The sequence below is a fragment of the Erithacus rubecula genome (genome assembly GCF_903797595.1).
Source record: "Erithacus rubecula genome assembly, chromosome: 2".
Lineage (NCBI taxonomy): Eukaryota > Metazoa > Chordata > Aves > Passeriformes > Muscicapidae > Erithacus > Erithacus rubecula.
Window position 1 is genome coordinate 37,097,666 of NC_136685.1, and position 72,089 is coordinate 37,169,754.

Below are 72,089 nucleotides of genomic sequence, written 5' to 3' on the forward strand. Positions count from 1 at the left end.
CATGTTCAGAAATGTTCAGAACAAAATATATTTTTCTAACAGAAAGATTCCTGTTCATCTTACTGCATTGTTCAATATAACAGTATAATTACTTCTGCTGTTAACCAAAGAGCTGCTGATTGTCATAGCAGAACCAATAGGCTATGGCACTTATCCACTGTGACTAACTGTATCTGCCACTTCTGAAATCCCATTCACTTGAAAATGTTTCTTCAGCATAATAGAAATTGTGGCTACACAGGTTTACAACATTTTAATTTTAAAAGTTTGTTTTTTCTTCAGCTTGACTTCTCTTCACAGAAGAGGTGTTCAAGCCCTCTGATCATCTTTGTGGTTCTGCTCTGAACTCAGTCCAGCAAGCTCATGTCTTTCTTATGTTTGTGACTTAGCATATTTTGACTATCTATCTTGTATCTTCATATAGTCCTAGCACAGCATTATAGAAGAAGTGTCAGGAAAAAAATCTGCATGAAATTTTCTCAGAATTTCTGAAATGCTGAAGAAAAAGATCAAGTTATTTTTCCAAAAGGGGCTTATTCACCTGACATTTGCAAGGAACTACTAAGGGAATTTCTCCATCAATTATCTCATATTTTTTATTACCTCTACACCTTTTCTGGCATTTAAAATTGCTTATTAAAAATATTCTTGTATGTTAGGACCCATGAAGAGACCCAGCGCAGGAAGTAGGAAGAAAATAAGTTCCAAATATTTCTGCACACACCCCATTTGGGTTTCACTTGCAGTTTGAACTGTCATCAGAGTTTGAAAGCTCAGCCTTAAACAGCGACATTTATGGGGGAAAAGTATAGGGATGAAGTAATGGGGAAAGTCAGTGTGAAAACAAGAAGGATTTAAAGTATTTCTAATCAAGGACAAAGAATAATTGGGTTTTTTCCTTCATTCCCTCTGATGTGGATCAGAGATTTCAGAACAATATATTCACTATTATTGCTATATTTGAAAAACATGTCATATCAGAAATACAGCTAAAACCTCTTGAAGAAGTGTGTCATAGCAGAAGAGTTACACAGACAATAACAAAAATTCATAAAGTTGAAGCAACTATCTGGTGAGTTGTTGCTCACACAAGATATATTCTCTCTGGCCATAAAGTGTGGATATATGCTTAAGAAGAAAATATAAGAAAAACCAAAAACATTAGCACAGTGGGGCACTAAGGCCCATCTCAGCACTCTGCAGTAACAGAGTTGAACAAAAATTATGCTATTAAGCTAGCCAGAAATATAAATTTTGCTTATAGAGCTAGAATTGTAATGTGAAATCCTGGAGAGGGAAATATGCTTCAGGGTGATTAGTTCTGTCACTGAGACCATGCATACATAGCCTTTAAATAACTGTGCATATAAGTGAAAAAACAGCATCAGTAACTTTACTTCCTTTTGGACAGTAAAAATGCCTTAGCAGAAAAAAAAAAAAAAGCGACAGTTTCTCATTCTTTGGAGGCTCCCATCAAGTAATGAATTAAGCTTTCTGTTAAAGAAAATTAGGGGGAGATGGCAAGAGTGATGACCAACAGGGATGGGCACAGCCAACCTCCCAGTTCCCAGACTGTGCCTCACTTTACCCTGACCATCTAAAGTGAAGTGATTGATGAAAGTTTTGTCAGCCACACTCACTTTTCCCAGGAAAGATATTTCATAGCTGTCTACAGTAGCTGGTAGTATCCTGCTGCTAGAGGTGACCAGCTCTTTCTTATGGCAGTAGAGGAATCCTAGACAGATCGCTTAGTCTTCCACAAGCTAAACATGGGTCAGATTTGATTCATTTTGGTAACTACCCATATTAATCAGTTGAATGAGCTCTACTTGTATTTTATGACTTCTTGAATACATACTTGAAATATTTTGCTTTCCAAAATGAAGTAGTAGCATTCAAATTGTTCATATGAACTGTGATCAGGAATTATTCAAGTAGTCCTGCATGATATAAATCAAAGCTATGTCAGGTACCACACTAAAATTTTAAGTGTGGCAAGTGAAGTAACACAGAATAGTAGTCCTGGCACTGTCCAATTTTCCAGTATAAAGCAGCCCATATGTCTCTTTCCTTAATCTGTTTAGGCCACTTTAGAGTCTTGTGCTTTTTAATGGATGAACAAACAACTATAAGTTTTTGCCTACGAGGTACACATCAATCACTTTTATGTTAATTGCTGCTAGACAGTGGAAGTCTGTATACAGCTAAGTGGCAAGAGACAAGCCTTCTGCTGAAACCTTCAAATAGCCCAAGTCTACTTTTAGCTAAATATCTAACAGGCCACAGAATACTTCTAGCTAAACTAGTGCAGTAAAATCATGGGGGGTAAATGGCAAGGTTTCAGATCCAGCTCACCGGTGTCAATTATCTCCATAGTCCTTACATCATCTGGTTACCAATTAATAAAGTAATCTAAATTATATTAAAATACATTTGCAGAGTTAGAATTCCATCTCTGGTGGATGTTTTTCATGCCAGTTTCAGGCTTACAAATGATGTATTTTAAATGAAGTTGAAATGAAAGTACATGAAAAGTCTTGCCAACAGAACACTACTATTCCATTTGAAATGTTTCTATTGCTAAATCTTCCATTACATTTTTAGTCTACATCACCATGCAGTGACAACTGGCATAAACCCCAATGTATTTTCTAGAAATTTATGTAATCTGTAGAGTCATATCCATGAGCACTGTATTACAGTAAGAATAACACATGCATTCAGTCTTGAAAATAAATTTTCTCAAAGAATACAGATATTGATGTTAATTTTTGGTAAAAATCAAATAAGAATTCTCTAAATGGCACTTGTCATTAATGGCAAGCACAAGGAGTGATAAGAGTAACCCCACAGGAAGTCTGGGAATTCTTTTCTTTCTGTTTTTCTCACAAATCTGCAAGAAACTAACAGGACTTACATTTCTACCAAAAACCAAGAGGACATTTCTGGTTGCTTTCTTAAACCTGCTGTCATTAACAAAGTTATCACGCTTGGGTCATACAGGCAGACATCAAGAAAAGGAACATGTGGTGGCTCCAGTACTTTTCAATGCCATTGATGTATTACTATACAAACAGAGATGTGTCTTGGAATGTGTTGCACCCACTTTCTGTGCCTGCCTCACCTTCTAATTTTGTTGAATTGTCAATACAGAAACAAAGCAGGGATAGAACCTGAAAATGCCTGTTGTCAATTGTATGCAGTACAGATGCATATACCTTGCATTTCTTTCTGGTAGGTTTATTTGGATGGGATAAGAATACATTTATTTGGTGTATTTTCCCTGTAATTGCTAGAAAGAAATTTATTCATATTAGCAAATACTCTTTTTTTTTTTTTGTGCCCTTTTTTTGCAGTCTTATCATATATGCTCTCAAAGTATTTATTTCTTTATAAAACACAAAAGGTACTTAGATAATTTTCAGATACTTTACTGCTGTAGTTTTCATTCTACCACATGGTTTTAGCAAATCTAAAAAAGAAACAAAACAAAACAAAAACATAAAAAACCCCAACCAAAAAAAAATAAAAAAACCAAACCAGATAAAAGCCACAAAATCAAAATTAATTGCCTACGGCAGCCCAAATAACATATTGCATTACTGTTTATGAGCACAACAGTATAGCAAAATCAATAAATCTTGCTCTCACGGAACTATTTTATATCAGTGCATGAGTTTTTTTAAATATTATTTAATTATTTTTCAAGAACCTTTCCATGTTAGGAAGAAATGTATGAAACTATTTAATCAATAATATGTTTCCCTTTGATGCTATCATAATTCCTTTGCTTTTATCAGGTTGTGAATTCTTTATGGTCAAACAAAGCTTGCTGAAAGTTTATGTGATTTATCAGCTTTAGGCAGGAGGTTTTTTTAGAAAGTAAATTGAAGACTTGGGCTCTGATCCAGGCCATCTCAAACACGTAGTTAATTATAAGCACAGAAACAATGTTCTTAAAACCATGCACAAAAAAAAACCAAAACAAACAAAAGCCATTTTATTTCCTCTGTCTGCATCAAAACTTAAATTAGTAGGAGATGCCAGTCCTGTTCTTTTTGTTTTTTTTCCTTCCCATGTTACTCGGAAAACCAAAATATTCTTAATTGTGATATACTGCTAAATTCTATGGAGGAATAAAAAAGTTTTGCCAGTTCATACTGAGAACTGGGTAGACACCTGGAAACTTTATTTTTAGTTCTTTACACATCAGCTTGTCACCATTTTTTAATGCATAGTTTACACTATAATGACACAGTGAGTGGGAGCCTCAGTCACTGTCTCCCTGCTGATGAAGCAATCAAAACGCACCTGTTTTCTACTGGGAAAAATGCAGCAGTAGTTGTGGTGGCTTTTTAACCTGCAGTATGGTGATAAACAGGTATGTTGTAAACATTTGAATTGGACAAACTTTCTCTTACTGTTTGCAAATTGAACATGAGCAGCAGGACACTGGCTCATGCATTCCTCTGTGTGACAGATCATACACTCACAGGTAAAAAGTTAGAGCCATGCCCAGTAAAGAAATTCCAATAATTTGACCTATGGGAAAGACCTTCTTGATTACAACCTCAGCACTGATGACATAAGGATCATGCCCTGGCTGAAAAGAGGTTTTGCTGTCTATAAAAAATATGTAACATCTTATCTCTAGCTGTGGCCAATCTCTGATACTTTGAACTATTTTATCATCCCATGGTACAAAGGGAGTAAAAGCAGGATAAAATATTATTGAACCTAGTAGCTGTGTAATGAAAGCCAAAAGCTTTAGATTAATACTTTGTCACACATATCACATCAAACACAACCAGGAGAGAGAGATGATTCTGTTAACCTCTCTTGGGTGGGGGACACCCACAGACTCATATGCTTTAGTCTCTGACAATATCATGATCCCTTACACATCCTACAGTTGTTTATATAAGCTTATGTTCTCTGTTACGAGAAAAAAAAAAAAAAAAAAAAAGTAAAACAAACAGAAAAACAAAACATTGGTTCTTTTTGCTTGCAAACCCATGGGCTGAACATGAAGTATTTTTTTCTGTATGCTAGACACCCCCTTATTACTAAAAATATATGAGTTGAGAAGTGATCAGCTAGTCTTTGAGATCTTAAAAGGCTGTTTTTCTGAAGGGAAAAAAAACACAAACAAGCTGTTGCTAGTTTTAAAATATTTTATTTTTTATTTTATACACATTTCTTAAAGGAGTCAGAGAGGAGTAGCTCATTTCCCTGAACTTTCTTGAAAATCCCCTCACTTAAAATTCAACTTGCTAAGAATTTCATGACCCATTGTGATCTTATAGGAATCCTGACTATTTTTGCTTTTTACTTTGGTTTTTTCTTTTTTTTTTTTTTTTTTTTTTTTTTTTTTCCTGAGGAAAGGGTTTGCTTTTGTTTTCCCTTGTTTTCTTTATGACATTAATGGATCCAAAGACTGTTCCAGTTTTCATTGCTTTAAACACTGTGTCCTAGACATTCCCTTAGCAGGTCAAATGCTGAGGCCCTGCCAATCTGATTTGGGATCTGGACATGTCCCAGTGACACTAAACTAACATTCAATTGTTCCCTCCTTTAAACTAAATATGGACTACATCCAGTCACACTAGATAGCAATAATATTATGCACAATAATGTTATGCACAAAAGAATTCTTAGCATATTCTTAAAGTTATAAGGTCAAATACCAGAAAAATTAGGAGATACCAGATAAAAATTCACAAGTGTTTTTCTTTGTCCTGCTATTTAAAACCATTTTTTCATGTTCCACTGACTCTTCCAGCAAACTGTGAAATAAACAAATCTAAGTATTATTGTACACCCCCCCCCCCCCCCCCCCCCCCCCCCCCCCAACTCACAATGTGGTTGTCTGTCTAATTCAGGCCATAAAATTTTTAAAAAAAATATTTTTTTTGGCTTTTCTACAGCAGTGATAACTACAGTATCTGCATGTTCCATAAATATTAATGGGATTCTTCATGGCATTTTAGTAAGAGGAAGGGGTGGTGATCTTGTTAAATAAAACTGAGGGGAATTACAAAGAAGCACAATTTGAAATCAAACTTATTAACACAGTTAACATTAATGCATTTTCTATTTCCAGAGCAGTTCTTACAGACAGCAACTGCAGCTGTGAGCTCTCAGCAGTTCTGAAGATAACCTTCCCCAAGTTAAGCCTGCAGAAAATGATAGAGATGCAATTAATATGCAGTCTTTTAAAACTTCAGCTTTCTATGGCTTAAAATATTGCCACAGATGTTTTGTAGTAGAGGTAGGAACAGTGTTCATTCATTAGGACACTATTTATTACTCTTAGACATCCTCTGACTACTTATTCAGTAAACCATTTCTGGTTTTGCAGGAAAAAAACAGGATGATACAAATGACAGTCTTTCATTCCCTAGCACTGATTCACACTGAAAGTTTGCCATCATCTTGTTGCAATGAGTTTGACATAGTTATCATTGCACATGTATTTAAATAAAGACTCCATTCTGAACTTCCATTCTGTCTTGAACTTTTGGCTGCTCAACTCAGTCTCATTTTCCTCACACAGAAAATTCTGATTTTGTTCTTCTCCTCAGACTCCTAATTTCTGAGTAAAGCCAGTCCACACTAATGTCATGGTATGGCAGTCTCCAATTTCATGTTTTTTTCAGAGTGTCTCCCTTTTGTAATTCAGTCCCACTGTTTTAGGCTAAAACATCTCTCTCTTCCTTGCTGTGTGGATGGGATCTGAACAAGGGATAAAAGTTGTCATCCACAAGTGTGGAGTGACAAAGGAAATCCTTTGCCTCAGGCTGACACCAGCATAACACCGTCGTGATATCTCAGTCACTGAAATCTTAGAAGTCTTACGCCTCATATGAAACCTGTGGCTTTTCCTAAAGCTTCCTTACATCACAAAACTGAGATTAATTTTATCAGAGACAGAAAGCACAGTTCTGGTACAAATTCCACCTTCCTTACTGAATCAAGGTACTGTATTGAAAGATTTTCAGAATTTACATTGTGAAATTTAATTTTCTCCATATTTATGGAGGAACATTTTGTCTGATTTTCTTATTAGAAACCAAAAAAAAAAAAAAAAAAAAAAAGAAAATAAAAAATCCTGAAATGCCAAAGAGGGTTATCACAAATTCTGTTACATAAGGTTTAGAATAATAATCTTTAAAATTACCAAAAGCAAAGTCAGACAGCTTTAATGGGAGCATCCCTACTGACTTCAATAATAATACTTTTAAAGAGATTCTTCCACCAGTACAGATGTTACTAGCCCCATGTTAAAGATTTTTATGTTCTAGAAGAAGGAACTGAAGCAAAGACCTTCATTGAAGATTCCTAGGCACAAAGCACAACTATTTTGTTGTACTTGACTGCCAATTAAAATTAAAAGTCGAATTCTAAAGTGACTCTGTCATCCAATACTTCTGTTACTTAACTGTGTTGTGACAACAAGCTTACTGCCTGGCCAAGTTGGCTAAAGCTCACTCTCATCCATACAATGTGCTGCCTATTTCCCAGACCTTTTTCAGGGTGTTCCTGCAAAGCCAAGGCTTGCACAGATTCATCTAGGAACTGCAATTTGGTTAAAAAGCTTGCTTCTCATTTATCCTTTAGTGATGCTCAGGAAATAGATCTGCACCTCCAGGAAAACTAGCAACCACTCACCTATCACAATGGAAAAGGAGATATCATAGGTAAGAAAGGAGCAGGCAATTTTAAAGACCTAGTGCTATGTTTTCTACAGAGTAACACTATTGCATCAATGAACAGCATTGTGGATTTTGTTGTTTTGCAGAAAGGCATAATTGTTTCTGTGCTTTATGCTACTGTCAGTTTTTCAGCACTTAGGTCTTGTAAATGTAGTTTTAGTCCTTGCTGTGCATATTGCCTATAGCCTTTTTGGTTTTTTGTCACCTAGACAGGCATCACCTGATTCTTTAAATGACGTTGAAGCAGATATCATCCACCAATGCAAGTGATTTAAGGATATTCCTAAAAATGTGTATAACATTTGACTAGTTTTAATGCATTCCAATAATTTCCATTATGTTGATAACCTCCCTGACACTAATATAGTAGTATTTTAATAATATCAAAGTCCCGTCTTTTCAGAAAATGTTAATACATCAATTATTAGTTTAAAAGTAACATCTGAACACTCATTTATTTAGGTGAATAGACCTTTAATTATTTTTAATTTAGTATTAAAAAAAATCAAAACTGAAAAACATTTCTGGAGGTATTATCACCATTACCATATTACACTAGCTCTGCTTTTTGGTTTCTACAATTTAAAAAAAACCCTTGGATTTAATAAAAGTCCCTTGCAAAGTGTGGGAGAAGACAACAAATCAAAGACACAGCATATTATACATTTTCCTATCATTTTCTTAAATTTAATGAAAAATTAACATTCTTATTAGTTATTTGCCTCAAAGGCTATTGGAGTTAAGGATAATTTTCCAAAGTGTGTATTTATAGGAAACTGGCATTTCATGCTGTAGCTATCAAATGCTGCCATATGTGCTGCCTTTTGTAGAGAAATCTTCATCTATCTTAGGAAACATTTGTTAAAATGTAAAATAAATACAATTTAATAGACTTCAACAAAATAAAATTTTAATATTATCTTTTCATTCTTTAGCATTCAAGCTTTTATGTCAACTTCATCACTATTAGACTGTGTAAATGCCCTACTCATTTTGGATATTCATCTATGTATTTATGTTTTGAATTCATCCCAATCAACTTAAACCAACTAAAACTTAGGTATTTGGCTTAAAAGGGTCATCTGACCATGCAGTCACACCTAGTCACCATTTAGTCATTTAAGCTCCCCCAGAGGATGATTCATCCCACCCTCAGATTGCTGTCTAAATTAGAAAGCATGAATTGTTCTATGAAGGTTCCTACTGGTGGTAAGTTAAAAAACTTGCAAACAATAATTTGTTTGTTTTATTAAGTTTCCCTCATGATTCAGCATTGTGGGTGCCAGAAATGACTGGGGAAAGCACACACAAGTGGTATTCTCCTCTCCCTCACAGTAGAGAAGAACATAGGTCTGATTGCCCATGACAGTCGCTGAGAGTTTCTCTATACCATGGTACCTCACTGGCTAGTGCCATGTTTTTTCAAGCTCTATTTTTTTTCCTTCCTAATATTTTGTTATTTTAAAACATTTCATATCTGTTTTAATGTAGACATAGATAAGGGATGAAGGTGAGGGGCTGATAATAGAATATAATAGATAATAAGCCATCTCAATGTGGGACCATAATTGGAGTCAGAGGACAGATTTATGGTATTTAATTCCACAGTAATTAGAATTAAAGCTCATATGTTTAAAACTTTGCCAATACTGACATAACAAGAGTCATGTGTCTACATAGCCTGTATCTACTTGGGAAATTTTGATATGGAATTTAAATATAATGCATCTAGGAATTTTATTTTTCTTTCACCTTTTTTGTGGCTGCAAGTAAACCCAGGTTGCAGGGGTGCAAGTACGTCAGAGATAGGCACAGAGTTATTTAGATAACAGAAAACTCCCCACCTCGAATTATGTCTGATTCTCAGAGTTTGAAAATGAGAGTATTTTTAATATACTTGTTAAAATAATTAGTATATGCATATTTTAACTGTCTGATGAAAGACTGATTATCTGCAAGAACTTTGATGATGCTCATGGAAGAATAATGGTGCCAAGACTTCTTTGTTATCATGGCTGAAATCTTTCATTAGGAGCAGCTGATACTACAAGTACAAAAACTGAAAGCTGAATAGACATAGTAATTAAATAAATGAAACTCTTTTTTTTTTTTCATTATGTATTAAAGATGTCTGATGAAAGCATTGATGCAGATAATTTATCTGAGATGTTTATCTAGTTCAGTCTGTTCAGATTGTGGCCACAATGCACAAAAAGGTGCATTTTGGTGTTTTTGTTAGGTTAAGGTATTGAAATTACAAAGGACTTATAAATGTGTGTCTTTTTCTGACCTAGACTTTCAAATAAGTTTCTAACCTCACTTCTTTTCTTAAGTTTATTTGCACTTTTTCCTGTGTATTTATAACCCAAAACATCTTCAATTTTTTCATGGTCTTCCACTGTCCTGTCTATTTCTTTGAAAAAATTTCTACTAATCTTCAGTAAAAAGAATTGTTTTGAAAAAGATAATTCTCTATCCAGCTCTGAATTGAATTTTCTCAGCTTACAAACCTCTTTCTCATTTAATGTTCTTTTGTAGTAGCTATTGAGTTAAAATTTTATTCTCTGGATCTTTGCTTTGATTTCATTAAAGAGCCTAACCCGAGTGGAGGAACAGCTGAGGCTCATCATGATGTGTCAGGGCTATTGTTCTTAGCTAAAAAAGAAGAAGAAAACAGAATAGAAAACAAGCCATGGAAGTCACTGTAAGGAAGGGGATTGGAGACCAAGTAAAATGTTACACAGAAGCATTCTCTGAGGGATTAATAGACAGCACAAGAAAATCAGCTATGATAATATTAAACTTGAAAAGGTAAAGGGAGTACTAAAGAGGATGTCGAAGGAATTGCAAAGATTTGTTCTTTCCCACCTCTAAAGCTTTGTCTTAGCTTGATGGGGACATGGGGGAAAAGCAGATGTGCTTCATCTTAGGTATTGGAGTAATATCTCATGACTTATGCTCTGTCTTTAAAATTCTAGCTTATTTCAGCAATAAACCTGATATAGGACTTAATGTCAAAAAGTGATATTGAAGAAAACAAACAAAAATAAAGAAATATCTACATTATGTCTTTCTGGATTTTTTTTTTTTGTTTGGTGTTTGGTTTTTTGGAGGGTTTTTTTTTAATATTTTTTCGGGGGGTTTTTTGTTTGTTTGTTTGTTTGGGTTTTTTTGTGCAGCAAAAATGAGCAAAAACATCCCCTTTTTCACTTGAGCTCTATAAATATATTTGTTTACTTTAGAAAAAAAAGCATTCACATCTGTTTTGGTTAATAACATTATCTATGACTTATGCATTGGACTCAGAAATTGCTGGTGACTTGTTAAAAAAAGGTTTTAGTGAGTCATTGCTAAACTGAATAAATTATGTAACATATCAGGCGAAATTCATCTCTATCTAAAGTAATAAACTTTTAACAAAGTGGAAAAAAAAAAATCCCAAGTGTTTGTTTAATGAGAATCTGTACGATTTTATACTTCGTGCCATTAAAAACATTATAATTTAAATGTAGCCACTAGATCTCATCTGTTCTCTGCTCGAAGGAGATTAGTTCATTTTACCACCAATTTTATGGCAGTACCCATTTGTTTATTATTATCTGAGTTTTTCTTGTAATCTTGTTTTTCTTGCTCAGGTATCTTAAAGAAAAAGGCATCCAAACCTAGGAGGGAATAATTTCTGAATTTCTCCATTTCATAACTACCTGGCTAGAGATACCTGCAGTGGTTTAAATCAAAAACTGAACTAAGTAAATAAGAATTTACAAGAATTTTTGTCTTGTTTTTTAGAAATTCTACTGTAAGTTTTCTGGAAATCATGTCATTAAAATTGACTAAAATTTGGGGTTTTTTTGGTAGATCTGAGCTCAGTCTGCAGAAAGAAATCCAGAAGGGTGGGTGAGATAGTATTGCAATTTCTGGTAAGAGGTAAATATCCTCAGAGCAGGATCAAGAACAAGAACAACTAAAGCAGATATGCCTGAAATAGTATCTTGAAGACACTAGCTGATGATTTTGTAGATTGAAATAAACACATAGAAAGAGAGTAGTCCCTGCTTCCAGGATATTGACATGTTTCAGGTAATAATTGTGGTGCATCATTAAAGGAATGAGTTCTCTCTCCACTCATCTGCTGCAGAAAAGGTCAAGAACAGGCGTTATTCTAATTAAAAGAAATTTTAAAATTGTGCTTTGAGAAAAATCTCAATTTTGACATTATGTGGTATTTTATTCCAGGACAAAGTGTTGGATAAAGCCCTTTTCCAGGTACATGTTCCAGGAGCAGTCCTGCTCAGTATTCTGAATACTGAACTATATTTGGTTAGGAACGAAAACAGCATTTCAATGGTTTTGTTATAAAGCTTCAACTATAAATGTCCATGTGTTTTCTGGGAGCTCACATCACTACTCTGTTGTCTGACTAAATGCTAGAGAACAGCACTCTGACAAACTAAATCCATTCATTAACACATTAAGTCTCAATATCTTTGTACATACACTAAGTTCTCCTCTATTAAGAGCTCATTTTTAACTCAATAGCTGCACATCAGTGTTTGTATTATTCTGTAGCAGCCCTGTACAAATAACAAGGACTAGTCTCATGCTTGTATTGCAGATTGTCTTCTAATATTTAGTGAGACTAGATGATAAATTTCTATATCAAAAATTAGATTAACCTCTCTGTTTTTTTTGTTTACTTCTGATAGGTCCACCTATCAAGCCAGTCTACAAATCCCTAAAATTCTCTATGTTTCATGTGACAAATAAAGCACTTCTGTTATAAAGAAAGGACCAGAATGTCTCATTCATGACCATCAAATAAACTACCTGGGTACTGTGTATCTGGACAATCAAATGTTGCTGATTAGGTTTATAATTGCTAGTGACTCTCTCATTATAAAAAAAGCTGTTTTCATTGATGTACCACTTGAACTTATCCCTGTGTCAAGAGTAAGTGGGAGTAAACATTAGCAGTACAAACTGCAAATCAGTCCCACTGTTTGCTTCAAAAGTAATTAAATAAAATATATTGAAGGAAAAAGAAAAAATTTATTATTCTAGGCAATAACATTCTGAATTTTTATTTTAGCAATCTCGTGCTAGATTCCCCAGGAGTTCTGATTTAGTCAAGCCAATACCCAATACAGAACTGGAGTTCTTACAAGAAGGACCAATTGGGAAATAACACCCAAACCAGTGGCAACATGGGGACATACCTGACAAAGCAGCACAATTCAGTTATCTGCTCAGTCAGACACAGAAACTGAACATGAATAACTAAAGTGAGAATGAGCTACTCACCTTACATCCATTTAAAAGTCATATGAGAGATACTGGTGTCCTCTAAATGGATTCACCTCATCCAAGAAGCGCCTGAAACACGAGCAGCAAAATGCGTTCGACGGTGCCCACTCCTCTCTTTCTCACAGTCTGGAGTGATTAGTTCAGATTCTGATGTCTTTCTTTGATGTGCCTAAAGGTGCATGAGACTAATCCCATTCTAAGTGTTTCTTTGCCTAAATTCCCAAAGGGGTCTGATTGGGCATTCCTTCTCAGAGCATGCCTAAACAGTACTGACAGTTTTAAGCCGAGTGTAACTGGGGATGTCTCATGCTTTACCTAATGTCTTAATGACTGAAACAATGTAAGGTGCCTGTATCAACCTACCCATAAGCCTAAAATTTTCTACTTTGCAGGAAATTATCCTGACTAAAATGCTGTGGGCTATAAAGGAATGAGGAACTCATGGCAAAGGCAAATATTGTGACCCTTGTGCGATTGGTTAAGTTGCTTCATTAAGCCTCTCATGTTAAAGCAATTGCTTCCATAGTTTAATACAATAGTCATTTGACTAGAGATGAAAATTAATCTAAATTTTGGTATAACATACAAAAATATGGAGGAAAAAGAGGAGTCAAATGTAGAGGTAGATGAATACATGGGACATGATGTAAACAGAGGTGGTTGGGTGGAAGCAAACTTATCCTTTATTTATTGTGAGATGACTGAACCTTATTTTGATTTTGACCAGATCAAAGTCATAACTCTGGAAAGAGAACATTTATAAACAAATTTGAAAACTGATTGTAACAACTGCTACTCTCATCCTTGAGCTTTAGGTTATAATTTGATCTTTGATTTTTATTTCATATTTGTCTGTATTTTCTTAGGAGTCCACCAAGTGAGTGCTAAATAACTACTTAAAGCAGATGTTACTCAGTGTATTTATCACAGTAAGTGGTCAATAATCTGACTTTCAACAAATGATGTACTCTCTGTAAGCACTTTACAATTATGTTCATGGGTAAAAAGCTACCTGGAATTGTATAGACTTCTTTAGGGCAGCCTGCTGTTCTTTAAGATAATCTTACTTGTAAGGTGCTAATTAAAAAAGCTAACAAAATTTGATAGAAAATGTAGTCTGATGCATATCTTTTGGTAAAAACTTTTCCAAACTAGGAAAAACAAGGATTTGTAAACCAGACATTTTATAAGATGGATCATTTTGAAGCTCAGATTATGTCAGATTTGTATGTCCAAGGACCTGATGACATGCTTATAAGATGTGCACATGATAGTAAAACCATACAGGTTTTAGAATTTTAGATGTCAAATATCCACCAAGTTTTTGTTTGTTTTGTTTTTTTGTATTCACTAAGAGAGAAAATAACTCATGTATATTGACTGAAAACAGCCATTGTCATGTGGATTATCATATTGGTGATTCATAAAAGGAAATCCTAGCAGAATTGGATATATTTCTTGAAGACATGAAGGATAACCTGACTGAATTCAGGAATTTCAGTTCAGTGATGGATAATGAATGAACAGAAATGATCTGTAGAAAACAGGATATAAAATTAGACGATATATTCATCTTTTGTGGTATTAAACCTTTCCTCCACAGGGATGATGTGACACCAGCTTTGTAATCTCTTCCATTTTGAATTATTGGTATTTCCAAGGCTCTTGTCAAAACTGGTACATATGAAACAAGAATGTCCTGATGATCAAAGTAATGGATTTAACAAATGACAGTGACATTGATTTACTTCAGTATCAGTCTGAGACTGTAAGTGAGTGGAAGTGTTTGGTTTTTATTTTCTGGTTTTTAAAACTCTTGAGGCTGTTTTCGAACTGGCCATTTACCCAAGGAAGAAGGTAGAAATGAAATAACACTGGATTATTAACCTTTCTAATAAGAACAGAAATTTGAAGACACTGTAAAACTTCTTTTCAAAACAAGAATCAACTATTCAGAGTATCTGGTTTTCTTTGAATGGTAACATCATTCTGCAAAATATTTCAAACCAAAAAGGATTTGAAAGTAATAAATAGCACCTTACAATACCAAAAGGAAAACAAGACTTTTATTTTAAAAATCCATCATCCTGAATCTGTTTTTTTCCTGTATGAAAAGCTTTTGTAATCTGTCACAAAAGGGGGAAAAAAAAAGAAAAGGAAAAAATCCTCCCACTGTCTTCTGGATGTCCTGACATACTGCCATACCTTAAGGGAAAATTATAGTGTTTTTGTATTTTAAAATATTTTAACTTCTCTTATTCCTAGGACAGTGACAGCAGAAATTTATTAGGAATTAAATGTATTTTTAAGTATTTCCTAATTCTTTCTCAGCACATTCTATTGAATACTCCTGCTGCCAGCTATGCAGCTTGTGGGGTTTTTTTCTGTGTGCATGAAGAGGCAAAAGCCTCAGGTAGCCTAGATGTAACCAAGGGAGTCCAAAATCCTTTAGCTTTCGCTACAAAGCATTATTCATATAAATGCATACATCTTTATGCTTAATTAAGCAAATACATTTGGAAAAAAAATATTTAGAATCTCCTTGACTGAGTGTTCACTTGGAAAAGAGGAAAGAAAATAAACAAAGATGTGGAAAAAAAGAAAGAAATAAATTATTAAGATGATTCAGTTTAAAAGCTTTCCTTCTTTTCAGGACTGAGAAGATTTATGAAGAAAGCAAAATTAAGAAATCTGAAGGCTCATTGGAGATCTGCTTCACAAAACAAGGAAAACTTGCAAAATTGTGAGGTCACTGGGAATCTAAAGAACTACTATTTTGGTTTTTAGGAGGCATTTATTTCACTATTTCACAAAAACAATAAGATGGTATTTCTGACTTTCCTCATGGAAACTGTTTATAGCTTTTGGTTTAGCCAGTTCCTTGGATTTTTCAAATTATCTCTAGCTTCCCAGGGAGCAGTTGCACAGTTTCCAACCATGGCCATGCTGTTCATGGCCAGCAGGACATCAAAGATGAAACACTGTCTTCATTGAATCTCTTGCCTTGCAATTTAATAAAATATCTCTGCAATTAGGTCATCAGCCTTTGGAATGGGCAAAGTAGAGGCACCTGGCATTTGAGGAACATTTGAGCATATGCCTGAAGTTTTCTGGAACCTTAAAAGTATATTTCAGGTTCACCTTGTTGAAGGAACTGACTTATCACAGGTTTCTGTTTGCCCCATTCTGCAAAGAGGGTACCTACCATGTCAAGTAAAAAAAAGTGAATGGTGGAAGGGTTAGCAAACAATTCCCATCTGACATGCATCAAAAATGAAAACTGTGGATTTTAGTATTTCTCAATTGATGTAGACATAAATATAGAATTTAAAATGTTCTTATGTACCCATCATTTCCCAAGGACTGCTCTGATATTTTATTCACATATTCTAAGTGTTAGGGGAGAGCAGTATATTTCTCAGCATAAGGAAGCCTTATTGAATTTGACTATAGCCTTAAAGAAACACCCCCAGAGATGCCCTTTATAATGTCACTTTTAAAATAAAAGAATATGTTGCTTAGCACTGGAACCAGCTGGCTTCACCAAATTGTGTATAATTTTAAATGATAAAGCCATTTTACTAGCTCTTGCTTTTAGAGATGTAATTTGAGTACCCAGGAAATCAATATCTGCTTTGTTACATGATTACAACCAAATAATTGAAATATCAGAAGGGCAGTGAGCCGCAGAGCCTTTGTACTGAATAAATAAGACATTATAATGATGATGCTTTGAGTATGAATGCAGTTCTCAATTTAACTGTGTGCAACTTCTGAAAGTACTTTTTTGGCACTCTATAATAGGTGTGTAAAAATGAACACCTGAATACAGCAGTGGCACTTTTCAGCACTCAGCAGTGTCGTCAGTATTCAAATAGAACTTCCCATTGCTCCCCATAGCACTGCTGCAGACAAGCCACAGAAAGTCCACACAGGGAAGAATATTATGCAAAATCAAGCCAAATTGACAAGACATATTTTGGACAAGTCTGAAGACTGGAAACAAGCTGCTGCTTTTTGCAAGATAGGAGCAATGCTTTATAAACCCTGGTTCCTCTGAAAAACAGAATAAAAAGAAAGGATCTATATAAGGGAAATAATTCATGTTTTCACTTGTGAAGAAAAAAGGATTCTCCCTTATGATATAAAATCAGGAGATTCTGTAGGTGAAGCACAAGTCAAGGTTAATATAAATTATGTATCTGCTACTTAGTTGCACTGCAGAGCAAAGGAAAAAAACAGGCTTTCTTATCAAAGAAGAGCTGCAATATTATTTCAAAGATATTCACTGTGATTGTAGGATAATAGTTTTAAAACTGGAGTAAGCATGAAGGTTGAGCAGCTTGCTTAATGAAGCGCTAGCCTTTCATCCCTAGCAGTATAATTTAAATCCATCTTTCTGTCCTAAGTAAAATGAGTGGCCTCATCTTTGTCCCTCACGGACAGTAATACACATTATATAACCACTGCATGTAATTTGACACAATTTAGTACAAACAACAGCCATTTTGTCAGTAGAACACCAAGCTTCAGCTGTCACAAAAGCTGAAATTAGTATTTTTAATTTTTTACCAATACAGCAACTTTCAACTCCTCAACTTTGCTGAGGAGTCTGTAATAATCCCCATTTTTTTTCCCACTGAAACCCTCGTTCAAGCTGTGATTGATTATCTCTAATTTCTGTATCAATTCTTCTAAGATCCAGATTTTAACAATGAAGTTTGTGTTACATTTATTCTTTATTTTTTAAGTATCCACAGGATTTCACTTTTAGATCTAAAATGCCTGGCATGTTATGTATAACATCAGTATCTGCTTTTGAGAAATTAAAAAAGGTGAAAGTAACATTAAGTGAAATTTTGCAAGTAGTCTTGTAGCTAAGTTTCAGTTATCTAATCTGTAAAATTGTTTACTTCTGTTACTAATGTAAATAAGATATTTTTTTGTATTCATAACTTACAGGGTTGAATATGAGACTACATGTAGATGCCAACCTAAAATTATTTTTTCTATACACAATAAATAGCTTTGTGACATTCTGTGTGTGTTTTCAAATAATGTGATCCAACAAACACTGATGTTTAGAGAGCCCATAGGCACCATCTAAATTCTGAATGGGTCATATATTATTTGATTTAAAGGTACAAGATAAAGACACTTTAAAAGACTCATGATAAATAATTAATTTAGTATTTTAAAAATTATAGTGCCTTTATTAAATGCTTATACACTCTAAAGTACATTTTTGTGATCTTTAATTAAACAACCCCACTAGTGCAAGTCATTATATCACAAAAGGAAAAAAAATCCCCTCCTATCTTAAGATTACAAATTATCCATGTCTGTTTACTTGTAAACCATACATCTTGTGTTAGCCAGTAAGGTTTTAGGCCTTCTTTTGTCTAACTTCAATCCAGCTTACTTGCAGCTATTTTCATGCAGACAATTAATTCAGAAAGGAGTGTGGGGATGTCCTGGGGTGACTTTATGATTCTGAATTATATCCCCATTTGTCTGTTTAGCCCAGAAAGCTGAAATGTAATTGATTCTTAACAACATGATACTCCATTGTTGTAGTGCACTAATATAAATTTTGTTTAAGTAAGAATAACATAAAGGTGTGCTTTGTGTGAAAGTAATGACTTCCCATACTCTGCCTGGTTCTGATAATACAGAAGTAATGTTTAAAATTACCTGGAATTTAATCACTTCTCTGAAAGCAGGTGTGTGCATCCATACTAATATTTTCATTCATTTCTGTCCACGAGCAGCTTTATTCTGCAAAATTAATAGAAAATCCCAATGTTCAATAGTACTTTAATAGCAGCAAGCTGTGTTTTCTAGGGGCAAGGAGGAGCCTGAGGATAAAACAGAGAACTCATGAACTGGATTATGACTTGACATAGCACTTAAATCCTCTCTTCTAATAAGCCTAAAATACCACATCAAGGAGAATTTCAAAGACTACCTTTTTGCAAAGTCTGTACAGAAGTCTCTTTTTCTCAGTCTCAAAAGCTTTTAAGGGCAAGAAGGCCAAGACATGAACACTGTCTTGTCTGCAAAATTCATATCAAACATAGCATTTAGGTACAGTTTTCTATTGCATGTTTTATGAGAGACATTTAAAGAGTTACTGGTTTAGATTTCACTTAATTATTAAAACAGGCATTCAATCTTGAGTATTTTTTATAAATCCTTTTGACAGAAGGAAAGCTCACTGAAATTCACTGATTATCAGTTGAATATTTGTGTACTGTGAAAAATTACTTTGCTTTGTTGATTATTAAAATGCAATCGTGATTTTTCAAAAAGTCTCTTTGCTTAGTTAACCTTAAGGAGGAGTCTGCAAGGTTAACACCAGTTGTTACCTACAGGTCCAGAGTGCACTGATCTGTAAAGACATTACCAAGGAAAAAATCTATATGATTCTATTAAATGAAAACTGACATCTACCTCATCATCATCATGGAAAGAAAACAGAAAAGGCCACAGAAGCAAATATCTCATTATCAAGTGTGACAAAGATTTAATTAGGGTAATTTTTCAAGAATATTTGCTTACTGGGCTGTGGCTTTTATATGTCTCTGATTCTTCAAATATTTAAAGTCTGTGTTGCCTCTACAATAAATGAGTAATAAATTCAGCAATGTCCTTATACAACTTTTTTCCCGTTTTTCCCTCACATAAAGGGAGAATGCCCAGATTCACTGGAGCAGAAGTCATTCTTTGTACTGCACTAAGTAAAAACTGTTGCAGGAATGGAGCTCAGAGCTGTAATCCAACCACATTTTAATGTTAAATTTCATTGAAAACAGGAAGTAGGTCTTGGAATTCTGAAACTTTATTTCTTTTTAAATCCAGTTCTTATGGGATTTACACACACACACACACACACACACACACATTTATATATATATATATATATATATATATATATATTTATATATACTTATATTTAGGGTACCTAAGGATTTGTAATACTGACTTTGTATGATAATAATTTTGTTGGTTAAGTTCTCCTACACTAAGATGTGAGGAAATGTGGAGATGCATTCCATCAAATGCGAATGTCCATATATTGTCAAGAAGGCCTGAGTTCTTTAGTTACATTTATTAAAATAATCATTAAATTAGTGAGGTTAAGGGTTAATTAATGCCACTGCTTATTGATATAGGAATGCCAATTTTATAGAATAGTTTGCATTATAAATACTGCAGGGTTTTATAAACACAGAGATTTATAATGATAAATTTCATGCAAAATAGCTGCAAGCTTATAGTTATGATTTTTGTTTTTATTACTTTGCCCAAGTTTCTTCCCTTCCCTTCCCTTCCCTTCCCTTCCCTTCCCTTCCCTTCCCTTCCCTTCCCTTCCCTTCCCTTCCCTTCCCTTCCCTTCCCTTCCCTTCCCTTCCCTTCCCTTCCCTTCCCTTCCCTTCCCTTCCCTTCCCTTCCCTTCCCTTCCCTTCCCTTCCCTTCCCTTCCCTTCCCTTCCCTTCCCTTCCCTTCCCTTCCCTTCCCTTCCCTTCCCTTCCCTTCCCTTCCCTTCCCTTCCCTTCCCTTCCCTTCCCTTCCCTTCCCTTCCCTTCCCTTCCTTCTCCTTTTTAATAAAATGTCAACATTAGTATTTCGTTTACTGGTATTTGATCTACAACCTTTTCTCCACAAGAAAAGGAGAAACATTTTTCATTGGTTCCCTAAATTTCCTGTGTGTTGCTTTTACATTTATTTTAATTCTGACGTATGATTATTTTCTTGGTAATTTTCACCAGATAATGTCCCCAGCCATACTACAAGCTGAGTCTTTATGGCAAATCTCAGAATTACATGCTTTGCTTTGTTTTGTTTTGTTCAGTCACTTAATGACAGAGCACACTTTCAATTGTCTGTGAAGTGCAGGGTGAGTATTTCCATAAGGCACAGCTGATTTTGCTTTCCCTATGCATAGCAGTTACAATAGATTGCCAGGTAAGCTGGTGTGTCTTCAGGTGCTACTTCCATGACCATAAAGAGAGTTAAAAATGCCACAAGGAAAAGTGCTAAGCAAGTGCACTATTTAATGGGAATCCTCAATGTGAGACCCTGGAGTGAAAAGGTTACACAGCCATTCTACAGCCCCCAGGTGGACTGGCAGAGGAATCCTTCTTGAATAGTCCCTTGAATGGGAGCTCTGGGGATTAAGGCCTCTCTTTCACTTGGATAAGGTCTGGCAAAGGATCCGACTCCAGTGGAGAATGTCAAACCTGTTGGAGGTTGCTTTGTGTTGCAAAGCAGCTGCATAAAAGGAGAGTTAATTCTCAGCTCCCCAGAAGTCATCTACACTTAGTTTCAGGAACATAAGTTTCACGTGGCCAAAGGCTAGTGATAAAGTTATGACATTTCCCAGACAAAAAGTTAAGGGTGCAAACTGTCTGCCAATATAACTGAAAAAGTAAAAAAAGCTGAGAAACTTAAGACTGGTTTTAGTTATTTCTATGAATTCTGCATGGTTTTCTTTTAGGAACTTGCATCCAGAGAATTAAGTATTGCTTTGTATCCATAGCTAGGTGTAAGAGTGCTTTTCTTTCACATGCTTTTCTTTTTTTTAAGCCAGTGAAAGTGTCTTTTTTTTTTTTTTTCAGTGTAATAATGTGCAAGATCTGTTACAAATGAGAAAATGATCAATAGTAACAGCAATGTCGAGTCTCATAGTTGTATCGTAAAATGAAAATCAGTCTCCATGTAGAAGAAAGAGCTGTCAAGACAATTCTCTTCTCTGGCTGTGGAATAAGTACATAAATAAGATAAAAGCATTGTGAAAAAATAAATTCAGTCCAACAACCATGCAATTTATTCTTAAAGTACTATAGTGAATGTAGAATTTTACTACCATAAACTGCCATATAAATGACTTTAAATCATATGGCTATCTTCAAGATTAGTAGAAAATACTTATTCATGACCAGTTAAAATATATATTTGTGCGTGTGTGTGTGTATATAAGCACTCATATTATTCTAAAGTGATAAACAGCTCAAACTCATAGTATGAGTTAATTGTGTTGATTCTCAATGGCCCAAGGAAGGCAAGTGAATAAACCGTGAAATGTGAGGAATAGAGAAGGTAACAGGCGTGATGGAATAGAAGGAGGCAAGAGATGTGTTACTTGTTTAATTTAGGAGATACTTTTATATGTAACACTCTCAGAAGCTGATGCAGATGCTAAATTAAATTACTGTAAATAGGTTATGATATTGTATACTATTTCTTTATATCACTATATGTCACTGAAGTGGTGTAAGAAGAAAAAGACACTCTTGTAATCTGCAAGTCTGGTCAATGTACTATCTGTGGTAATATAAGAAAGGGTTGTGGACCATATCATGTATATGATTTTTGTCAGGTTCCTAAGATGCAAGTCTGAACTGCATGTGAACAAACAGTGGTAATCTTCCTCTATATATTTATATATAAATAGGTGTTTTTGAAGGAAGGTAATTATTTAAATTGTTCTGATCAGTTTAGCACTGCTAAGGGCTCAGAAGGATGATTATGGTAAGATCTATACACCAAAGCTGAAGCTGCATGAACGCTGGAACAAAACTGAAGAGGAAAAATAGTGAGTGGTTTAGGAAGCACAAACTATGAAGAGAGGCTGAGAGCACCATTTCTCATCTAGTCTAGAAGAGACCAAGAGACTAAAATAATCCTCCAATATGTGGATAATTATTAGAAAGACAATTCATGATCTCCACTTTACCCGAGGACAGAGCAAATCACAAGTGACCAAATTGCAGAAAAGAAGATTTAAATTAGTTTAAGAAAAAATATTTCATAAACTGTAGAGATAGTTAAGCACTGCAACAAGAAGCCCAGGGATATAGTGGAACATCTGTTAGTAGATCTTTTTAATGAACATATCTTTAAAATATATATGTTTTCTACTTAAGAATGATTTCTGCATTCCTAAAAATGAGATTATTTTCTTTCTTGAAAAACGATATCAACATGAATGCCTTACATTATTTTTTCTGTGAAAATTTTACCCAGAGTAAATTAAATACTGTAAAAATACATACTAAAATCAGATAGCAGATCATAAGACCACTGAGATAAAGCTTCTAACAAGGGTTTTGAGAGCACATTCTGGAGTTTGGAGAATTCAATTTCTCTTTGAAAGGTTCTTGGTCACTACTATAAGATTGTTTTTAAAGAATAAAATGACAGCTCTCTATTTGGATTTGAAGGATTTTTTATGATGACCTCCAATGTCATTTTTGTAGCTTTTCTAGTGCACTTTTCAGATTTTTCTTTCTCAAAAATATGACATGTAAGTTTTTCTTGTTGTGTTTTGTTTGTTTAATTGAGAATCCTGAGCTTTGGTTAATTAAATTTATTAATTTTTTAACAATACTGAGTCAGAAATGATAGTCAGTCTCCAAAAATTCCAGGGAGATCTACTAGTATAAGTGAATTTGAAAAGCACAGCTCACATGCATGATAATTTATTGTAGAGAAAAAAAAAACAAACCTGTGTTTTGTATCAATTAAGCTTATCAGTCCAGATGCGGTATGCAAGATAAACATACCTTTGTGCTATCTAGGCACAAAGCAATAATTCATTGATTGTGTTAATTATTGGTATGCTGCACAACTTCTCCCTTGGCCAGATAACGAGCTATATTATGCAAAATCTCCCCAAGTATTCCAGGTCAGGTAATTTTTTTAAACTACTCTGGTGATAATATTTCATGGCTATGTAAATGGTGAAAGCTTTGTGGGCTGAGTTTGAAAGCTCCTATCAGCCTTCTAGGTCAGGCAATTCAGCTGCAGGGCATCACAGAGCTTGAGCTCAGGCTTGACTTCCTGATGATGCAAACAGAGCAAAGGGGAGCAGAGAGATTCCTTAGGAAAGAGAGAGCACCTGGAGGAATAGGGAAACTCTATATAAGACCTGTGAGAGAATAAGGGTAAAAGAAAAAAGTTTCCCAGCCCCACCTTGTCTTTCCTGCATTCTGTGAAACAGAATGGGCAGAATGGATTGTCTCATTCTCTGCCTTGTACTCTGGACAGTATGGCACTGTAGACAAATTTGGGTGAACTCAGCTAAAAACAACAGTAGTTTTCATAGAGAAATTCACCATTTTTTACCTTTTTAGTTGCTGATAAAAATATTAAACTGTTTAAAAAAGGGTTTTTTTAAACAATGTCTTCACTATTTTGAGTTTTTCTTTCCTTTTGTTCCTTATTTCCTTATTTTCTGAGTGTCTTGTTTTGTTTTTTTATATCCCACTACCTGTTCTGAAATTAACTTTGTCAGTGATCAGGTATGGGAACTCAATACAGATTCAGCTTGCTCATACTGAAACTGCTAATTTCAGCACAACAGCATAAATGGAAAATGTGTAAATCTGCTATGTATACAGCAAATATTCATGTATAATCATTCTGCACAAGAATCTCAGGGCAGAAACCTACAAAAACAATGACTTTTACACAGCCAAGAGAAAAAGCTGCTGAAAAAGGAACAAAGAAGCAAGAAAAAAAAGAAATTGAAAACCAAAATGTTTTTAGGGCCAGATTTAACAAATCTGGTTAGATCTGGAGTTCTCTTTTTTCTTTGTTTTCTCTTCTCTTTATGAATGCTGTCCATTGAGCAGTGTGTATCTAGGTTGAATAAAATCTTAGCTATTTTTCTACAAAGAGATCTGCTTCAAGGAGCTGGAAGTTCTGGTTTTCTCTAAAGACCAGCTGACTTAATACAAATCTTGCCTTATACCCTCACATATTACCTACAAAAATGTTTCTACTGTGTAAATGATGATTACACATCCAGATTCCTATTCTGATACGTTTTTGTTGTTTTTTTTTTTTTTTTATAACCTATTTTGCTAAATTACATCCTAGCAAGTTGTACAGAAGTTGTACAAGTCTCCTAAAAATTTTTTTAAAAAATTGTTGTCTTGAAATTGTTTAGCAAATTTAAAGATAGCTAAGGTTATATGAATAAAGGGAATTTAGATTTTTTACAAGTACCACAAAAGAAAGTAAAAATGTATTTTCCCATGAACCTGATATACTATAAACAGGGAAAAAATTTGCAAAGTACTTAATGAAATAAATGTCAAACTTTTTCCAAGCTGAAGGTAGGCATTACTGTTGCTATTTTTTAAAGAAGACTTGGATAATTGTCTATGCAATCTCAAAACCTAAGCAAGATACCAGGTAAAACCTATTCTTAGTAAATTTTCAAAATTATTATTGTTGTAGTATTTATTTGTCCCAACAGCATCTCTGTGAATGGCAGAAGCACTAACAGCCCCACTGAAGTGACTTAAAGAAAGCTGAGGCTTAGTACAGTTGACAATAAACCATTATTTTTATGTTTTCAACTTCAAAGGATTCAAAATTAATACCAAAAAATACATTCCTCTTAATTTTTAAATAATTCAAAATTGAGTATTTGAATGAAATATGAATTATTGAATTAAAAAATAACAACAGTTTTTAAAGTTAAATAAACAGGTCTTATTACTTTGTAACTGTTATTTTATTTCCCCCCCCCCCCCCCCCCCCCCAGTAAGATCCTGCTTTTGATCTAATAAAAATTTATGAGAGTAAGCTTAGATTTCAAGATGTCTCCATGTCTGCTACAGAGTATAAAAAAACAATATTGGGCTATATCATCATCATCTCAGAAATTCATATATCAAAGAGTCTCTTCATACAGCAACTTCTCACTTGAGAACCATCTGAGAAAGAAATGTAGTTCACATATCTCACTGGAGCAAAATGAGAATTCACATCACACCTGAAAACTAAGTCAAGCCCATGTACACTTCTTCAACAGAACAGATTGAATAGAAAGCAAAAGCTAAGTAGAAGGAGTTGGTGGAGTGTTTTTACTCCAGTTTTCTACAGATGACAATTTATTATTCAAAACAAAAATATAAGAAAAGAAAAAGGAAATTATTTGTGTTAGAGTGTATCTACATTTAGCTTGGTGTCTTATATTCAGTAGTGCCATTTACAAAATTAATGTCTAGCAGGGATACTTTCTAACTGTTCAGATTAAATCTGAAGTTTTAATGAAGGCTTATGTTTAAAAGTGCTTTGCTTGTGTGGTCTTGTAATGGTAATTACATTTCTCTTCCCAGTCAGAAAATGAAAAAGAAAGAGAAAACAAAATAATTTCCAGCATAAAAGACTTCATATCTCCACATAAAGGAATCATCATTTACATTAGAACTATCATTTACAAAATACTGATGGTGTTAATCTGCCCTAAATTTTCAGTCTGAATTTTTAAGCTTTTCTCAGAGATCTAAGAAATATCTTAGTGGAAGCAAATCCTGTTAGGCAGCACTGAGGAAAAGATGTGCTGTAAAAGCTGCTTATCTCACCAAATTTTTCACTCAAGGGGAAAAATATTCACCTCAGCTTTTGACAAAGAATATATGTATGCCTGTCAGGCCAAGGTACAGACACCATTCCCTCAGCTCCTCTGTGCCCTGGTGCCATTGGAACAAACACCAGCACATGGGAAAATCCAAGCAAGATGAACACAGATGGAAACACAATTGCATCCAGCAGATCCCTTAGCTTCAATTACTGATCCAATAAAAATATTTACAATCTTTTTTTTTTTTTCTCTCAACAAATATTTATTATTCCTTTTAATTTCCTTGATTCTTTTTCCTTTTGTTGGTTCCTAGGATCATATCTAAAAGTTATCATTGTATAAATGGATCGCATTTAAAGCTATTTCCTGGAAGGTTGAAAAATAAATTTTCTGTCAAATGTTAAACTATGCAAAACCACAAGACCATAAGTGTAATGGAGAAAAAAATGGTAGCTGTGTGTCAAAATAATTTTGTTGGAGTTCTACATACATGATAATGACAAGATTGCCTTTAGACAATAGAACAAAAGGTTGGAGATTGTTGGGTAATTTTGGCTGAAGAGTCAAAGATCAGAGGATACATCACTTCCTCTTGTGAGTAGAGAACTTGGGGGATCAAGAGCTTCCATCTATCTGGAATGGAGCAGTGAGAAAAAATGGATGGACAGCAAAGAAAATAAATATAAGGAAAAATAAAGTCAAAAGGCAAAAATTAATGAGAGAAAGATGTCAAAGAAGAACATCCAGAAAAAAAGCTAGCAGTAGTTCATAAGTAAAGAACATGCTCTGGACTAACTCTGACTGCAGCTTTCAGTGCAGAAAATCACTAGACCAGAATTAACTACTGGTACAGGAAAATCTGGTAGAAGGAGAATAAAAGGCAAAAAGGTCAGAAACCTATGTTGATCAGAAAGATGACAGCAAGGAAAGGAAATTTCTGTTCTGCTCTGCTATCAGGAATTACCTTAGGAAAAAAAAACCCAAAAAACAACTGACCAGTAAGCTTGCAGTACACTGCAAATTTTTGTTCCCAAGTAAGCCCAAGAAACAAAATCTGCTCTTGTAATCAGACATGAACAGCAGGAACAACTCACAAAGTTAATGATGGACTCAATTTCATTTAGTCTATAATGAGAAACAATAATTATGATAAGCATCCTTGGACTTCACCTTTTTCTCCCACCTTGTCCATTTATGCAAACACTTATGTGTATGCAAACAGCTGGGTGCCATGGAGACCTGCTTGCTGCCTTAGTTCAATCCACTTCTACCCTGCATTTTATCAAACTCATCAGTTTAGAAAAGAAAGACATTTGTCTGAACCTCAGGGAGGAAAAAATTACTCTGCCATGCACACTTCTCATTTTAAAATATGTAATCTATCATACACTTAAAAAGTACTATTTTTACAAACTTAACTGACTCTTTAAGTATGCAACACATTTGAATGTTTCTTCTATGGAGCAAAACTATTATAATAAAATGTTCTGCTGTAACTCACAATTTTCATAAACTATTTAGGTAGTCCAAAAATGAAAAATGAACAAATTTATGAAAATCAAACTCCCTTCAAAAGCAATTGGGACAACCAAAATAAATAAAATTGAAAGATTCATCAAAGAGGTTGTTTGCAACAGTTGAAGCCAGTTCTATTCAGAGAAGATGATAATCTTTTCATTAAAGTCTTCTTAATCTCTTATTATTTTATCAAATTTCAAAATGTAATAGTGAAAGGCAGTTTGATGTTCCTGATATTTGAATATCAGGTTTTTGCATTTTAACTTATGGAAAGCAAATAAAAAGCAAAAATGTTTCATAAGTAATGGAAAGCAGAGGATTAGATCTCCTTACAAAATCTGTGAATTTAACTGATAGTCATGTTCCCCAAAATTGAAATGAAAGAAAAATATTTCTGTGTTTCATATATTTTCTTCCTAAACCTTGTGTCCTAGTTATGGCCAGGATAGGGGTAATTTTTTGCAGTAGCCAGGAGGAGGATGGATAGGACCCAGAAGTTATTCTGTACTATTTCACATAATTTTCCATGAATGGGGAAGGGCTCATTTCCAAGTTGTAGTAACGTGGCTGCAGTCAGGCTCTGCAGTGAGCATTTTTCATGTTTATCCCTCTTCTTTGGGAAATGCTCCCAACATATCCTACACAGAGGTCCTAGACTTGTTTTTAGATTTTGGCAGGCAAGCCTAGCTCTAAAACACACAAAACATCCTACAATAAATTAACTCTTATGAAAATGGTGTTATTTGGAGATTCAGTGAAAGGCAATTGAAGGTAGAAAGCAAATTGGTGATGTAGTTTGGAAAATATGTATTTCTCAGAATGAGCCTACCATAGTGCACAAGATGCCTGGTAGTCACAGATTCATCTGTGTTTTTTGAATATGAGTTTTGTTGCTGCTTATTGCCCAGTAGATTCACAAATTTTGACTGTGCAGTGGCTGTAATTATTGACCCATTAACATTTTGGAAAAGATTTGAACAAAACTTAGGGGAAACAATAGTTATTTAAGATAAAATTGGGAGCTACATTTGGGATAAAGTGAGAAAATACATGTGTAAAGCAAAATGATGTCCTCATGAAAACTGTTGGGCGCAGAGTGACAAACTGAATCTAATCACTATCCATGTACTTTAAGTACTACTAGTAGCAGCTTTGGAAAACACCTGTTTTGCACTTCATTCACTCAGCATACAGGGGCTGGTTATGCTAGGCTGACTGATGTCAGAAAGCAAAGAGACAATAAAGATCTCTAAAATCCTTATGTAGACTCAGATGTCAGTTTAGCATTTTCATGAAGAAAACTAGCATTCAACAGAAGAAAGAGAAAGTTATGTAGTGGGCAGTGTAATGTTACTCAGCCTAAAGTTAAAGAACTTTACCTATTTATAGTTTACTTTTTGAAAGTTTTCATGGGTACTCCAGGCACAACCATGTCAGTAACACAGAAGAAAGCAGCTTTTGAGACAGAAAAGACAGATGTTCTGGCCTTCAACAGTAGAAATAAAAAGTACAAATTGTTCAAAGTGGAAATTCATGTCCTGCAAGAAGCATTACCATAAATTGAGCTGCCCAAAGATGAGGAGACTGACCAAATTAGCCATTCAACCATCCCTCTCTTTTTCAGACAATAGAGAGAAAGATGGAATTCATCCTTCTTATTTTGATCACTCATTTAGAACAGTGTATTAATTTTCACATAAAATATAGAGGGACTACGAGCTGATCAACTTAGACTCAATGTTGCAATTTTTACATGCAAATGCATGCAATTAATGCCTTCACAGGATTAAAAATCTCATTTATGCAGTAAAGCCAATCGTCCAAATGACTGCTCTGGTTTCAATAGTTCTGGGGGCATATTAAAAATAAAGTATCTACTCAACAAAAAATAAAATCAAGTATAGTTTCAATTAGATTCAATTAAATTTATGTACCCTCCTAATATATCTGTTAATGAGGTGGAGATTAGTGCAAGATTTGTTTGAAAATTTGGGTCAGTAATGCACTTGCACTGAACTTTAAAACTATATTCCTTAGCTGATAATTATTAATTTATACTTTGATATAAATCAATACTATTTGTATCAGTTGGAATGTCTAAAATAATACCACTTCCTTTCCTTTGCTTTTAATTTGGCCATTTTAAATACTTGGGTAACAACTGCTTTAAATTGACCAAATTCCTGAATAAGTTCAAGTCCAGAAAGCAATACTTTTAAAGAAATCCATACAATATTACTATATTTTTCAAACAGTTGTCAGTAGTATGAGTTACATTGCATATCTGTGCTATGGGATTGTTTTGGAGATGATTCTACAGAGAATAAAATTTTACACACTCTTCAGGTTCATTAAGCTCTACTGTATAAAATGCTAAGCCAAATTCTAATAAAATCAAATGTCTGGATGTTCAGAGCTTAGAGTCTGTGGACTCAGGAATATTTTCCCTAATGGGCATCACATAATTTTAATTTTCTGTGCATACATTTTCAGAAACAACCAGTGTAAATTAGTTGCATCAAGTAGTTTGTTCAATTTTCTCTCATAAAAATCCAGAAATACCAAGGGATGAAGCCTGAGAAAAGACATGAAGCCAGCAGGAGCAGTTGTGAGGCAGAGCAGACCTGGGAGGCAGATGGACAGCAGCAGCACCCAACTCTGCCAGTCTGTGCCATGTGCTGCTCCAGCAGGGATTGGGAGCCAGGGGTTGGGAGCAGAGTGTGCTGGTGTCCTCCTGGGGATTAGCTACAGGGAAATGTGTAGCTACTGAGCACTTTGTAACTGTCTGGTATTGTGATTTATCACTTGTGTTGGTATTGATCTTTGCTAACGTGTTGTTCGTAAATCAATAAACTGCTTCAATCCTAATGTGGTTTGAACCATGCAAACTGACCAGTTTTCCCCTGTGACAGGATCCAGCACAATTTACTTTTATTTTGCCCAAGGTCAGAAATGTGGGGTTTTTTTAACCTAGTCTCTACATCATGGACACCTTTTCCTTCTTTCAGCATCACACCTTTAGGGAAAGGGACAGTAGGCAGAGCAGACAGTCCAGAACTCATTACTCAAACAGAGACCAAAAACTATACTGAAAACCTCAAAATTCATATTTCCTTCCAAATATCCTTTTCCCAGTTAGTTAATTTACCCACTATTCTATTTCTCGATCTTCAGTTTTTCACTTCACCTTTTTCTTTGCTCATTCTGGCCACACAAGAAAATAAATTCCTCACTTCAGGGACAACTTTGTCAGGAGTGGCTCTTAAGCCCTTTCTCTTCTCTGTTGAACTGATCATCTTTGTGCAGATGATAATCTCCTTTAACATGCAGCAATGCTCTAACTGTAATTGTTTTATGGTAGAATAACTGCCATTTAACTGAAACACAGATATTCCCATACCAATAGGTGTGAAAATATTCTTATAATAATAATTTACAGGACAATTTTGGTGAAGCTTTATCTTTTGAGATGGAGGACCCAAATATGAAAATCTCTAGCCTGACAATTAAACCACATTTCTCATTTCAAAGGCAAATTTGTCTGCTACTAGATTAATGTATAAAATATTATAATTCCTCTTTCTTGTTTTAAAAGAAAGAGTATTTAAATTTGTACAAACAAATCTCAATAGCTTAAAATTTCCCAGCTGTTCATCTCTTTTTATGTATTTATCTCTCTGAGATGAAGACAAGCCATCTAGTTAAGGTGCTTATTGTTGAAAATTGAAATTGAATGTGCTATGAAAAAGATGAAAACAATATTATATTTTTTCTCCCTGATTTTCAAATAGATGGATAATCAGCGAGAAAGATGGAGGAAGAAATACCCAGATTACATGCTCTCATAAAGCACATATTCAAGTTAAAATCAAGCAGATTCTTAAGTGCTTTGCTTAATCAGAACCCAAATCTCTCAGAAGGAGGTAAGTATTTGAAGCAGGTAAGAGATTAGATTAGGATAGTAGACAAGTAAGACTGTTTAATTATCCTTTCACAGGCCACCCAATGCTTGCTTCAGGCTCTTTTCTCTGAAAAAATTATTCATCAAATGATTTATTAACTATTTGTTGAGTTTAAATTTTAAAGTTTTTCTGTCACTTTCCTGGAAAGTAACTGCATGTGCAGCAATTGTTATAGGCTGGACAATGTCTCCATTCTAAAATTTTGCTGAAGGATTGATTCTTATGCATTGTCAGCCTCCTCTGGTATATAAAATCTCCATGAAAAATTAGCCTACATGCTTGAACTTTGCATTTGTACAAGCCAAGCTGCACCAAGACTAAAACTTGAAGAATCACAAGCAGAGGCAAACCAATAAATTTATGTATATAGCCATGTCCAATGTGCATGAAAAATACTTTTCTAGCTATAACTATAATCTCTTTATTATTATTTTTTATTTTTTAATTTAAGGTCTTACTTTTTTTTTTTCTCGCTTAGCATGCAGGTATTGGTCTGGTTTGCAGAATTACTAACAGATAACTGGTCAGGTCAGTGACTATGGATGAAGTCGATATGGTTTCAAGAATTCCACTGATTTCAAGATAAGAGTAAAAAATTCTAAGAAATATTTTCATGAATTATGAAAACCTAAGTAGATCTGCTTTTACATTGTGGCATAGATAATGATTTTTTTGGTTCAAAAATATATGAATGCATGTTCAACAAGAATAAGACCAAAACCAAAAGTTTCTGTATTGTCTTCTTCCTTCTGATGTGAAACAATTTGACTTGGTTGCAGTAAATCCAAATGCCTCATTATTTAGGTCTACAAGACTTTGACAATAGGGTCTACAACCACATTAAAAGATCTAAGGTAGATAACTCATAACAGGATTTCATGTGTATTACAAATACCTGGCAGAGGTACAGACTAAAATCCATAGTTTTCCATTGACTGTTTGCACAGGAACATGAACTAAAATATCTTCTAATCATCATCATCATCTCTAGTACTTCCATGAATGTTACACTTTTCATGTGTTTCTGAAGAGCATCTTTTCATGTCATATGGCATTTTGAGTGGCTTAAAATGACATGTTTACTAAGTGTGCTCTTATTTCAGCCTATATATTGAACAGTTGAATTGACAGGAGTGGCTGGTATTTTACTATGAAATCCCAAAGGATTTATTATTAGGAAAAGAACTTCCATCGGTCTAAGATAGAAGGGTAGCCTGACAGACTGCCCTCACACAGAGAAATCTGAGGAGGCTGGATCTTTCACTGTTTGTCACTACTTCATTGCTATAATTCAGATGAGCAGGTTTTTGAGTAAAGCTCAAAAATTCTTCTTTGGCAGAGTAAATAGAGTAGTAAAATATTTTCATTCATAAACCAAAGAAGTATTGATTTATTGTCTATTTCTAAGATGAGCATTACCTTAATTCTATTCCAAGAGTGTTTCTGCAGTGGATGAAGTAGTTGTCTCCAAATCTGCTTCTACTCTGCAGAATCAGACATACCAATGAATTCAGAGACCACACAGAAATCCCACACGTAATGTAGCTATCTAATCTTCCCAGAAAGGAATATATGTGGGTAAAAATTGTCCCAGTAAGATTGATCCAGATGACATAAAACACGAATATAGTAAAAAAAAAATTAAGAGCTAATAAAATACTACCTAATTTTCCAGAGATAAGCAACTGAATCAATTTGCATTTTCTCTTTGTATCAGACTTCATTCATTTGATTTGATCAAAAGCTCTTTTTACTTGCACCATTTAACAAATTTACAGGTCAATAATTTTGTGTTTTGTCACATGTAAAAGTCCAGAGTAAAAGTCATCTGCAGGATATCTGAATATTGGTGTTTACTTAGGAGCCAACTGGATGAGAACTTTCTGCACTGCCTCACTTACACCTGCTGTGTTATATTTCAACTTCCCAGCAACCAGCAGGAAAGCTACTGCTGGTTTTGGATGGTTGGGCAGAAAGCCACGTGGGATCCTGCCGTGCTGCCCTTCATTTTCCTATCTCAGGTGTCACTGGCCAAGGTCCTTGGACATCCACTGTCATTGTTCTCCATGCATCTCTCATATCCAGAATCTTCCTTCATTTGCAGGATCCTTCTTCCACTCGCAATCTTTACCACCTTTTTTCCAGGCCCCTTTATTCTTTCTGAGACCAGCACCTTTCAAGGACTCTCTTTACAGCACCCAAGGACTTTGTTTTCCTAACCATATTGGACTGCCTGTAGAGGAACAACTTATGATCATCCTCCTCATCAGTGATTCTGTCTCATGTTCCTTTACGAATTGGAGTGTTCATTATGCACCATTTTTTTTCAGTCCAGGTGATAAAGTTTGCAGTCAGTCTACACAGGGTGCAGCTAGCAGGTAGGAGGTTTGTACTTGAGAATTCAGAAGCCACACTTTATACATTAGCACACACACATGCACACACATCTACCATTTTTCACAACTTCATCACTTCATCATTTAAACATTTGAATTGTGTGCTAAGCCTTTTACCAACATTGGCTTTATATCTTCCTTGTAAGAAGAGGATCTTGCACAAATACTGAAAGGCTGATCAAGCAGAGGAGGGTGCTACAACATTTCAGCATCTAAGCTACTCTGCAATGCCCGTTGGGATGTTGCAGATACAGTTGTTTGATGGGAAAACACACTTTCTTGGAGAACCCTGCCAAGAGGGTATATAATACAGGAAAATTAAACCAATTAAACATCCAAACCCAAATCAGACCAAACCAACCGATCAACCAAAGAAAAAAAAACCAAACAAAACAAACAAACAATCGCCACCTAAACAAACAAAACTAAACAGACAAACTCCAAAACAAACGCTGGAATATTTTTCCAGCATGAGTTCCAGCAGAAACAGTTTTACATGCAGATTCAACTCTGCAAAATCAATTGCTCTTGTGAAAACGAAGTGCAAATATTGGCTTTTGTGTGATGAGGTCTTATGTACTTCATTAAGATGCTGAACACTGTCCCTGAGTGCCAAACACCTCCTGTGAGTGATTTTGTGGTCGCAATCTTTCAGGATTTAGCACAACAGGCTTTACATGTACATTTGTCTCAATACTATGGGTCTTAATCTGCTGAAATTAGAAAAAACTCAAGTTGACTTGACTGAGAAAATGACAGGGATTGAATATAAAGAAATAGAAGACTAGAGGGGTATAGCTGGTTAATTGAATGCAACTGAACACAGTAATCTGAAATTTCAGGAAAGACATGCTTGGATTTTTAGTCCAGAAGAGGAACACAATGTCTTTTCTCCCTGCAAACCATAGGCCAGAAACCACAGGCTTGAGTTCTACATTAAAAGACCAAAAGCCAGAAATGATGTTTTGTCACATGAAAGAACTCTGGAGACTCAAGGGTTTTTCCTACGCTTTTGAAATAACACAAACTTGCCCAAACAACCATGGTAAGTAGATTGTGTATTGTTTTGATTGTGAAAATTAGTGGAGGGAAGCGATTGAGACAGAAGAATAAAAATGAAAAATAATCTCCACACTAAAATAAAAAACTAAGCAAAAGTGCTTTGAACATTAGGGCAAAAGCACTTATATAGTTACTTAAAGGATTTTTAATAACCTGGGAAAATATGTCAAGATAGGATCAGTGACTATTTTAGTGCTGATCATGTATAGTTTTTCTTTACAATCAGAATTACTGTAGAGAAAAGGAACTAAGAAGGCAAAGCTGTGACATAGAGGAGAAAAAATGAAAAATGAACAAAAAAGGAGAGCTCAACCTTCCTTACACTTCTCTAAAGGTAAGATATTTAATACTTGGCATTATAAAAAAAGTCTATAATAAGATTCTTACCTTCAAATTAGTCTTTTAAATGTTAGGTAATTTCCATTAACCTCTATGAGACAACTCTGGAAGAAACCAAATCTTGGCAATTCTCACCAAAAGAAATTATGGAAGAATGCAATTATAATTTTGAACTAAATCTCACAGAAACAATTATCAAGAAGAAAAATTATTATAAAATTATTATAATTTTAAGATCTATATACCTTGATAGTTTTAAAGGGAAAAAAATAGTGCTAATCTAAAGAATACTACTGTATATGTGTTTGGTGTTAGCCTAGAGAAAACACAGACATAGTATCTTTTAATGAAGTGACAAATTTAAAAAAAAAATACTTGTTCATATTAGGAACTATATAGATGTGTCAAGTAATGTGCTGAATCTGGAGTTTTCACTTTCAGATGCCTGGAATCAGAGTGTGTCCTATCAAATGAAAAATCTGAAGATGAGCCATGAATATGTCCAGCAATCATCATGGCAGAACTAATATTTGATTAGAAATTATAAAGCCTAACATTACTTAATGCTGAACTGAACTTAGTCAAGGCACTAAAAATTTAGAACTGAAAAGTTCCTCATCATTATTTTGTGGCAGAGTAGCAATGGCATGATGCATAATGATTCCATAGCACAGGGAGTCTTTCAATGTAATTAAAAGTCAGTAGAATGGAACACAATTATAAGAATTTAATTTTTTTTAAGGCAATGTGTGACCAGCCAAGGAAACTCACTGTCACAGAAAATCATTGAGATATCATCTATGCCAAAACCTGGAGACTAAGATAATTTCTTGATCAATTATAATATTTGTGGGTATCCACTGTAGAGAGAAAAGCTGCACTGGACATTATACAACTATGTGTGTATTTATCTAATGTGCAGGGATATTGCACATTGGCTAGACCCCTGAAAAAATTAAAAAAGTGGGCACTTGTGTTTCATAAATCACTTATCCATAGGCATAAGTGGAGTTAGATAAGGAGTTCACATACCAGAGTACTCATTTCACAAGTATTTAGAATCTGTAAGTTGTTTGCAATAGGTAGTCAAAGCTTGTCTTCCTTTACACTAACCAGAGAAAGCATTTCCAAAAGACACTTCACCCCACAGATGCAATGTCTTGGGCTAATTCCTTCCTTGGATCTCTTTATTTCTTTAACTCTTTTGATGGAGAATCTGGGGCAGCTACCTTGAATCTAGTGAACAAACCTTTTAGTGACCGATAGGCAGTGGACTAATACTGTCCTCAGAGTCTATGTCCTATCTGCAGAGAGACACATTTCCAGGAGAATTTATGCCTTTTTAAAAATAGACATGTAAAGTAGATGGTAGGAGTTGCCCTCTCCGATTTTTTAGTTCTCTATATTAAGTACAGGAATAGCCAAAATAACCAGTTGCAATTTGAATTAAACTCTTAGAACTTAGAAATTTGCTGGAGAAGCTCCCCACTCTTAGATGACTTGTTGAATTTAGGTACATTTGCTGGCTTAGCAGACAAATTAATTTGTGTGGAGTAAATCAGTTAATGATTTTTTGACAATGAGACATGAGATCTGATCATAGTCTGGGATGTGAGATGTGGTACCTGCTAGGTTTAATGAATTACAGCCCTGAAATGTAGCATGCTGCCTACTCTGTCTCTCTGCTGTGAGGTGCAGCCTCTCTGGAAGCACCTTCAGACACCATCAGAAGAAAAAAGGAGGTAGGACAATGATGAACTCATTTTGCTTGGCCTTAATAAGGAGTACAAGCATATAGCTAAAGGATAGGCTTCAGTTTCTACAAGAACTATATTCATTTTTTAATTTATTTTATTCCTGCCCAAGGAAGAAATTCAGGAAATTCTCTGTGGTGCACAGAGTTGTGTATCAAATCATGATGTGTCACTATGATAAGAATGTTCTATTTTTCTCACATATTTAAAAATGATTTGTTAAATAATCCTTAAAATACTGATAAATTTGCAGTCAACAAAAACTGAGAGTAAAAATCTAAGTCAGGTAATAGGTCCTGAAGATTACAAAATGAAAATTTGAATCTATGTAACACTGACAATGTCTAAAACAGACACATGGAATTAAAATGATAATAGCATTGTTTTGGTGATTTTGAGAGCTGATATAAAACACAAAGATATCTTCACAGCAATGTTACACTATTGCCAAATCAAGATGGCTGAAAGTAACCAGGATGAGTATGCTAGTAAATTACTTAAAATTACATCATGGCCTTATACAAAGCAACATTTCCTTTAAATATGGCAATGTACATAGTAGAAAAAGAGAAAACCCTTCCAAAATAAATCAATGAAAGTACAAAAATATTCCACTGGTGTAATTTCTAATATGCATACACAAACATACCTGTAGTGTCACAAAAATAAATCAGTAGCACAGTGATGATAATAAAGAGATGGTTTTGCTATTGCTAAGCACAGAGCCAGAGCCTTTCCTCCTTTTTATATTGCCAGGCTGGGGGTGCTTGGGAAGTTGGGATGAGTCACATCTGGAACAGGTGACCCAAACTGACCAAAGGCACATTCCAGGTCATAGAACATCATGCCAAGTGCATAAAGTGGGGGGAAGAAGGAGGAAGGGGAGGACATTTGGAGTGTTGTCATTTGTCTTCCCAAGTCACTGTTACACATGATATAACTTCTGCTCTCACAGATGGCTAAAGAGCTGCCTGTTCATGGGAAGCAGTGAATTCATTCCTTGATTTGCTTTGCTTTTGTCTGCACCTTTTGTTTTTCCTATTAAACTGTGTATATCTCAACCGAGTTCACTACCTTTTACCATTCTGATTCACTCCTTGATCCTGCTGGTGGAGGAGTGACTGAGCAGCTGTGTGGGGCTTAGTTTCTGACTGGGGTTAAACCACAACAGCCTCCTAGATCTAAAAGCATCTGAGGTATGCTCTGAGTGCACACAAACTGTTTAGGTGTTATCCAGAAGGAATCCAGCTTGTGTGCTTTAATCTAGTGCTGGGAGAGTGGATAAATTGTGGCTGTGGTGGTTTAGCCTGGACAGAGTTAATAGTCCTCACAGTAACTAATATGGAGCTGTGTTTTGGATTTGTGCTGGAAACAGTGCTGATAACACAGAGATGTTTTCATTATTGCTGGGCAGCTCTTGCACAGAGCCAAAGCATTTTCTGCTTCTCACCTACCACTCCAGCAAAGAGTCAGGGCTACACAGGGAGCTGGGAGTGATACAGCCTGCACAGCTGATGCCAGCTGAACAAAGGAATATTCCATATCATATGACCTCATGCTAGCATATAAAGTGGGGGTAAAAAGGAGGAAGATGGGGCACATTTGGAGTGATTGAGTTTGCCCTCTTTGCCTTCAGTGTTACGTGTGATGAGACCTGGCTTTCCTGGGACCCTGCTTTCCTGGGGATAGCTGAATGCCAGACTGCCAAGGGGAAGTTATGAATTAATTAATTGTTTTGTTTTGCCTGGGTGTGCAGCTTTTCTTTGGATAATAAACTGTCTTTTTCTCAATCCATAAGTTTTTTCTCATTTTCACTCTCCACATTCTCTCCCCCATTCTACTGAAGAGAAAGTGAGTGAGTGGTTGTATGGGGCTGAGTGGTCAGCTGTGGTTAAATTTTGACAGTGGTAGATCAGCTTGAAAAGCTCAGTCCTGGTCCAAAATAATATGCCAGTGTTTAAATATCCATAAACCCTGATGGGAGAGTCTGTTAAAGTAAAAGCACCAACTGTATTAGTTTATTCTTTTGAAAGTCCCGCAAAAGTTCAGTTATGGGACTGATATGTTTCTGCCCTAGCGGGCATGTGGCAAAACCAATGCTCCCCCAAACTCCATAATACACCACCATTTACATGTCACTTAACACTAGCTAACAAGTAACTGAAAGAAACTAGACTGACCCTAATCTGTTCCCTCCAAAATACTGGTGTGAGCTATGCTACAAAAAAGTTTTCTTATTGAAGGAGTGCCAAGGTCGTAGGTCTCTTTTGGAAAAACTAACAGTTGCCACATGTGGTCCCCTCTGGAGGCTATTGCCTTTGTTTCTTCCTTTTTAGGAACAGAATTTTCTTTGTGGATTTTATTGGCCCTAACTCCAGAGCAGCAGCACCCAGACATGGTTTTATGGATTCTGCACATGTCTCTTGGAACAGTTTCTTTTTGTTGTTTTTTTGGTTTTTTATTCTGTCCCAGCTTTGAAATGCAGCTTTAGCTTAAATAATCAAAATATCTTATCATTCACATATTTAAAAAAAAAAACATTTATAATGCAAACGTAATTAGTCTCTTTCTGTTAATGTACAAAGTGAAATGCAGGAAAAGGGCAGTTGATTAGTGAGTCAATCACAGAATAGTAACTAGAGCCTTGGTTATCAACTTACCTCCATTGTAGAAATGGTATTGATCAAGGATAGTTGTAACAAACATACAATTATCAAGCAGAGAATGCAACTCACCCAGAGAATATCTGGAAATGTGGAAGAAATCATGCAGATGAACAATTCTTTTATGTGATGCAGATAAAAAGTATCAAAAATACACACAGTATCATCAGCAGCAGAACATAACAGATAAGGATTTTACAGATAATTTCTGAAATGGATGCCATCAAAAATCATAAAGTTTTGGAGAGGAAATGAAAATATCTAAGATCTTTATAATCGAAAGCAAATGTGAAGCATTGGATTAAGATTTGATCTGGGACATTTGTTTTGTTTTGTTTCTAAACAACTTCTCAAAAAGAGGATTAAGAAACAATGTTATCCCAATCAAATCAGGAATCACTTACGATGCAAATCGAAATATATTGTCACCATAGTATTTTAAGATTATTAAATATTCTAATGATGTGTTTTAGGATTATTAAGTATTCTAATTATATATTCTGATTATATATTCTGAATTTTATATAAGGTTTTATAATTTTTTAGGTTGTTTTCAATTTTTGAAAGATAGAAATATATATGCAAATTATATAATTTATTGAGGTTTACAGTACTGGCTACACAATATTTTCTCCCTATTTTTACATTAAAAAAAAATCTCCCCAAGTTCATTCAAATGACATGTTAACTCTGATGCTATGATGGTGAAAGAGGATGGCATTACTATGGCATCCAGAAAGGTCAGGGTGGCACAGCTAGGAAAGAAAGATGGATTTGGAAACCTGAAGATGGGTTGATTCATTTCACAGAGGTAAATACTCAGTGCTGCATAACTGTCTCCTTTTAATTAGATTGTCAAAAGATTTTCACAAAGGCCTCCAGTGGATTACTGAGTAAACTTGAACTGCAGATTATCTCTACTGAATCATTTATTGTCTTTCATAGCTTTTAACAGAATTGATGTAATCAAACCAGTTCTATTTTTTTTATCAATTTGCAGCTTCTCAGGTTTTTTTTGGTTTTTTTTCATCATTAGCTACTACAAGGTTTGCCAGCAACACTTTTTTCCCTCCCATTTAATATAAGACTGAATTTGAGTATGCATTTTAGATCTTCTTTGATATCTTTATTTGGACTTCTCTACCTATCAATTCATCAGAGAACATAGTGTTTCCAAGCTTTTTATTGCTGTTCTCTTTCACTGATTTTAAATGGGTTTTTTTGGTTTTTTTTTTTTATGAGAATGGATGATGTTTTATTTTAAGGCTACAGTGTTAACACAAGTTGCTCTTGTAAGTAAACAGGAATTTACAAAGGAACCTAAAAAGTGCTAATTGTCTTCCTCAATATTCCATTTACTGTATCTTACATTATATTATCATTGCTATAAGCACAACTTTATGTTACCAAACTTCATTGCAATTATTAGTGTGACACAGATATGCATTTTTTTTTAGGTGGAATTTGACAGATATGGAAAGACAAATCAGGAATATGTATTTAGAAACTTTCTGACATAGAATTCAATGGGCTGGGAGGAACAGGGGAAAGAGACTGATCATCTTTTCCCATTGAACTTTGCCAAACATTGTTACTATGCCAACTTGCTAAAGTCATTCAGATAGTTGTAGGCCTACCAAGGAGCTGTCAGAATCTTGGTGCAACCATTTAATATTGAGTTATTTTGCTCACCTTAAATAGTATTGTTGGAGGACAGAATATTTGTTGCCTCTTTCTGCTGACATCCCTAGGTGCTGTTTTGTGAGTGTCTGAAAGAAGATTAGCTCTGGAAAAATTACTGGTATTATAACAAGGGATGGCACAGCATGGCACTTGCTGTATTGAGTCAAAGTCTACATGGACTGGGTATGAGAGCACCAAAAATGTGCTGCTCTCCACATCATCCAAAGCAAACTCTGAACTCTGCAATTTAAAATTGTTAAATAATGTATATCGGTCTCGTCTCTAGCACATTAATAATGCTTTCCCACTTTGGGCATAAGAAAAAGAGTTTATCCTCTTGAAGAACATTATCTTCAGTCTTGAATGAAAGTTTTATTGTTTTGCTAAATAACGTATTCACTAAAAATGCAATTATCATGAAATAAAAAAAAAAACTTATTTTAGATCAACATATTTCATATTAAATTTGGGGGGACTAGAAATTCACAAATTTTTTTAGGGGCTTCAGCTCATGATATCATTTATCCTTGGAGACAGTTAGACTGTCTCCTGTCTTCCCAATCTAGATTCATGCATACTGTCACATGTTAAGGGCTGTCCAGAATGACAGTGATGAGGGAATCTTATTTTCATTTTTATTTTTCAGTTATTCGAGCAACTGGGCAAACATAGCAAAGCACTGAGGGATATCTGCTCAACATACACATCCTACACTTTGGAACATTGAAACTGTGAAGAATATAGAGAATTGGCATGAATTGGTATGAAGAGAGCAGACTAAATGAGTGCTTCTCTTTCCATATCTGTCATTCTCTTTCCTTAATATGTCATTTAGAACTATCTTGTGACCTGGGCGAACTGGATTCGAATTTCAACAGAGAGAAGAAATTCAATTCAGCCTTCTGCAGTTTGGGTAGGGACTGTGACTGTTAGGCTATTCAATGAAAGAAGGGCATTGTTCTCACTTTGTTTGTTGTATTTAGGCTTTGCTTTTCATCTCCCTTTCTCTTGGTAAAGATACCATTTAGCTTAACAAAAATAAGGCATTTTGCTTGTGTTTTTAACTTTGAATAAAAGGCATGTGCACAAATATGGATGTGCATATACATATGGACACAAGTAAAATGTTTGGATTTATTAGTGTGTATACACAGTTTTGTTGGTACAGTGGTCACATCTCCTTCATTATGGTAAATTTGTAAACTAGCAAGTAAAGCAAAACATCACTTATACAGCACCACTCCTGTATATCCAATAATGAACACTGTCCTAAAATTTCCAGTTGCCTAAAGAGTTTATAAAATTATATATTGTATAACAAAATTACACACAATTATTACAGTGTCCAAAGCCCCTAAGGACTGGATAATGAGTTGTTAATTTGAAATATTTATAAAAAACAGTTGAAAGAAAAACCTTCTTGCATAGTTTAAGGTAGATAAGGAAACCTCTCAGAGGAAAAAAAATCTGATAAAGTGAGTGTATTTGGGAAAATATGTTTAGTGCAGCACTACAGTCCAAAATAGATGCTGTATGCAGCACATAAACATATTAATTTGTCAGCAGTTTCTCAGTGCCAAAATACTTGGCAAAGTTTTAAAAGAGCTATACTGTAGTCTGAGTGGTATGTTGGCAAGAAGCCTGCACTCATTCTACTATTTCAGTATAGTTTTACTTACCTCATAAGAAAATAAACATGATTACTTCTTCAGTTATTGTAATGCCCATCTTGTCCTTCTCCAAAGTGTCTATACTATGTCTTTCAAACCTCTAGGTCCTATATCAGCAGGTTAAAAAAAAAAAATTAAATTAAAAAAAAATCCGTCATCACCCACCCCACGTTCAGAGAAAAGCAATTAATTTGATGGGTTGACAGTTGAAAAAGGTAGCTTCTGACAGACATCCAGTGTGATGCCAGCCAGGATGATGTACAGTGTTGCACTTTCCTTAAAAGGAAAAGTAAATCAGGCATCCCAAAGGCAAGTCCTTTGTATTCTATTGAAGCTTTTAGGTATTACTGCATCTTGTGTATTCCTGACAAGCTGTAAAGAATTGCACTGTACCTGAAATGTGTTTGAATAGAATTCACAAAAGGCTATATGCAAATCCCACACAGGAGAGCTGAAGAGCCAGGCAGAGGGCAAGGAAACAGCAATGCACTGCTCAGTCCCAGAACAGCTGTGCAGACCCCTAGAGCTGACAAGGGCAGTGGGCACAGGCAGCAGGTTAGCAGAGCAGTATTCAGCCCATTATGTTTCCTTCAAAGCTCATTAGTTATTAGACTAGTTAAAGCATCATAAAGCTCCTTTTCTACTTTGTTAAAGCATCATAAAGCTACTCTTCTACTTTGTACAAATGCTCGTGCATGAAAGGAGAATTATCACGGAGTTAGTAATCTTATGTTTTTTGGTTGAACTTCTGTTGAAGACCTAAAAATCATACAGATAAGGAAAAAAACCTCACTGCATTCCTAGTATCTGCATGTTGAAAACCTCCCATATCTACTTTTTTGAGTCCAGGTGTCATGAGAGTGAAGGGAGTAGAATGAACGATCACCTCAAAGACCTATTTTCTATTAAGGATACAAGTATTTAAGGCATGGAATGGAAAATTTTTAAATTGAGTCTTAAACATTAGCCAGTATTAAGTGTAAATTAAAGACATTGTCTTATATGAAAAATCCCCCAAACCAAGCCAATAGCTAGGTGAGTGCTAAAAATATCTTTTCTAGAAGACAAACTAGCTAAAGCTCTTTCAGAACTATTGTGGTCTGTGGAGGAACTATTTTGAAATGGAATAAGGTTCACAGCCTGTAAATATCTCTGTGTCTTCTGTGTTACTAAGGGATCATTAAATTAAGAGACAGTTGTGTTGCCCAGCAGATTCATGAAGAATCTACACAGTCACTCCAGGATGACTTTTAACATTTGGGGACCATGCACTACCTCTTCTGGGCATAAGAGCAAGAATATTAGTGGAATTCTCTTATGGAGTCATCCCAAATATGTTTTCCTTTCATGACGGAAATAAAAGACTGTAAAGTAAATGGAATTTTACTTACAAAATGTCAAGCTGCATTTCAGACTTAGCCAGGACTCCCAAACTCTTCAGAAGTTATGTCCAGAAGATATATAAGTGCACTAAAATACTAATTAACTATAAGATTTGTGCCTTATTGCAACCATGTTTCAGTTTACAGTATTCATTTGGAAGATCTAGAAAGACAGAGCATTGAGACTGATTTTTTGCTAGCTTAGTTGTTCCTAATAGTCAACCAACCAAGGTTCATTAGGGAAATCAGGGATTCACATGTAAATTGTTCTGTAAAATTGCAGACCCATGTGGAAAAAATTACAGTAACAACTTCATCTTTACAAATACTAGAACTTTCACATTGATACATATATGTACTTATATGTACACATACTGCTGTTCTTGTACATATAAGCTCTGTGATATTGTGATACTGTGCATTGAGATTTTTTGCAATATTTATATTTTGACTTCCTATAGTCTGGAACAAACCCTCCTCTCAAAATTTTCTCCCATATCCATTAACTCAATGGATCATTGGTTATACTGCTGTTACAGGTACTGAAATTTGTCTCAAGGCTTTCAAGAAAGCAAGATTGAATTCAATATTTGAGTCTTAATTCCTTGTGGTGTTTGGCAGTGTTCTAAAAAAATAAACATTATTGTGACAAATCTTTATACGTATTTCTGAAGGGATTTTTAATTAGGATTGCAAGCACTGACAGTCCTCATTTAGCAAAACACTTAAACCCATATTTAACTTTAAGAACCTAAAAGAATTCTTAAAAGGTACATGTGTATGATTATCTGTGTATAGACACACACATTCACACATGTAGATACATTTATAATTTAAGATCTTTGTTGTCTGTGTGTATAATCCCCTCTACAACTCTCAACAGTAAAAACAGTAAGAAAGGTTTTTCTCCATAATAGAGATTTTAACTGGTTTATTAGTGAAGTTAGATAAGTTTGCCCATATTTTATAATACTGAAATAATACAGTCCCTGGTAGAGTTGTTTCAGATATATGCAGTGACTACTAAGTAAACTCTTGTGCAATGTTTTAGAGAAGATGAGTACTTGATTCTTCAATGCAGTGCACAAAAAAGAAGTACAATAATACTTCCATCATTATGCCATCTTTTTGACCCCACTATATCCCCACTATCTTGTGACAGATCATGAGTTTATGGACTTCCTGACCTGGACACTTAATGCTCAATATTCTGATTAGCAGACTTTCATTAACTTTTCTCTGTGAATTTGCCTACCTGTTTTTCAAACACATTTCAGTTTGGCAACCAGTGTGCATCACATTTTAACTACATGCTGTGTGAAACAAGCTTCTTTTTGTTTGTTTTGAAGTTTACACCTGATGATTTCCTTTGTGTGCCCCTTGGGTTTTCTGCTATTAAAATTTTTAGATAATAGGTGTAATTCATCATCATTACCCATTTCCTTCTCTGTGTGTTACTACCTCCTTCCCCTGTTGTCTTCCTTCCACTCTTGGAAGTATTACATTAATGCATTGCTCCTTGTAATGAAGCTGTTCTTCAATTCTGATAGTATTTTGTGTTCTGCTATATAAGTTTCATCATACTGTAACCAAGTTCCTGTGTTGTATAATGGAATAATAAATTGACAAAGTATTTTTCTATGGCTTTTCATTTTTTATTTCTTTCTGCTACTCGCTTGTACTGTATTTACCCCTGAGCACATCAGAGCAGTAGCTAGTGGACTTAAAAAAGCAAATATCCACAGTAAGAATAGAACCTGTTCCTAGGTGACCTGATACCAGGGTTTTTGTAGTGTATGTGCTGTTCCTGCTATTTCTCTTTAATTTTGAATTAGTCTATATTGATATTTTAAAAATAATTTTAATTCTTCCTCTTTTGGTGGAAATTTTAGATTTACTTCCTTCAGAGAAATTCCTCAGAGACATTTTGGCTCAGACCATGACTACATTAGGTCATGTTCATCTCTGCCCATGAACTGAGCTGATTTGATGGACTAAGTCTCAGAAGGTTTATTAGATCATGCCAGCTTTGTGATTTTTCAGGTACACTTCTATTCTGCTAATACCTTGCTCATGATCACTTCAGAGTGCAAAGTGAAGTCCCAATCAAAAAGTACAGATGGAGCATTGTACTCCAGCACCACAATTTGTGTTCTTTTCTTGGTTTATGTTAGCATACATCCTATTTCAGCTGTGTTGCCATAGCTAGCAACATTGAATATCCTTTGTTCAATTCACTCTTTCCTTATCTTTCCTCTCTCTTAAGCCATCAACACTGGACAGAAATTTAGCAGGAATATAACCTTAATTGTGCTTGTATTGCTGATGCTGATATGAGTGAGAAGAGTAGCCCCATTCTAAACTGTTTATGTTGGTGCTCAGACAATACATGTGACAAACAAGCTTTTAAATTTCATTCAAATATTCAATACTATATTATTCAGTGCAGGGTTTCACATCACTTTTAAGTTTTATATTAGTTGTATTAATTATGTTCATAAGTCTGTGTTTGTCCTAGATGGTGATGGGATCTTTTAGATGATCATTTGAAAGAAAAATTGGTTTGTTGGTTTTTATCTCAGGTTGTAAGGGATATATATATTTGTTACAAAGCAATTCTTTTCTACTTTCTGCATTGGAAACTATTTGCACACACTTCCACAGCATAAAGAATTGTTTCAGTGGGGTCACAGCCCTTGGAGTTCAGCTGGCAGTCAGCATTCCAGCTGAATGGCATCTGCACTTACATCCTGCTTCAAGGGGAAATGCAAACAATCATGCTGTTTCAGGAACAAAAATCTCAATATTTATGTTAAAATCATTTTTGATTAAAAGCCAATTACACTGAAGATGATGCAAATCTGTCTTGCTTTTGTTTGGGCAAATCCAGAGATAAAAGCCCTGGATCAAAACCCACTCTTCTGTTCCTCATTGAACTATCTGTAGTTTTGAAATTTTAGCTTCTCTATAACCCTAATCAGCCACACAAGATGCCAAAATATATGACCATATGAAGGAAGTATGTTAGCTACCTCTAAGCTGCCAGTTTCCATAATGACTGACTTGGGCAGTTTCAGAGAGTTCCTGGTTGATCATGTCTCAGATTTGCAGGGAGAGTTCAGTTTAAAATCTGACAACTACATGATTTTGCTATTCTCTGGAGAACAAGGAAATTAAATTTTCATTAGGTTTATGAAATAACTAAACTTTCTTGTGGTACATCGTAAATAGAAAAAAAGCCCCATAGTTTAGAATGGTATCTTCATGAGATTTGTGTGGAGATCTACTTAGCTGAGTAATAAGTAGCATTTAAATAGTATGAAGGATTTATATTTTGGTCCTTTCTTGAACGAGTTAATGTTGGAATTTACTCTTACATACAGAAATTCCCTATATACCCATGGTTAAACTATATTAAAACAGGCTGATATACTAACCTCTGTATATTCAGTATATTTTTAATAAAACAATACCATTTTAATAACTGAAAAAATTGTAATAGAACACTCGTGTCTTTAAAACCAAACACTTCAGCACATAATTAACTTACTGGAATGCTTAAATGCCTATAAGTAAATTATGATTGGGAGAAATGGACTTTAGTCCATTTCATCCCATGAAATTCAGGATAAAACAATACATTCCTTAGTGCCCAGGAAATGTGTTTCACTGTTCATGAATAAACATAGCATGCACAGTATGATACCACAAGAGAAAAATGATATAAGAGGAAAAGTTCCTCCTGCAAAATAAATGACCTGTAATGTAAAATAAACACAAGATAGCAAATGGAAGAAATAAAAAATAAGCAAACTACAAGACTATTGTATCACTGAATCAAGCACACACATAAGGCCTATTCTGTTTACACTTTCATGGAGTGATTTAATCAAGCTATCTACATAGCTATCAGAACACTTTTATTTTTTATGCATTTTTGCTATTAAGATCAGAAATGAGGGCTGTTTCCCCCCTTCTTCCCCCACCCCTGCATCCCAAAATCAGATTGAAATTCCCATGTAGGTCAGCTCTGTTTGCCATAGGACATTGTGTGTAGACTAAAAGAATAAAATGGCAAAAGAGATGTAACAAGTTTTTCTTTCTCTGATTACTCATTTCATACACCTATTCCAGTGAGCAAGGTTTAAATTCTTAATATATCATATTCAACAACCTGCAGAGAAGTTCACTGAGAACAAAAGAGAGCAAGGGAAGGATGAGACAGAAACCTTTACAGAAAGTCTTTTTGTAGGTAGTTCATGCACATACTAATTTCTATTGTACCATTTCTGATTCTCAGAGGCAGATCAAACTTGAAAGAAGACTGAATTCAAGCACTGTTTTAGCTACTTGAACTGAGCACATTGCATGGCTCTTATCATCTTCAAAGGTTGCCTCCTTCTTTATGCATACTGTGTCCTTAAAGAAATGTTGTCAAAATAAAAAAGCAAGTAAGTCACTGCGCAATTATAATTGTTACCAGTAGTAAAGGGCAAAGGTGTTTTGGCTTCTTTGAAATAAATTTTCAGATTAAAGGATAAACCTTGATCCAAGAAAAAATTAGAAACAGAAATTTTAGTCCAATTATTCCAATCACAAAAAGCCTTTCTAATTAGAATTGATTATAAACTGGAAATTTGAATTCAAATATACTTAAACTTCATAGCATTCAATAATTCAAAATTATTTATTTCAATATCAATTAAAATTAGATATTTCAGGAACTTCTCTGACAATATTGTGGGAATTTCTAGCCATAGAGCTAAACAACCTCTTGTTATCTTCCTATTTCTTCCTCTCTTGCATAATTTAAATTTGATCCTACATATCAGTGTGTGCAATATTTGCATTGTCTAATGCAGAGCTCTGAGCAAAAGTAGTCGAATATATTTTTTCTGGATTTTTCCTCTAACTACTTTCTTTTTCACCTGAAAAAAAAAAAAAGTTTTTAAAAAGTTGAAGGCTTAAAATGTGATCAGTAAATCATGCTGTGAGGCAGTAAAAACACCTAAGGGGTAGATTTAAAGGTATATCTAGGAACCTTATTTTCCTTTCCAGTGAGAGTTGGGATCCTAAATTCTTCTTGACCAAAATCTTACGCACAGACACAAATTTAGAATGCATAGTCAACCACTTAAAAATATCTTCTGAATTAGAACCTACAGACCTATTTAACATTGAGGTATTTTGTTTTAATCTTCTATGCAAACCCAGAATTTTTAAACTCGCTTCAAATCAGTGCACATCTATTTTCAATTAACCTGATAACACTATTTTCTATGACCAATTCTAATAATTAATATTGCCCTAACCATAATTTTTTACTTCTAAATTTAACCAAGATTTCAGAGGCATTAAATTTAAAATTAACAGCTCAGCCTTAGAGAAGGTTGATTTTCTTTTTTTATTCAAGAGATTTAGGATAGACATGTCCCAATAATTAAAGAGAATATTTCAGATAATTAATGGCAGGTAAAAAACTGAATATATAGAGCAGTTTTCATCTTGTAAAATAAAAACAGTTTCTCATTTACAAAACAATATTTGAGGTGTTTAAAATGTATTAGGTTTCAACAGAAGAAAAGTCCCCATCTACAACAATAAACAATCCTAGATTAATGTCATGGTATAACCCCAGCCAGCAGCCAAGTACCACATGGTCACACTCACACTCCCATCCAATGAGTTTAGGGACAGAATTGGAGAGGTAAAAATGCAGGCAATTCCTGGATTGAGATAAAGTAAATTTAATAGGAAAAGCAAAAGCCATGTACACAAGCAAAGCAAAACAAGGAATGAATTCACTGCTTCCAATGGGGAGGCAGATGTTCAGCCTTCTCCAGGAGAGCAGAGCCCCATCACACCTTATGGTGATTTGGGAAGAAAAAAGCCAGCACTTCAAACTCCCTCTTCCCTTCCTCCTTCTTCCTCTGCTTTATGCACTGAGCATGATGTTCCATGGTCTGGAATGTTCTTTTGGTCAGTTTGAGTCACTTGTTCCAGTTGTGACTCCTCCCAACCTCCCAAGCACCCCTAACTCCCTCCCCAGCCTGGCAGTACAAAAATCAGGAAAGGCCTTGGCTCTGTGTAAGCCCTGCTCAGCAATAACAAAAACATCTCTATATTTTCAACCCTGTGTTCAGCACAAATCCAAAATACAGCCACTGTGAAAAAAAATTCACTCTACCCCAGCCAAAACCAGCACAATTAAGCATTTTAATATCTTTTCTTCATCTGTTCAAAGCTCTTTTCAAGAGCTATGGTGACCTTCAAGATGTTAGATCTCACATCTCTCTGGACATTATTCTGAGTGGTCCAATGGGAGGTCTCTGTACTGCCTCATGCCTGCTGTTGTGATTTATAAACAATGGCATGGCTTGTTCAAATCATAGCCACCCGTTATGAATTGCACTGAGTGTCAAAACACAGATTCCTTTGTATGTATTCCTCCAGATTCTATTTGAAGGGGAAAACAAAAACTATGAAAACATTTATAAGCAGTATCGTGCAGCCCTATTCACATTCACATTCACATCAAATACTCTATTCAACTTAGCTTTTTCAAATTCTTGCAAAACCTGAGGCAACTTATGGATAGCCATAAGTCTGAGATGGGAGATGAAACTCTTCAACTTGCATGAGAACTCAAATAGGTATAAGGTATGCAGTCAAACTGGTTAAATCAGTGGGAATAAAAACCCAAATGGTCTTATTCATCTCAGCCCTTCCTAACTAGCTTCTGCACAATAGATATTTAATAATAGTCCACTCAGCATCTCTCCAGTATATTAGGTACATCATAGCCAAGTCAGACTGCCTGTGAGCCCCTGGAAAATGTTAATTGACAGAAACTTGAAGAGGTGAATCCTTAAGGTCAAAAAGGATAGCAAAAAGCCTATCCCTATGAGGAAGGTAAAGTAAAATTACGTTTAGTGTTTGTGAGGTCAATCAAATTGCTTCCCAATGGATCGTAAAACACTGAAAAAAGCACTACTAAGCAATACTATAACCTCTTTGTTAGTCTCAATTTACACCTATTTCAAAGAAGAAATACTTGTAGAATGAAAAAGTAGTATATGCTCCCTGCCTCCTTCAAAGAAATAGACATTTGAAAATAATACACATGGTAAAACTTGTTCTCACTAGTTTTTATTTTCCTCATTCTTAATGTTGCTATTTTCAGAATGTTGATAGCTTGAACTTTATTTTAATGATTTTTACATGCAGCACAAAGAATAACCCAAAGCATAAAAGTTATTTTGCGAGTGGTTTAAACAGAGCAGAACAAGTAATTACTCGTTGACCAAAGATATTAACATAGGCTAATTACAAAAGTCAAAGAATAAATGATCAGAAATACTTTCCATAGAATTCTTAGTCTTTCTGCCAAGTTTTGCTGGTTTTATTTTCATTTTATTTATTTTCTGTTATTTTGAAAGTGATCTCCTGACTTTTGAAGGTAATACGAGTACTTTATAATTTTTATTATGGTTATTTTTTTAAAATTATAATAGCAGTAGCAATAATAGCACTGTTTAAGAAGAGTAAGAAGATTACTGATTAAAGAAATAATCAGAAGAAATAATGACTGTTTAGCTTTTTGTACCTTATTAGCCCTGTAGCCTGTATTCTTGAAGTATGAAATATAAAAGCAGAAAAAAAATTTAAAAACCTGCAATAACTACTTAACTTGCATAAATATTTTTGTAACTAAAAGTAATTTTTTATTGACTTGCATGCTTCAAGCATGATAAGTGAATTTCCATGGAGCAATGAGTGTCTTGCCTATCATAAGACACAGAGAGCAGTAAGTGTAGCATCCCACAAATACCCACCTGTATATTGTGAATGCATCTTAGTCCAGGTTAAAAGGAATTGTTTTTAACAGTAAGCAGGTAGTTTTCTGATAGAGCTGTGTGGAGACAGTTAGACCCACAATGAAGCAGTAAAAAATGTGTGTGTAATTGTTTTTTCTGTTGTCCTGGGTAAAAGGGGTGGATGTGGATGCTGCATCAATGGTCTGCCACGAGACACACAAAGGCAGAGTGTATGTAGGACATGGATAAATCCAGACCTTCTGCACCCAATCTTCACCAGCCTGCACATCTGGGGACAGTTTCTATGCAGAAATGGCAGTTATAATTATTCCATTTCTTCTTGGTTTGAAAAAACCCACAGTGAAATCAGGAATCTCATATAGGACTTTCATTTCATGTTCCTTTGCCCAATGCCATGTTGGAGACATCTCTAGTTATTTTAGGTGTTTTGGGTGTGAAAGAGAAAAGAAGAAGAAATGAGAAAAAAGGCAAAAAAGCTTTCCTTTAGTATTCAAAGAACTTGTAATCTGTATAAATAAGCAACAAATAAATTGCAAACCAAAATAATATAACATAAAACCTCAATTTTGGTATCACTTGAATGAAGGGTTAATTCATTATTTACCTTCTATGGTTTATTTTCTATGGTACAAAAACAAAGTCCAAGGCCAGAACCAGACCCATGGTCTTCCCTGTACATGTACACAGTTTTTCTATTGGTACATGCAGAGGACCAATATGGACATCAGACTAGGAGTTGACAATCCTGAACCATGTTATGCCCCAGGAACCTGATACCTTGGCAGGGACTCAAGGCCTGTTCAAGTTCTCCATCAGCTGAAGGACACACATTGTACTTGCATATAAAATGGGGTGAAGGAAAGAGCCTGGGAAATGAAGAGCTGGTTCCATGATGGGTCAGCATTTGCTTTTTACATAGAAGGCAAGCCTCCTCTACTGAAATGGGAGTGGTAGGGGGAGAGGGTGATTCTTGCAAAGGAGTTCAATGTATAATGAAGACATTATTTTCAAATTATTTTTAATGTACTTGGAGTATAAAATGTGAAGATTATTCAGGATGTCCTATTTTGATAATTATTCTCTTTGTTCATACTACTGTAATACAGCAGCAAGTGCATTATACCTCTTTCCTGATATAAGTCCATATTTTATGCAAGCTAATAACTTCAAAATACAGTGCAGGTTGTTCAAATCACTTTTATTATACAGAGCATATTCAATATAGCATAGAAATGTTTGCCTACTAAAGTCTCTTTTATAATGGATTGTATTGACTTTGCTGGTTTTAAACTAAATATCAACCATAAGGTAAGAGTGGGAAGGAACAGATGGAGAGTTCATTTCTCAAAATGTATTGGAAACAAAATAGATTATTTAAAATTCATACCCAAATGGGGCTCTGAGAAATTATAAATGATAACTCTACACTATTTTTATAGTGATGCAGTATTAACATAATGATTGTGTAACAATGAAAGTAAAGAAATAATATCTGTTTAGTATTATTAGTGTTGCTGTTGCAAATATATAGCTGCTGTCTTACACAGTGAAGCAGGACTGAATTTGAAAAAGGAACCAGTCTGTCATTTTTGAGTATTGGAACCACAGCAGTTTCCAGGAATAAGTGAAATATTTTACTAATGATATGATCATTTATGTTATTAATCTTGCTCCCATTTTGTGAATCTGTGTATATGTATTATATTGTCCTAACTTATACTAACTCAGCTTTTGTGGGAAAAAAAAAACCCACTACCAAAAGTACTTATTAACAAATTTTTCATCTCATCTTTTTTCAGATACATGTGTCTTACTGTCTACACCTTAGATATTACTGCTATAGCCTCTTTTTCTAGTCAATGGAAAGAACTGGGCTTACACATATTAGGAATTTTAGCTTTTCTATTTTGTGTATGTAGAATTATAGGAAAATGTGAGTTGTATGTATAGTGTCAATTTGAGTCCATTGGCTCTGAAGAGAGCCTTGATGGCAAGCTAAAACAGAAATATTTACAAAGCAAATGTTTACGTTAGATCAGATAAATCTGATCTGCATCAGCAGAACAAGTTTTTGATATGAGAAAGGATGATAAAATGAGCCTTTCCTGAAGAGGGCCAGCTTCAGTATTACATAAAAGACTTTTTACTTATCCTGTAGAAGTCTTATTTGTGAAAATATTTAACTTCTAGAAACTGATCTATAAAGCCAAGGCAAACATTTATGCAGGGAATGATGTGTTTATCACAGAAATGGAGTAAATTGTTTTTGGCATCATATTGCTGGGTTGAGGGATGCTAGGTGATTTTTTATTTAATTTTCATCTAACATCAAACTGAATTAAAAACACTGCTGTAATAAAGTTAAGGCAGAGATCATTTATGTGTTCCTCCAACCACTGGATATAATCACCTGAATTTGTATTCTGTCAACAGATCACTTCTCACAAATTATACATTTAGTCAGTGTCCAGCAATCTCTTCCAGTAATCTTTAGCATGAAAAATACACTGCACTGATTTAAAAAATGGTGGTTTGAGTATAAAAATATCACATGAAATTTAGTCTAAATTTTATGACACTTTGCTTGTATATATCCTTCATACAAAGCAACTTGAATATAAGCTTTTTTCTATCTTCCTTAATATGAAAGTGTCCTGGTTTATTGTTTTTAGATCACCTTTTTTAGGTGGGACTGAAAGCAAGGCTGCTTACAAAGAAGACAGAGAAGTAAGTTTAATATATGTTAAAGAATAACTGAAAAAGTTCATACTCCTCTCCTGCAGTCTGAGGAAAGGTACCATGTAGAACTTCCAAGACTGTGAAACTGAAGCACTTTATTGTGTGCCGCTGCACAAGTCAGATCCACCACCTGGCCTCCCAAAAGCATATTAGACAGAAGTCAAGCACTGCTCTGAATACATGAATACATTCTAGCTGGCACACAGCATGGTTTTCCTTCTCTCCTAAGTGGGAAAGGATGCTGGCAGCCTCCTTGCTGGGCACGTCTTGGTCACAACCAGCAGTCTCTGTAGAGGCAGGATGCGTTTGGCTGTGTAAAAAGCAGCTCCCTGTTCTGCAAGGTGAGAGGTGTGACCTCTGAAATGTTCAAGTCTCTTGTGCTCCAGATATGATCAGAAAACCTGACAAGTCCTGAGATACTTTTTTTCTGATTAAATTTTTATGAAATAGATTCGTTTCCCAGAAATCATTCATTCCCATGATCAACATTTTCAAATAAAGGAGTACCTCGGGAAATTCCTGACCAGCTTCACTAGCCAATAGGTTTTGTCTGAATTTTGGAGTGATAACCTTGTAAATTAATTTTTCATTTTAATTTACAATGTGTTTTTATTTTACACAAGGAACAAAAGATGAGGTCTTTGTAGTTAATTTAACACCTGTACATTCTTGGAAATTATAATGAGACACTGCACGATTCAGCCTTTATAGGGCAGTGAATTCTAATCCTGTTAGGGTGGTTCTTTAATTAAAATGTCTATTAACTTTTCTGCAGTTAATGCAATTATGGATTTATTACTTCTTGATTTTCTAGGAAAATGTTTTTATTATCCAATAAAACTGAATTTATAAAATCCTACCTTAAGAAAAGAACAACTCAACTGGGTAACACACTTATAAAACCATCCACTTTCTGGACGAAAGTGTCTGTTTAAATCTACTTGAATAAACAGCATGTAATTAAGGGATTGTCCTCCTACATCCTGGAGTTAACTCTCCTCCATAAAATGTAAAGAATTACATTACAATTTAATTTTCCATCATTGTGTATCTTTTATCACACTTCCTGTGAATCTAGGATACCTGTAGCATCTTTTCCTTTACACAGGATATTCTGTCAGTTTAAATGTTAAGTATTCAGAGAACTTTGATAGTTGTGTTCTTTTAATGTGTGGAATACACCAACTATCCCAACAAGTTTTAGGGTAATCTCAAAGCATATTTCTCTTTTCATTTAGTAAGTCTCTAAATTATTCTTTTGTCCACTGTCCTTCTATAAACTATTGCTCAAAAAGAGAAACAATAGTGAAAAATAGCTAATGGGTTGTTCTACTCCCTTTCAGGAGTCAGAGGGAAATTATAACATTTGAAAGCATCAAAGAAAAATATGGCTGAGATCTTACAGAGTGCACAATCTGACCTGTAATCCCCTTGTGGTCCAGTGTTTACTGTTAACACTTTATACAGTATTAGTTGAGTTGGGAATAAAGTTGTTAAAACACTGGCTTTCAGGATTTTTATAGCTCCCCATTTGCAGTTAATACATTTTGTATTAGCCCTCAGTTTGAAGAAATCATAACTCTATATACCAAGGGATAAACTCCAACTTAAAATTTCTGAACAGTACCTAGAAAATTGGATATATGCACCAAGATGGCTATTCTATTGCTTTTTCACAGAAAACTGAGCTTTCATAATATTTCTACCCAGACTTGAAGCACTTTTTATTTCTAAAAATGTGATTTGAGGCAAAAAGGTAAGAAAGTGTGGCTCTCAAACACATCAGGGGCTTGATCCAATATTATAGTTTAGACAGAAAATTATTTCACATAAGGTTTCAGTAAATTTCATAAGAGTGAATTACATTACTTTATGAGTGCAATTTTGTCATGTTACAAGATTTAGCATAATATGCACCAAGTTGTGCAGTACAATGTACATGTCATGGTTGTGCAGCTAGTCAGAAACATAAGATTACACAGCCAGTAATGGAACCAGTGCCCAACAATAAAAAACAACGTTTTCTCATATTACCCAGAACCACTGTCTGGTAGAAACATGAACAACTCATATTCAATCCAGGAAAGGAAATCTCTGACCGGATGTGTTCTGAGGTTGGAGTTGGAAAGACAGATATGAAGCTGTGTTCAAGGAAGGTAAATTGTGGTTTTTGTCCTTTCTTAAAATGATAATTCAGAGTCTGGCAGTCACTATGCCAATTGTATTATGTAGTTTTAGAGATCTTGAACAGGAAATTATTTTTAACGATAATTTGAATTTTGGCCACCTTGGGACTTATGCATTTTAAAAAGATGTGTATTAATTTTTGATTACTTAGGAAAAATAAACTGTCAGCTAAGTCTTTATAAATCGTCATGGTCTGACTGCGGAGAGTAAATTAGTTGCTCTTTCCCTTTCCTGTTTTTATAAGGGTTGAAATGGCAAAAAGTTCTCCTAAATAAAAAGCAGAAGTAAAGAGAGTTTGAAAACCAGACTGAATTTTTGGCGATTGTGCAAAACAACACCATTTTGGTTTTGTTTTCTACCAGAGAACTAAGAGCTGCTTTAGGATTCTGGAAACAGAATTACCCAAAGTGGAACATTCCCAGGGCTTTTTGTATCAGAGGAACAACAGAAAAAGACACAAAATGAAACTGTTTCTAACCTTGTCGTCAGGGTAAAATATTGAAGCCTACTCCTTGATGGTGGGCAGGGGTACATTGGCTCATAAATTGGTGGCTTTGAAAGATAGGGTCTAGCTGGAATAGTTTTTGCTAATTTTTGCTAATGCAAGCGTGGTGCAGATGACATGGGAACAGGCACATGACTCTTAAAAGTATGTTGCCTTTGCTGAAAAATTGTGGCAATGCACCATGTTTTACAGTGATTTAAGACTATATTATATATATACACACACATACATTTATGCAGATGCACATATATGTGTATATATATCAGAATTTTTGTTAAGTGGGGTAACATCCATAACACAGTCTTAAACATAATTCAATAATCTCACAGTCTTTGTAGGCTGATGGGAAGTAATTGTTGCTTACCACTACTTACACTGTGTCTTTTCCAGGAAGACCTCTCCTACAGAGATTTATCCTTTCAGCATAGTCTATATTAGGTCTGGATGTTGATGCCCAATAGTGTGCATAAGGACAAGCTGATAGGAAAATGATTAAGCCAGGTAGAAAATGTAGCCTAAAGATGAATGAATTGCAATATCTCACTACAGGATCCTGTTCTTCAGCTTGCATTTGCTTCAGGTTGTCCAGGTTGTCACTAAATCAAGATAATAAGCAGATTTTTTTTTTTTTTTTTTTTTTTTTTTTAGGTAGAAATCTTTTAATTACTCTACTAGATTAAAGTGAGCATTGTCTGCTGCCTTTCCTTGTGAGTTAGGAGGAAGCTTGGAAAATCAAACAGCTTTTGTTTCAGCTGTAGAACATAGTCACCCTAAAGAATCTTTTCTGTGTAAATGATCTACGATAGATAAGAAACAGTGGTGGAGTAAAAAGAATGTGAGGGTAGTTGCATACACAATGTTGATTTTCTGTCCTAAACTGATAATGGTGGAAACCAATAACCAAATACCCGATTCGTATTTCTTAGAAACATTTAAAAAAAAATTTAAAAAAAAAAATGCTAGTGTGGGCCTTTTCTGATAGTTCAGGTTTGTCAGTTTTGACTGCAAAAAACACACGAGAGTGCACAGTTTAGTAGTAAAATATCTCCTGCCCATCATTACCAGCTTAGAATACTCTTAGTGATATGTTGTATTGCAAGCAGAAGAATCTAATAAAACTTCATATCACTAATTTCATAGATATACATTTTGTTTTTATATACTCCAATAGAAATATAGACTCATTCTATACATATGGAGCTGCCAAAATTGTACAGCAGAATCTAATCTCCCCACAGTAATTAATACCTAAAATTAGAAACTAGCATCAAGAAACATTATGTAGGATTGCAACATGATGTTATAGTTTATCTTTACTCTTTTTATGAATGATTTTAGCTACAATGCTTTAAAATGTGTAAAATTCCAAAGAATTTAACTGGGTCAAGGGGAAGAAAATAACCCATAGAAAATGGTAATAAATACTAATGAAAAAGACATCCAACCTACAGGTGACAGCAAACTCACCCTAAGGGAAGGGACAACAAAAAGAAAAATATATTAAAATCGGATGTTTTCATCTCTATGAAAAAGGGAAAAGCATCCATATCATCCATTCTTAATGATCATATTGCTCTTTCACTGTTGTGTGTGCTACGCTTTTAAAGACAAAACCATTATATTTTATTTCACTTCTGACCATAGTCAGAAAGATTGGTCAGAAAAATATTAATAACTTTACTCTTTTTTTAAAAAACATCAACAGGAAATTCCTATAAAACTTTGCTTCTTCTGCAACTTACAAGAAAAACAACCATCTAGTTGATTTCATTGTGAAGATATTTTTGTGTAATAAGCATATAAAGAATTGATTAGGCCTAAATTTTACTAGATTTCTGTATCAATGTTAGGCTTTTCACATTTGTGTTCAGTAGTTCACTTCAGTTTCCCTCTAACTTCTTTATAAATGAAAAATAGTAAGGAAAAGGGTTTAGAAATCCTGTGTCTTACAAACCAAACAATCTATTTAGCTTTACTCTCTAGAACAGTTAGGATTTTTTATAAAATTCTGCAGCAGCTTCTTCTGTCTGGGGATTCTTTCACCTAAATATCTGAATGATAATTGCAAATTTGAAATTTTGTCCACCATATCCTGTGAGATTTTGGAGAAGATTTTTTCCCAGACTTTGTGAAAAAAATTTAGCTCTAGGATATCACTATTCCTAAGTTACCCATTGCAACTTGCATTTTTTTAAAATTTAATTGCAATTTCATATTTTTATCCTTCAGACTGTGGGTTCTACATTGTGAAAAGACCAACTTCTCTCAGAACTGCTGTTCTGAAAGTAAATTTCCACAATTTAATTTTTTATCTCTGGTAACAACTCTCATGCAATATAACACATTTCATCTGTTATATTTTTATGAGAAATTTATTTATTCTTAGATTGTTCAACAAAAATTCCTGTCACTTTTCTTCTGCTTTCTTTGCTTCTGAGGAGAGAAGGAAAAAGATAGAAATTATGCTCACTTAGTGTTCTCCTTTTCATGCTGCTATTTATTTACATTCAGTAGGAATTACTTAAGCCCCTAGATTTAAATATTAGTAATTTAAATACAAACTAAGCATTGAGTTCTCTTCTTCATAATCAGTTAAAACAAACAATTTGCTTATCTTGAAACAAAATTGATGTCACCTCTCTCAGACAACTAATTTAGCCAAACCATCCTGGAGTGGTTCCTATTTCACCCCATTGACCCAAAGAGGAACAAAGATCCATAAGGTAAGGACAGTTCAGACTACACATTTAATCTTAAGCACTCCATTTTCTGGGTCATACTTTGGTATAATCTTCCTCAGATACATAAATATTTAATAGAAATTATCAGATGTGGGAGAAAAGACTAAGGCAGATAATTAAAATATGTAGTACACAAATGTTTTGAGTGAGTGAGTTATGACACCCATTGCTGAAAAATGGAAAAACCTAAAAGAAAAAAAAGATAAAAAAGTCCAAGTCATATTGCAATAGAATGCACAGCTATAAAAATATGCCTATTTGTCAAAATAATAAAAGTTTGAAGCAGAACTGATCAAATACAGGAAGATTTTTGCTAAGTGCTGAAACAGTTGGAAAAGTACGTTTTTCTCCCAAGTCCTGCTTTTAAGTTCCTTTGATACAAGGTGGCACAAAGTCAAGAAAGAACTTGAAACAAGCTTCACATTAATATTTGAAAAAGGGCACCCAATGTGTTTGATGTGGCGCCCTTCATGCAAATCATGTAGTCTGAGAGAAATCCCAATAGGAAATACGATTCTTTCTTCTTAGCACTCGCTTTTTTTCCTGGTTGATAATAATGAACTTTTCACACTCCCCTTGCAACCCCCCTGAGCTATACAGAAATGAAGTTATTACTCACTAGGTGATGCCTATTTGGGTAGGATTTTTTGTTGCTTTTTTATTGATTTTTTTTGTTGTTGTTGAAAGTACAGTCTCAGTTCAACACACATTTTGTACTTATTTTTCACAGTTTTCTAAACTGTAAAACCCAGATGCTCTATCAAAACTATAAAATACCTGCTCTCTCCTAGGATTTTTAAATGTGAGGAAATGTATATATGATCAAAAATGTCATGATGCTATTGATTTGAGCAGGGGGGTGTTAAGGTATAGCTGAAGTTATTGAATAGAACGTGATTTGTAATCTTTAATATCATGGGTTTTTCAAATCTTTTTTAGTTTTTATTATGCTAATAATAGTAAATTACACCTTCCAGAATTCTCCATATAAAGTATGGAGGTCAAGCTGATTACAACTCATCCAAAATCCATAACAGTGTGGGTAGTAGCATTGATCACATTCTTTCCTTTTATTCTTGTTGTGCATATTTCATTCCTATGTATAGCAACTAATGTATCTCCCACATTACACCACCTACTCACTTACTAACACTTCCTGAAGGCATGGGGACCTTTCTCTACAATTTATTTCCAGATTATGCTTTTAAAAATATAACAGATTGATTCTGGAAATTGTTGAAAGCAGACCTAAAAAAGGCCAGGTTCTGTAAGAGACCTGATGGAGAAAGAAGCCCACAGGAGCCCCCCAGTGCAAGATTCAAACAGCAGAAAGAAAAAACAAACCCAAGTCTTGAGCAGGACAAAAAACAAAAACAGATATTTCTGATAACAATATTTTCATTACAGGTATAATTATTGTAAGATGAGATATTGGCATTCAGAAAAAAAAAGATTAAGATTGTCTGGGAGATAAATGCATTCTGAAGAAGGTTTAGTTTAGAGAATTTTATATTGTTTTCTGACAGAAGAATTTTGCTATGCCTTTACAACAGAGTCTGCAGGGTTACAGCTTTGGTCCTCATGGGGAAATCCAGCTATCCCAGTGCCGGAGGAACAACACAGCAGCATTCCAGCAGGCCTCTGGATCACACTGCTGATTTCCTGACAGGTGAACCAAGGTCCCCTGAAAGGACACATTCTGCTGTGGTCCACACTTACAAACAGGGAAGGACTGATCAGGTGGGTTAAAGCCTTAAGTGCAGTGACCATGGTGGAATTCAAGAAGTTCAAGACACTGAGAGGAGGAATAACAAACCTGGATTTCAGGAGAGTACTCTGCCCTTTTCAGGGATCTGCTTGGAAGAATCCCATTAGAGATAGTACTGGAGAGTAAAGACATCAAAGCATTGTCCTCTAGATGGTTCATGTCCTCCAAACTCAAGAACAGTCCCTCTCAAAACAAAAGTACATATATACAATATACAAAGAAAATGTCAGGAGTCTTGCACGGACAATCATGTTGATCTTGACTGGAAAGAGAGTGTGTAAGAAAGAGAAGGAAGGAAGGAAAGGTGACACAGAGGAATAAAGAGATGTTGTCTGATCAATTTAGATATACATGTAAATATGATCAAGCAAATATAGGATTAGAAAACTAAGACCAGACTGAAGAGGAATTTAATAACATACATGAAAGACAAGGTGGACTGCTACAATTACATAAGCAACAAAAGGAAGATTAGAGAAAATCTGGGTTTACTGCTGAATGGGGCAGGGGAACTGTGAAAAGGGCACCAAAAAGTTTGAATTTCCCTAGGTTTTTTTCACTTCAGTTTTCAGTAAGGTTTACTTTCAGGAATCTCAGGCCACTGATAACAGTGGGAGAGTCTGGAGCCAAAAGACTTATCTTTGAAGAGTTTCAGGTTAGGATATATTTAAACAAAGTGGGTGAACTAAAGTCATGGGGCTGGATGGGATACACCCACAAATGGTGAGATAGTTGAAAAATGTTATTTCTAGGACATTATTCATTATCCTTGAAATGTTATGTTAACTGTGAGAGATTCCTGACCATGGAACACAGAAAATGTCACTCCTATCTTCAAGCAGGGTCAGAAGGAAGGTTCAGATAACTATACACTCATCAACTTCACCTTGATCTCTGAGATAGAGAAACTGAAAGTCCTGCAAATAGTTTTCAAATACATAAAGAACAGGAATGTCATTGTGAGTAGTCAGTATTGTTCATGAAGCAGAACTCATGCTTGACTAGAGTGATAAGATTTCTACAATGAAATGACAGCTTTGGTAGATGAGGGGACAGTGGCAAATATGGTCAATCTTGACTTTTGGCAAAAGTATTCTGATGTTTTCTTCTAAAACATCCTTAGAGATATAAACTGATGAAGTATACAGGATGGATAAAAGAACAGTAAGGCTAGTTGAAAGCTGTCTTTGCTGATGGGCTCAAACATTCGTGGCCAATGGCACAAAGTCCAGCTGCAGGCCAGTGTGTGCCCCAGGGATTAATGCTGGGATCAACACTGTTTAACATATTCATGAACGATACAGATCATGGAAATATTCCACCCTCAGTAAGTTCCCAGGTGATGCAAAATTGAGAGGAGTGGTTGATACCCTGGATGGTTTTCCTCAGGTGACTCAGTAGACTGGAGAATGCAGCAAAGAACTTGAGCTCCAACAAGGAGAAAAACACAGCTGTGCACCTGGAGACAAGCAAGCCCATGGACCAGGGGGCTGAATGGCCAAAAGGCAGCTTGGCAAGGAAAGACCTGAGACTCAGGGTAGACACCAAGCTGACCTTGAGCCAGCAAGGCACACTGACAGCAAAAAAATGCCCAGGAACACCCCTGGCTGCACTAGGAAGACCATTTCCATCTGGGCAAGGGAGGTGCTCCTTCCTCTCTTCTCAGTCCTGATGAGACACATCTGGGACACATCTGGAGTGCTGGGAACCCAATACCAGAAGGACATGGGACAAAACAGAGCCAATTTAGCAAAGAATCATAAAGATGATTAAGAAACTATTCGATCTGACTTACAAATAGAGACTGAGAGATAAGGGTCTGTTCATCCTGGAGAGAAGAGGGCTGAGAGGGAATTGATTAATGTGTCTAAAGACTTGATGGGGGAGAAGGAAGATGGATCCAGACTCATCTCCAGTGATAGAGTGATAGGACAAGAGAGGCAGGATGAACATGGGAATTTCCATTCAAACATAAAGAATAAAACCACTTTCTTTTTTTTTTTTTTTTTTTTTTTTTTTTTTTTTTTTTTTCCTCATAAGGGTGGTTAGATTCTGGAACAAACTTCCAAAAGAAGTTGTGCACTACTACCTTGAAGGTATTCAAAATTTTTCTGGACAAATCCTGGATAGCTGATCCCACTGAGACCAGGGGGCTGAACTAGGTTATTTGCAAAATTCTCATCATATTTCAATTGAACTGTGATTTGGGTGTATGTTCCAGCTAAGAAAGAAAAAAAAAAAATCCTTTATCTCCTAATGTCTCAGCCTGGTGAGTAATTAGCATATGGCTTGGTTGTGAGATGTCCCTCTGGTTAAAATGGATGAGAGTAAAGCATGGACTGATTCTGAGGATATAATACAGGAGAAAATGTTAAAATGGGTGGGGCAGAACAGAAAAATTCTTAGAAATTAAAAAAAAAAGACTTTTTTTTTTTTGAGAGAGAGAGATAAAGAAAACAAGATTTATGATTTCGGAAGAGAGACAATTGGGTAAGGGTGAAAGGAAGGATAAGAGAGAATAATGAAATAAAAGAAATAGCACCAGGGAAAAAACAGCCATAGAAGGAACTAGAAGAAAGAATAATGAATGAAAGCTGATGAAACACATTAAAAATATATATATATTAATAAAAAAGTGAAATATTATCAACAAAGAAACGTAGTTTGACTCTGTAAGTTTGAGTTCCTATATTGAACAATAAAAAAATTATATATTTTAGGAGGAAATAGAGAAAAAAAAAAGTATTAAAATCAACTTATGTGAAGACACATATTCTGTCTGGAAAGGAACATGTTTAAAGTGTAAGTGTGCAAAAAGTATTTAAAACATAAATCTTTTGAAGAGTTTAAAATTTAATCTTTAAACTTGAAGAAATATCAAAAACAACTTTTAAAAAAATTAGTAGAATTAGTAGAATTAACTTCTACCAATTCTATGTTTCTTCCCTTAGCTTGTCACCACTGTAAATATGAAAAAAACCCAAAAAACAGAAGGAGGAGGATTTGTAAAAAGGGGGAGAAAAGAAAAAAAATGGTTTCAAAATGCTTGAATGTTTTTTATTTTAAAATAGATCAAAATGTATATTCCCCCCCTCTATTTCTGCTAAATACATTACACCTTTTAATTTTTCAGAAAGGAATATTTTAAATAGTAGAAACATTAATTAAGATACTTACTGAGATCATAGATAAACTTACCATTGTGGAACTAAACAATATATTGTGATAGAGTGAAATTAATTAGAAAGTAAAATTCAAATGGAGTAATATCCATGATCTTTTAAATTTATTTCAATTGTATAACATTCAAGTTTATTAATTACGTGTACAAACATTAATATATAATTCAGAAGATTGTCATAAATGGATGACATAAATTTATTTCTCATATTTTATTGCCAATTATAGACAAATTTTGTATTCTTCTAAAATATCACAGAATATTTATCTAAAATTAGAATCATAAATTAATGTTCTATGGATTTCTAACTTTGGAGCATTTGCAAAACAAGATAAAAACATTAAAAATTCAAAAACTTTACTGTACAATATAAGAAATTTGCTTCTGATAACGATTCCATTTTCAGTTCATTCAATCAGGTCATTCCTTGATAAACATTGAACTTCATGTTAGTTTCATACTTGTAAATATCAATTCAAACTATTTCCTTTTATTTTGTTGTCTCATATATAGACTTAATATTGATGTATCAAATCAAGGAAACAAATTAACAAATGAAAAATCACTATGAAATATTGCTGCACATACACAATTACTCTCTGCATTCATATCTAATATTTAATTTATAGTGTATTATTATAAAAGTTCAAGTACTCCTCATATATTATGACAAACCTTCCTCTGCACCATGTTTCAATTCCAAGGGATAATATGGAACTGAAATTCAGCTCTCTGTTGATGGAAACTTTCACACAAATAAGCATGAAGAAGTTATCAAAAACAAGAGGAGAAACTTGGCCCCACTGAAACTGGTGATTATTATTCTGTTTCAAAAAGGGGAAATTGTTTTAAATTTCAGGCATATTTCAGGTAAGCATTCTTTTGAAATAATTAAGTGACTGGCTTTTATTACTTGAGAAACAGATGCAAGACACCCATCAGTTACTATGAGAGACTTAGACCTTAGGAACTGAATTTTGCCTTGAGTGATTATTAGAGATTCTGCAGAGGAGGGAAACCAACAGGATTTTTGTTGTTTTGTTTTGTTCTGTTTTGTGGTTATTTTAGGGGGTTTTTGGGGGTTTTTTTCTTGGGGTTTTGTTTTTTTTTTGTTTGGTTGGGTTTTTTTGGTTTTTTGGTGTTTTTTTTGTTTTTTGTTTTGTTTTATTTTATTTTATTTTATTTTTTGGAGGGGTTTTTTGCATTGAAGTCTTCTTTTTCTTCTTTTTTTTTTTTTTCATCATATTCTTGTTCCTCCTTTGGACAGTAAACTGGAGCACTGGACTGCAAGGAGCTTGCTGCAAGCTGAAATAACACACCCACAGTTCAAATTTTTAAGTGCAGTTTAACTTAAACATCTTCAAACTAAAGAAAAATAAATATTGTACTTCTGGAACTCAGTGACTTTAGCATTCAAGCATTCATTACAGACACAATATGGTATAAGATTGGGAAAAAAGAATACTCTCATCCAGAAAAGAAAACTTAATGATGGAAATAGATACTTCTCTTTTGAGGACTGTTTCAGTCATGTAGTACTTTTGTCTTAATAGAGAAAATAAGTATTGTAACATCAAAAAAACCCTGGAATAATTTTATATATATATATATATATATATATATATATATATAATTTTTATTTTTATTTTTAGAAGTATTATAGCATGTAAAAATGTACTGAATGTTCACAGTTCTCAGTTCACACACAGTTACATTGCTAGGCTTCTGATGCATATTTTTCTTCACCTTTGTTAAGACATCTAATTAACCAAAAAAGTGAGCCAAATATCATAGTTAAACAGACAATTTGAAAATTGCTTTTGACAAACTGGAGATTAACATGTTCTTTCCCTGATTATTTGCACTAATGAAGATTGAGCACCTGAATGTTCACACAGAGTGAAAACAAGTGAGACACAAAGACAGCAACATGACTGAACAAAACATTCTTATAAAATCCCAGTCTGGTGAGTCGATGCAGGAACAAAGTAAAAGGATGATTCTTTCAATTGCTCAGCTGTAGAAAGAAAATCACTGTCAAAAATATGTACATAGGCTAAAGGATATGCAGCAAATCTTAGCTTTGATTGGGAATGAACAGGCAACTCTGCTTAAGATTGATGTCAAAAGTGGAGCACAAGAATGTGAATTCTTGTTTTACACAGAGCATACATGGCAGAGAGAATTTTTAATAAAAAAAGGAATCTCATTTTGAACAAAGTTTCCAAGAAACTTTTTCTTGAATTTAGCTGAACAATGCCAAGCATTCATGTTTTTAGTAAGTTATAATCTTTGAACACTTTCTGATTAACAAAATAAAAGATACATGTTCATCTTTTTGTTTACTTCTCCTTTCTTGTCTCCTCTGACTCCTATGAGCTGCAGAGGATGGCATGGAAGCAATTGTCTCCATGAGGTTTGGAATCTGGCATGTGTTTTCAAAGGCAAGTTAGATAACTAGTAGATGTCTCAAGAGTAAAAGTATTTTGGCCAAAAGTTCTTGCTTATTTATTTTGAGAATACATGTTTGGAATGAAAAATTTTCAAAGTGATAAAGGACCAATGCCTGTGCTTTCAGAAAATAAAATAGAAGAAGTACAGATTGATAGGTTAATTTGAAAGCCTTAAAAATATGAAATATTATTTTTAAACAGGCAGACTCACATTTGACACATCAGCTTAAATCACCTGTTTTCGTTTTGGTGGGAAGAAAAGAGAACAGCTATTTATGGCTCATCTGTGGTAAATATTAGTCAGATACCAGGAAGGAAGATATGCCCAGCTGGAGAATATGTCTGATTTCAGGTCCAAGAGGAAGAGCACTTTGTTTCTTCTGGGAAATTTGTATATTAAAGTGAGGGATCTTTTTCTTTATTATTCCTGAGTCTTGGAATGCTATTGCAGCCAAAAGAAGAAAAGTGCTTGAAGTCCATTGTTGCTTTGCTATCAGTATAGGCCAGATGTAATTAAAAAGGTAAAAATTATTACAAGCTACATATTGCAATAACCATGACTTAACTACTCTTTTTGTCATTTTTTTCCTCCATTGGCTTAAAACCAAAGTTAGTCATTTAGATTTCTATCTCTCAGAGGAGCATCCAAAAAAGCATGGTATGGACTAAAACACTGTCTCTTTCTCTCTGCCTCTCTTCACTTTTTCATCTCCATTTGGGCCATAGCAAAACTAGAATTCCATATCCATGTCACAGAAGGAAAGCAAGCAGGCATTCAGAGTCTGCTTCAGAGCTTGCTCAGAAAAAAGAGGGAATGGTTTTCTTGGTTTTTGGATGGAAGATGACTTGAATGACTTATTAGAAAAAAAAAATTAAAAAAAAAAAAAAGAAGAAGGGAGAGAGAAGAACAGAGCTTGCAAAGGGCTCTAGAGTGTTACACTGAGCTGTGGAGCATAAAATTTAAAGATTAGTTATTGTTTGAATGAACTCCACATCTACCAACCCTTGTAGATCCTGAGTATTAATCTCTTCTTACTCCATGTTTGCATGATGAGTGTTTCTGTATCAGGAACAAGTGATTTCTGGAAGATCCATCCTACTTTCTCATTTGGGAGATGGAGCTTTGCACTTGTTCTTTTTCCCAACCCTTTCACACCTCCTCCATATTTATGCAGCAGAAAGAAGCATGTGGCCCAGAGTAGTTAAACTTGCAGTATGTCAGGGAGTTCTGCCAACCTCGGCAGAAGGAGTCACATAACTCCAGCTGGTTGCAGTGGCTTTCCTTGTCCAAGAGATATTTATTAGTTAGAAATAAAAAGTATGATTGCAAACCCCAGATAAACTTTTAAAAGTGTTACAAAAATGTATGACCATGAAACAAGTTTTCAGCAAAATATTTCTGGTTTTCATCCATGTTAAAAAAATCCCAAAACAGAGTGTGGCAGCTTTTGAAGCATATTTAATGAGGCATGTTATCACAGGATTTCAATAATATACACCATCTTCATTCCAGGGAATGCTCTTGGCTTTTTAAGAGAAAAATTGGTCTTTACTCTCTGAACCTCACTGACTGAAGAACTCAAGGTGAAGTATAAGGAGAGGGGTGGATGCAACATATAAATTAACATGTTTTTATGTTTTATCCTTTTTAAAAACAATTTCCAAACAAGACCAACAGTAAATTACCTCAAGCCTGACTTCAAGCCATGGAATGCACAGAATAATATCCTAGAATGCCTCATAAACAAACAAAAAGGAGGGAAACACCACTTTGTCTAAATTGAACTTCAAAGATAACACCTTCCATTTCATCTGTGCCTGTGTTGACCAAACTCAAGATCTTCTTCACTGATTTTCATTGATGGTGATTGAAAATGAGACACATTCATACACAGGGTCAATTTCTTCCCTCCTTCTAATATATTTTTTTTCACATTAGATTTTTTTTTCTAAGCAGCTACAGCCAAAACCCATCTGATTTAACCCTTTCTTCCCAACACGTACTGTAAACCAGCAAAGAAACCTATGAATAAACATGGCACTTTCATTTATTTTGTGATACAAACGAAGGCCAAGCACCAGCAGAGCCTGTATTTTGGCATCCAATGCTATGCTCTGCAGGGAGCACCCAGGGCTGGCTTGGGGCATGGGATGGGCTGTGGCTGGTGGCCCCACAAGCTTCAGCTGCACCCTGACAGTGGCCAGCTGAAAAAGGATGCTATCCTGCTTTAAATATGCTACAGAGTGCTTCATCCCAGCAACTGAGAAGTATTATTTTGGTAAGTATCAGATGAAAAGACAACTGCAATGTAAGTACCTGAGGCTTAACTTTGTACTAGAGCCTGCTATATCTGCGAACAACAAGCTCACATTTTTTGAAGAATTACATTAATGTATTACTTTATAGTATGGTAATCTCAAAAGCTGCATCTTATTTACTATGTGTCCTGGTACAGTAAGATTAGTACCTGTACCATGGAAACCTACTCTCTTAAGTGACAGAGTGTTTCTGTGTGTGGCTGCAGGTACCAAGCACTCCCTGCATCCCTGTATCATTGTCATTCCCTTTTATCCTCTCAGGAAGCAAAGGGTCACTTTGAGAGGAAAAGGTACTCTGAGAGGGAAAGCCTATCTTGCTGCAAAAGTATCCAACACATGCATATGGTGAGGGTCTCTAGCTGGGAGGAAAATAGAACATAATTCATAATTCAAGAAAATAAGTGGAGCATTCATTAGTGTGTCAAAAAATGCCCTGACTCTATGATGAGCTATAATGAACTTGTAGCTCTCCAATATTTGTGGCACTGTTGAAAAAGATATGATGGACCTTCTTATGGGCATCTTAGAGTCAATAAATTTCATAGTAGATTAAAAACAAACAAACAAACAAAGAATAAAACCTCTAAATCATACAAAGGTATTGTATTTAAAAATACTTTTGTAAAAGTATCTGGCAGTGATGTTCTCAGTGCTGAACTTAACACAGACAACCCCAAGATCATGGACCAAAAATCAAAGTGTGTTCACTATCTCTAGACTAACATAGACTTCTCATAGAAACTTTTATGGATTATTTCTGAAAAAAGTGATTTTGGAGAGAGCTTGGATATCACATCAAAATGCATATGACTTCCCACTCTGGTGTAATAAGTATAGGAGTGAGCCAAACCAAAACAAAAAGTTGTATTGTCAGTTTTAATGAGATTATTAACTGTCGAGACTATTACTTAGACACTGCACCCAGATCTGTTGCCTACAGGTTGAAAAGTATGTTAATAGCTTGAAAAAAATTCCAAATCAATATAAAATTATTCTGTAGCCTGGAGTTTATTTTTTATTCAAAAGAGAAGAAAGGTTTATCACTATCCATGAGCACCTCCAGGAGGCACAGAAATTAGATAAGAGTAGTATTTAAAAAGCAAACAAAGTCGTAATAAACTCTTAGTCTATAACATCGAAATTCATATTCTAAACTCTAAGGGCAGTTAATAGTTGGCACAATTTCTGAAGGTTATGACTGTCCAAAGTGGAAATCATTTCATTGGGCAGAGAGCTCTTCCAAGAGTTATATTTTAAGACAGCTAGAAGGAAGGAACTTGGTCCCCAAAGCAGTCAGTAAAATTACATGAATTCTGTTGTACGGACAGTCAACCTGAACACAACGATACCTTTTGGCCTTAGAATCATATCAGGAAATCCCTTTGCTGCACTGAAGATAAAAATGTGTTTTGGTGAAAACTGGTGCAAATATAATCTGCATTCAGTAAAAGTCAGAAATAATAAGTAACAGTCAAAAATCAGGGGGAGGGGAAGTGGTGGTGTTGTTCAAGTAATGGTTTAGTACTAAC